The sequence below is a fragment of the Myotis yumanensis genome, unplaced genomic scaffold, assembly GCF_028538775.1.
Source record: "Myotis yumanensis isolate MYYU_CA2020_CCGP unplaced genomic scaffold, mMyoYum1.0.hap1 SCAF_1, whole genome shotgun sequence".
NCBI lineage: Eukaryota > Metazoa > Chordata > Mammalia > Chiroptera > Vespertilionidae > Myotis > Myotis yumanensis.
This window is the reverse complement of record NW_027223752.1, coordinates 135,789,744-135,861,832: the sequence shown is the minus strand read 5'-3', so window position 1 is coordinate 135,861,832 and position 72,089 is coordinate 135,789,744. Positions and strand designations below refer to the sequence as shown.

General features: G+C 39.2%; 1 pseudogene; it reads left to right on the top strand.

Annotated features, from left to right (window-relative positions):
* Nucleotides 1-17,216: 17,216 nt before the first annotated feature.
* On the top strand, nt 17,217-18,499 carry LOC139016032 (nicotinamide phosphoribosyltransferase pseudogene; annotated as a pseudogene).
* Nucleotides 18,500-72,089: the final 53,590 nt, after the last annotated feature.

The window sequence follows — 72,089 nt, the reverse complement described above, 5'->3', positions numbered from 1 at the left end:
AAATTGAGAGATAAAAACCACATAGTCATATCAATTGATGCAGAAAAAGCATTTGACAAAATTGAACACCCATTTTAGATGAAAACTCGCAGTAAGGTTGGAATAGAAGGATCATACCTCAACATAATAAAAGCCATATATGACAAACCCACAGCCAACATCATACTCAATGGGCAAAAATTAAAATGATTTCTCTTAAGAGCAGAAATAAGACAGGAATGCCCACTCTCACCACTCCTGATCGACATAGTACTGGAAGTATTAGCCATTGTGATTAGACAAGAAGAAGAAATAAAAGGCATCCAAATTTGAAAAGAAGAAATAAAACTATCCTTCTTCGCAGATAACATGATATTATACATAAAAAACACTAAAGACTCCATCAAAAAACTATTAGACTTAATAAACGAATTCAGCAATGTAGCAGGATACAAAATTAATGCCAAGAAATCACTGGCATTTCTATACACCAATAGTGAACTTACAGAAAGAGAGGCTAAAAAAGCAATCCCATTTACCATCACACGAAAAAAATTAAGCTACCTAGGAATAAACTTCACTAAAGAGGTAAAAGACCTCTACTCAGAAAACTACAGGACATTGGAAAAAGAGATATAGGAAGACATAAACAAATGGAAGAACATACCATGTTCATGGATTGGTAAAATCAACATTATTACAACGTCCATACTACCCAAAGCAATCTATAAATTCAATGCATTCCCGATTAAAATACCAACAGCATATTTCAAATACCTAGAACAAACTTTCCAAAAATTCCTCTGTAATGAAAAAAGACCCCAAATAGCCACAGAGATCCTGAGAAAGAAAAACAAAGTAGGTGGGATCTCAATACTAGATATCAAGCTGTATTACAAAGCCACTGTTCTCAAAATTGCCTGGTATTGGCACAAGAATAGACATATAGATCAATGGAATAGAATAGAGAACCCAGAAATTGTCCAGACAGTCTCTTCAATAAATGGTGTTGGGAAAATTGGACAGATACATGCAACAAAATGAAACTAGACCACCAACTTACACCATACACAAAAATAAACTCAAAATGGATAAAGGACTTAAATGTAAGATGGGAAACCATAAAAATACTAGAGGAATCCAAAGGCAAAAAAAATCTCAGACATATGCTGAAGCAATTTCTTCACTGATACAGCTCCTAAGGCATTGGAAACTAAAGAGAAAATAAACCAATGGGACTACATCAAAATAAAAAGCTTCTGCACAGAAATAGAAACCATCAACAAAACAACAAGAAATCCCACTGCATGGGAGAACATATTTGATAATGTTATCACATTTATAGGGAACTCATACAACTTAAAAGGAAGATAAATTATCCAATCAAAAAATGGGCAAAGGACATAAATAGACACTTTTCAAAAGAGGACATTCAGAAAGCCAAGAGACATATGAAAACATGCTGAAAGTCACTAATCATCTGAGAGATGCAAATCGAAATAACAATGAGGTACCATCTCACACCTGTCAGAATGGCTATATCAACCAATCAACAAACGACAAGTGCTGGAGAGGACTTGGAAAAAAAGTAACCCTCCATTACCACTGGTGGAAATGCAGACTTGTGCAGCCACTGTGGAGGACAGTATGGAGTTTCCTCAAAAATTTAAAAATGGAACTCCCATTTGACCCTGTGATCCCACTTCTAGGAATACATTCCAAGAAACCAGAAACACCAACCAGAAAGGATATATGTATCCCCATGTTCATAGCAGCACAATCCACCATAGCTAAAATTTGGAAACAGCTTAAGTGCCCATCAGTAGATGAATGGATTAGAAGACTGTGGTACATCTACATAATGGAATACTATTCTGCTGTAAAAAAAGAAGGGATTCTTAACATTTGCAACAGCATGGATGGAACTGGAGAGCATTATGCTAAGTGAAATAAGCTAGTCAATGAAGGAAAAATATCACATGATCTCACTCATTTATGGATAATAAAGAGCATTATAAACTGATGAACAAAAATAGATACTGAGGCAGAGCAGCAATGAACAGATTATCAAACTACAGTGGGATGGCCAGGGAGGGTTGTATGCATGCATATAGGCACAACCAATGGACACAAGACACTGGGGGGTAGGGAAGGCCGGGGGAAGGTCAAGGGGAAAAAAAGGAGACATATGTAATACTCTTTGTGATACTTTAACCAAAAAAAACAAAATTAAAAACAAACAAACAAAGAAATAATAAAAGATCCCATATACCTTAAAATTGTATTATGATATCACAACCAGGAGTTGATTTTGATACTTCATGGATTTAATTCAGGTTTCCCCAGTTTCACTTGTACTTATTTGTGTGGTGTGCGTGTGGTATGAAATTTTTTCTGTGTGTATCCATCACCACAATAGTCAACATGCAAAAGGCTTTCATCACCACAAGGATGCCTCTCTGTGTTGCCCTTTTATAACCACACCCTCTTCCCTCTTGTTCCTAACCTGGGCAACCACTAATCTGTTTTCTATTTTAAAAATTTTATTTCAAAATTAATAATCTTTTGTTCTGCAGTTATTTCATGTGCATTAATTTACTTTCTTCTGCAGGTGTGTGTGTGTGTGTGCTGTAATGCATGCATATGTACTCCTCAGAATACTCAGAACTCATATATACTGGTTAAAGTTTATTAGAGCATACAACATTTTTAAATGCACTTATTTTTTAGTTGTTTTATCCCCTCTTAGTTCTACACACTGGCCTTTGTAAATAGACACTTGCTTTTTACCAATATGTAATTTTTGGACAATATACAGTTAAACTAAATCATTTTTATAAGGGGAATATGATTGGCATATTAAAATTTTGATACTGAAATACGGAAGTATAGAAAACACAGAATACAGAATATTCTGTAAAATACAGAATATACACACTTAAACTACAGATATAGAGTTTTAGTATAATAGTGGCAGGTTTTCTCTTCCCGTAAGAGTACAATGTAGAATATATTATGGAATATAATCAACCCAAAATGTTAGGCTAAGTGATCACCGAAGTATACCAGGTAAGTGACTTAGATATGGCATTGAATTAATTAAATTTAGAAAGAGAGGAAGGGGGGGGCGTTTGGTTGGTTTTTATACTTACTTATGCATTCATAGGTTGATTGTTGTTTGTGCCCTGACCAGAGATGGAACCTACAACCTTGCCTATGGGGACAATGCTCTAACCACCTGAGCTATCCAGCCAGGGCTAATATGACATTTTAAACAGACACCTATTTCCACTTAAGAAAGAATATAATACAAAAGTTATATACCAATGCCTTAGTTATCTGCACTTTAATAATAACTTGATGAAACAGTAAGATTTTTCTTTTCCTTAGAAATTTATTTTAATATATTTCATGTTTTCTAGATTAAATTTAAGCACTTCTTTAATTATTTTTAAATTGAGACAGATAATGAATATTCCAATTGAAGCATTCCATCTGATAGCTATTTAAAAATGAAATGTGATACTATTCCTTTTTGAATAATGATTGTAATAGTAGAGATAATACATTGCTACTTCTACCAATTGTAGAATTTGAGAAAATTAAGGTGTTTGCTTAGTGATCAAATATAAGAATCATGTTTTATGGCTTATTGGAATGCCAGACCACGCTTAGGTTGTTTTGAAATCTTTTGCAATAAGCTAATACAAGTTCCAAGAAAATTATTTTAAACTGCCCAGCTAAGTCAAATAAACTTCTCTGAAGCAGATATTTTTATGAGGGGGAGTAAAGTTTAAAATGCTTTGTAATAGATTACATATAACCTACAGGAAAAAGCATACATGGCTGTTGCATAACACTTTATACATTCATCTGTATGAAGCTAATTTGCAAGTCAAGTCAATTTAATGGATTCAGAATTCAAGGAAATAAGTAATATGTGTTGACATAAAATTATTTTAAATTACATGTATCGGGGGCAAGGTTAAAATCTTAAGATTAATGAACAAGCACCTTCATTTGATATGAGAAGAAAAATCCTGTGTTAAGCATTTATAATGTACTTAAAACATATCCTAATAGATAAATATTCTTTCCAGGTGCATGGTTCTCTTACACAAACTGCTATTCCATAAGATAAAAATAACTAGTGGAGCAACTTCAAAAAACTTAACATACTATGCTATTTTTACTTTGATGCATTTTGTCAGTATAAAATGAGTTTTATATTGTAAATGTATGATAACAAAGCACTGTCTTTTTAAAAAATAGGAATAGAGGGGTTTTTCACAAATGTTTAAGTGGAAAACATTCTTTTTCTTGTCTGATCACTGTGGCTAGGAATTGCATTACTATGCATGAAAGCAATATCCCTGTCTTGTTCTTGATCTTAAGGGAAATCCTTTTAGTTTTTGCCTGCTGAGTCTGATGTTGGCTGTAGGTTTTTTATATATGGTCTTTACAAGGTTGAAAGATGATGTCTCTATTCCCACTTTGCTGAGAATTTTTATCATAAATGGATGCTGGATTTTATCTAATGCTTTTTCAGGATCTATTGACATGATCATGTGATTTTTATTTTTCATTTTGTTTATGTGATGTTTCATATTTATTGCCTTGCAAATATTGTACCAGCTGTGCATCCCCAGAATAACTCCCACTTGATCATGGTGTATGGTCTTTCTAGTGTATTGCTGGGTCTGACCTGATCATATTTTGTTGAGGATTTCAGTATCTACTAGAGGCCCTGTGCACAAAAATTTGTGCACTTGGTGGGGGGGGGGGGGTCTCTCAGCTGGGCCTGTGCCCTCTTGCAGTCTGGGACCCCTCGGGGGATGACCACCTGCTGGCTTAGGCCCGCTCCCTGGGGGATTGGGCCTAAGCTGGCAATCAGACATCCTTCTGGCAGCCTGACAGCCCTCGGGGGATGTCCATCTGCCAGCAGGGAGCAGACCTAAGCAGCAGTCAGACATCCTTAGTGCTGCTGAGGAGGCAGGAGAGGCTCCCACCACCACCACTGTACTGGCAGTCATCACCCTGGCTTGCGGCTAAGCAGAGCTCCCCCATGTGGAAGCTCACTGACCACCAGAGGGCAGCTCCTGCATTGAGCATCTTCCCACTGGTGGTCAGTGTGTGTCATAGTGACCAGTCATCCCCAGTCTTTCTGATGATAGGGTCAATTTGCATATTACCCTTTTACTATATAGGATAGAGGCCTGGTGCATGGATCGGGGCCGGCTGGTTTGCCCTGAAGTGTGTCCCGTATCAGGGTGGGAATCCCGTTTGGGTGCCTGCCAAGCCTGGGTAAGGGGCTAATGGCTGTATGCAGCCGGCCACACCCCCTTCAGAGTGGGGTTCCCCACTGGGGTGCCTGGCCAGTCTGGGTGAGAGGCTAAGGGCTGTGTTCAGGCTGGCCTGCGACTGAAGCTCCCAGCCTCTCCTTTTTTTCTTTTTTTTTTTTTATTCTGGGACTTATTTATCTTCTATAATTGAAACTCTGTAGCCTTCACTGGTGCTTCCAGCTCTGAGGCTGCAGCTGGCTGAAAGAAGGTATCTGGGGTTTGTTTAGCTTCTATAATTGAAACATTGTTGCTTCTGAAGCTCAGAGCCAGGCCGTGGCAGGCAGGGAACCTTGGCTTCTTCCATCACTGGAGAAAGCAAGTCTCCTGCTCGCTTCAGCTGTGTGGCTGCTGGTCGCCATCTTTGTTGGCAGTTAATTTGCATATCTCATAGATTAGCTAATGGGAAGCATAGCGGAGGTACGGTTAATTACCCTTTTGTCTTTTATTAGATAGGATGCTCATCAGAGATACTGGCATATAATTTTCTTCCTTTGTAGTCTTTATCTGGTTTTAGAATTGGAATAATGCTGGCCTCACAGAAAGAGCTTGGAAGTCTTTACTCTTCTTGAATTTTTTGGGATAGTTGAGAAGGACAGGTGTTCATTCTTTTTTGAATGTTCAGTAAAATTTGCCTGTGAAGCCATCCAATCTTTCGTTTGCTGAAAGATTTTTGATTACTGAACCAGAAAATCTGAATAGTCTTATTACAATGAAGGAATAAGTCTTCCCAGTTCAGTTTTGGAAGTTTGTATATTTTTAGAATTTGCCCATTTTGCCCAGGTTGACAATTTGTTGACATATAGTTGTTCATAGGGTCTGCTTATAATCCGTTGTATTTCTGTAATGTCAGTTCTTCTTTCTCTTTCATTTCTGATTTTTTATTTCAGTCCTCTCTCATTGTTCTTTTATGTGTCAGGCTAAAGGTGCATTAATTTTGTTTACCTTTTCAAAGAACCAGCTCTTGGTTTCATTGATCCTCTGTATTTTTTTTTTCAGCCTCTGTCTTTTATTTCCAATCTGATCTATATTAATTTTTTCCTTCTACTTACTCTGTGCTTTGTTTGTTGCTGCTTTTTTTTTCTAGTTCTTTTAAGTGTTGGGTTAGACCAGGGGTGGGCAAACTTTATGACTCGAGGGCCACAATGGATTCTTAAACTGGACCGGAGGGTGGGAACAAAAGCATGGATGGAGTGTTTGTGTGAACTAATATAAATTTAAAGTAAACATCATTACATAAAAGGGTACGGTCTTTTTTTTTTTAGTTTTATTCATTTCAAACGGGTTGGATCCAGCCCACGGGCTGTAGTTTGCCCACGGCTGGGTTAGACTGTCTAATTGAGATTTTTTTTGCTTCTTGAGGAAGGCTTTTAATGCTATGAACTTCCCTCTTAGGACTGCTTTCGCTGTGTCCCATCAATTTGGGGTTGTTGTGTGTTCATTTTCATTTGTTTCCAGGTAATTTTTGCCTCTCCATTGATTTCATTGTTAACTCATTCATTGTTTAATGACATGCTACTTAGCCTCCATGTGTTTGAACATTTTAGAATGTGCAATGGGGTAAAGACAATCTCTTAGTAAATGGTGCTTGGAACATTGGAGAGCTACATGTAAAAAAAAAAGAAACTAGACCACTAACTTACACAAGAATAAACAAAATTAATAAAAGACTTAAATTAATGTCACAAACCATAAGAAGTCTAGGAGGAAACATAGGCAGTAAAATTTCAGACATCTCTCATAGCAATATTTTTGCCTATATGTGTCCTAGGGCAAGGGAAATGAAGAAAAATAAACAAATGGGACTACATCAAATTAAATAGCTTCTACATAGCAAGAGAAACCATAAACAAAATGAAAAGGAAACCCACAGTATGGGAGGAAATATTGGGCAAAAATACATCTGATAATTTCCCAAATATATAGATAAAGTATACAATTCAACATCAGGAAGAAAAACAATCCAAATATAAATAGCGAAAGGGCCCTGGCCAGTGTGGCTCAGTAGGTTGAGCATTGTCCCATGGACCAAAAGGTTTCCTGTGTGATGCTCAGTCAGGGCACATACTCAGGTTGCAGGATCTCCAGTTGGAGTGTGTGCAGGAGATAACTTATTGATGTTTCTCTCTCAACATCGATGTTGCTCTCTACCAATGTTTCTCTCTCTCTTTTCCTCTCCCATTCTCTCTCTAAATCAATAAAAACATATTTTTTTAAAAATAGGCAGAGGACCTGAATAGACACTTCTCTGAAAAGGACATACAGATGGCCAACAGACATGTGAAAAAATGCTCAATGTCACTAATCATTAGAGAGATTCAAATTAAATAATGAGATATCACCTCATACCTGTCAGAATGGCTACTGTCAACAAATCAACAAACAAGTGCCTGTGAGGATGTGGAGAAAATGAAACCTTTACGCATTGTTGATGGGAATGCAGACTGGTGCAGGCACTATGGAAAATCAGTATGGAGTTCCCTCAAAAAAATAAAAATGGAACTGCCTTTTGAGTCAGCGACTCCACTTCTGGGAGTATATCCGAAGAAACTGAAATACCAAATCAAAAGTATATATGCACCCCTATGTTCGTAGCAGCATTATCTACAATAGCCAATATCTGGAAATAGCCTATCCGTAGATGAGTGGATAAAAAAGCTGTGGTACCTTTGCATAATTGAACACTATGTGGCTGTAAAAAAGAAGGAATTCATACCTTTTGAGACAGCATGGCTGGACCTAGAAATTATTATGCTAAGTGAAATAAGCCAGTCAGAGAAAGACAAATACCATGTGAGATCACTTACATGTGGAGTCTAATGCACAGAATAAACTGACCAGCAAATTAGAAACAGAGGCATGGATACATGAAACACTCTGACAGCTGTCAGAGGGGCAGTAGGAAGGGTGGACTAGATGAACGAAGGTGAAGGGAATATCAAAGAACATACATGCATAAGCCAAGGACACAGACAGCAGTATGATGATGGCTAGAGGAAAGGGGGGGGTTGATTGGTGAAGGTGGGCATAGGGGGAAGAATGGGATTATCTGTAATAGTGTCAACAATAAAAAAATGAAGCTCAATTAAAAAATAAAAACAACTTAGTATGAAAGTCTCTGTCATCAAGGAGTAGATAATCTAAATGGCAGGCCAGAAAGTCCAACTCCAAAGTTCTAAAATGGACTATTCATGTTTCCTCTTCTAATGGATTAAATATATATTATTAGATTTCACATTCTCATTACTGCCAAGGTGATAATGTGTGACTCATTTCTCAATTCCATATTCAATTAGTTGCCAAATAAATACTGTTCTTTACTTGCAATATTCTATTTGCATTACCTGAGCCAAGTTCAGGTCATTAAATATTTTCCCCAAAGAGTGGCCTCCATCTTCTTTATTTTATTTTTTAAACATTTTCATTGACTTTTAGAGAGGGAGAGAGAAACATTGATGGGAGAACACATTGAAAGGCTGCCCCTTGCATGCCCCTACCTGGGATTAAGCCTGCAACCCAGGCATGTGCCCTGACCTGGAATCAAACTGGAAACCCCTCAGTGCACTGGACAATGCCAACCAACTGAGCCACATCAGCTTAGTATGTTTAAGAGAAAGGATACAATGTACCCAATAACCTATATTAATATTTTCTTAAAATTATACTCTGAGAGAAAGGCTAGATACATGTAAATGGGCCCTCATATTTTTACAGAAACTTCAGCATACCTATAGTATATCAAAAGGGAAAATACTGCACTGAAAATATAATTCAGGGCCTTGGATTCATTTTGCATTCATACCACCTCCTCCTGCAGCACTGGCTTCTTCCAGATATATGGCCAAAGTTTGAATCAGACATTGCTTTCAAAGTAAGCTCCATGGACACCATTTCTAGATTTAGATACTTCCTTAAAGATTCTGAGCTGCTGGGAACTAATGCTGGATATGCTGAAACTGTAGAGCAGATGAAAGGACCACACTCATTTCAGCTTTAAATAACTTGCATAGAGAGAGAACCAAGATGGCGGCATAGGTAAACACCTGAAATTGCTGCCTCTCACAACAACTTCAAAAATACAACTAAAAGACAAAACAGACATCATCCAGAACTACAGGAAGGCTGGCTGAGTGGAAATTCTACAACTATAAGGAAAGAGAAAAGTACACTGAGACTCAGAGGAGGTGCGGTGCAGAAATAAAGTGCAGAGGTACGGAGGCGCATGCAGCAAAGGCTGGCAACTGAGGACGCAGCTGTCTTTTTGAATCGGAGGCAGTCACAAGCTCCTGACTGCTCTGAACTTAAGTTCCAGGAAAGTCTCTGGGGACCCAGACTCATACGGGGAGAGGCTAGACCAGCCATGTGCAAACTACGGCCCGCGGGCCGGATCCGGCCTGTTTGAAATTAATAAAACTAAAAAAAAAAAAAAAGACCGTACCCTTTTATGTAATGATGTTTACTTTGAATTTATATTAGTTCACACAAACACTCCATCCATGCTTTTGTTCCAGCCCTCCGGTCCAGTTTAAGAACCCACTGTGGCCGTTGAGTCAAAAAGCTCACCCCCCCCCCCTCCCCGGGCTAGACTGTCTGGCAGTGGGCCAAACTTGGAACCCTAGGGCTGCTTTCTCTCAGCAGTGCTTGCAGTGAATACTGGATGCTGAGACGCCTGGCCTCTTACGGCAGGGCTGAGGATCACCCATAGCTGCTTGATCTGCCCTGTTGATTTCCTGAGACCCTGCCCCACCCAAGCTGCAGAGGCTTTTGCATATGAATGCCATGGCCCTTTGCAATCTGAAAATTGCCTAACAAACTGCAGCTGGGCCAGACAGACCCAGAACTTCCAAGAGAAAGCCCAAGGCCCCACAGCAGCTTGCATTGCTTCACAGCTGGGCCTCATCTGGGCACCTCAAAACCCCAAACAATGAAGGGGAATCTGAAGATCTCTTCGTAGCTCCTGCTGGGTAGCCTCACGCAGAGGCTAAATTAGCACCTCCTTAGAGATCCAAGAGCCAGTGTACCCAGTGGTCAAAGTGGGACCATCCATATTACAACTCCTCAGATCCATAAGGGACACACTCAGGGGGCAGACTCAGTGAGCACCAAAGCCCCACTGAAGCAAGTCTTGCCCCAGAAGGGTGTCTTTAGCACAGAAGTTCTCCCACCGTAGACATAGCTGATTCTCACAGCCAATTGGCCTGGAGGTCAATTCCTCCCAGTGATACCTACAACAATCAAGGCTTAACTACAACAAGACTGTGCACAAAGCCCACAAAAGGGTGCACCAAGAGTGTCCACCTAAGGTAATTGGAGAGGCTGAGCCGCGGGGCCCTAAAGGATACCTAGCACACAAAGCCACTCTACCAACACAGGGAAGCATAAAAAAGGCGAAGACAAAGAAACAGGTCACAAATGACAGAAATGGAGGAAAGAAAACTACTGGATATAGAGTTAAAAACCATACTTATAAGGTTTTTCAAGAATTTTCTAGAAACCGCCGATAAATTTAGTGAGACCCCGGAGGATATGAAAAAAGACCAACTAGAAATTAAGCATACACTGACTGAAATAAAGAATAATATACAGAGATCCAACAGCAGACAAGAGGATCGCAAGAATCAAATCAAAGATTTGAAATACAAAGAAGCAAAAAATACCCAACCAGAAAAGCAAAAAGAAAAAAGAATCCAAAGATATGAAGATACTGTAAGGAGCCTCTGGGACAACTTCAAGCGCACCAACATCCGAATTATAGGGGTGCCAGAAGAAGAAAGAGAGCAAGATATTGAAAACCTATTTGAAGAAATGATAGAAAACTTCCCCTACCTGGTGAAAGAAATAGACTTACAAGTCCAGGATGCACAGAGAATCCCAAACAAAAGGAATCCAAAGAGGACCACACCAAGACACATGATAATTACAATGCCAAGGGCGAAAGACAAAGAGAGAATCTTAAAAGCAGCAAGAGAAAAACAGTCAGTTACCTACAAGGGAGTACCCATACGACTGTCAGCTGATTTCTCAACAGAAACTATGCAGGCCAGAAGGGAGTGGCAAGAAATATTCAAAGTGATGAATAGCAAGAACCTACAACCAAGTTTACTTTACCTAGCAAAGCTATCATTCAGAATTGAAGGTCAGATAAAGAGCTCCACAGACAAGAAAAAGCTAAAGGAGTTCATCACCACCAAACCAGTATTATATGAAATGCTGAAAGGTATCCTTTAACAAGAGGAAGAAGAAGAAAAAGGTAAAGATACAAATTATGAACAACAAATACACATCTATCAACAAGTGAATCTAAAAATCAAGTGAATAAATAATCTGATGAACAGAATAAACTGGTGAATATAATAGAATCAGGGGAATAGAAAAGGAGTGGACTGACTATTCTCGGGGAGAAAGGGGTGTGGGGGTGCGGGAAGAGACTGGACAATAATCATACACCTATGGATGTGGACAGTGGAGGGGGTAAGGGCAGAAGGTGGGGTGGGAACCAGGTTGAAGGGAGCTATGGGGGGAAAAAGAGGAACAAATGTAATAATCTGAACAATGAAGATTTAATTAAAAATGAATAAATAAATAAATAAATAAAAAATAATAACTTGCATAGAATGGGTGGGAAAGTCCCAGTTGACAGATGCCAATGGAGTACATTTATTTATTTATTTATTTATTTAAGTAATTATTTATTGTTGAAAGTATTACTTATGTCCCCCTTTCTTCCCCTTTGACACCTCCAGCCCCTTCTCGTCCCTCCCCTTCCTGCCCCAGGCCTTTAGCACCCTTTTGTCTGTGTCCATGGATTATCCATTCAAGGTCTTTGCTTGATTACCTCCCTCCCGACTCACCCTCTCCCACCTTCCCTTTGAGATTCTTCACTCTGTTCCATGCTTCCATGTCTCTGGGTCCATTCTGTTAATCAGTTTATTTTGTTACTTAGATTCAATATATGAGTGTGATCATGTGATATTTGTGTTTCTCTGACTGACTTATTTCACATAGCATACTTTCCAGGTCCCTACATGCTGTCTCAAAGGGTAAGATATTCTTCCTTTATACTGCTGCATCGTATTCCATGGTGTAAATGTACCACAGCTTTTTTATCCACTCATGAACTGATGGGCACTTGGGCTGTTTCCAGATCTTAGCTGTTGTAAATTGTGCTGCTATGAACATAGGGGTGCATACATTCTTTCTGATCGGTGCTTCACATTTCTTAGGATATATTCCTAGAAGTGGGATCATTGGGTCAAATGGCAAATCCATGTTTAATTTTTTGAGGAAACTCCACACTGTTTTCTGTAATGGTTGCACCAGCCTGCATTCCCACCAGCAGTGTGCTAGGGTTCCTTTCTCTCCACAGCTTCACTAACACTTGTCATTTGTTGACTTGTTGATGGTAGCCATTCTGACATGTGTGAGATGGTACCTCATTGTCATTTTAATTTGCATCTCTCAGATAATTCATGACTTTGAGCATTTTTTCATGTCTCTTGGTCAACTGTATGTCCTCTTTCGATAAGTGTCTATTTAGGTCCTTTGGCCATTTTTTAATTGGATTTTTTTTCTTCCCTTTAAGTTGTATGAGTTCCTTATATATTTTGGATATTAACCCCTTGTCAGATGTATGATTGCCGAATATGTTCTCCTATACAGTGGGCTCTCTTTTTGTTTTGTTAATGGTTTCTTTTGCTGTGCAGAAGCTTTTTATTTTGATGTATCCCATTTGTTTGTTTTCTCCTTAGTTCCCCTTTTCATAAGAGATGTATCAGTAAACGTATTGCTATGTGAAATGTCTGAGATTTTGCTGCCTATGGTTTCTTCTAGGGTTTTTATGGTTTCACTACTTACATTTAAGTCTTTTTATCCATATTGAGTTTATTTTTGTGTATGGTGTAAGTTGGTGGTGTAGTTTCATTTTGGGGGGCATGTATCTGTCCAATTTTCCCAACACTGCCAATGGAGTACGTTTGAAAAAGAGGAAATTATGATAACCAATAAACACAGACATGGGGGGGGAGCAGAGAGGGGAAAAGGAGACATATTTACTACTTTGTAATACTTTAAAGAATAAAAATATTAAAATAAAAAATAAAAAAGCCAAAAAAAAGACAGGCATGAAAACAAACTGGGGAACATGTAGAAAGAAGTATGGTATTCCACATTGCTACTATTTAAAAAACAAAACAAAAAAAGCTTCCAGCTTTTAATTACATTACAGAATTCATCACATATTTTATAATTACTGAACAGTTAAACAACAAATTAGGAAAAGTGTTTAGGATAAATTATATGTAGTTTTACCAAACATAGTTGCATTTACATATTTCATTAAAACCAGTCTCTTGAGATTAACTGTAAATACAACGGAACTAAAATCAGATCATAGATTTAGCAGGAGAAGCTGGGAATGAATAATGTGAGTTCGGTATTGTGCTACACGGTGCAGCCTCCTGCTACAGTGGACAGGGAAGAAACGCTTAAGTGCGCTGAGCCCAGGGCTGTTGGCACAGAGCAGCGACCCAGCACCAAGCGGCAGTTAGCGGCTCTGTCCCTCCTCCCTCGCCTTCCTGGGCCTCTGACAAGCCATCCTTCAACCTGCAAGGCCGCCCTGCTCTCCCCCAGAGACAATAATTTCCTGCAGGGGGTGGAGCCGCCTGCACAGACTGGCTCCCACCTCCAGCCCGAAGGAGCGGCCCCCCTGGGAAAGGCGCTGCCGGGAAGTCAGGCGGAGGGGTCTTGCTCCCGGTCCCACCCGCGCTCGCAGCCCCGCAGACGCGGGGAAAGGCGGTGGGCGGCGGGGAGCACGGCGGGGAGCAGAGGCAGGAGCCCTGGTGGCCGGAGCCCTGGTGGCCGGAGCCCCGGGGCCGGTTTCCGCGGGGTCCGCGCCGGCAGGGCAGGAGGAAGGGGATGGGGGCGAGGCGAGGGGGCGGCCCGCGGTGGGAGCACCCGCCCTCGCGGCCCCGCGTGTGCTCTGCGTGCGCCTGCTGCCCCCGGAGGAAGAGCCGCGTCTCCCACCGGAGATGGGAGAAACCCGGCAACTTGGGGAGAAGAGCCTCCGCCCCACCCCCCCACCCCCGCAACAAGCCCCGGGAAAGAGAAAAGCGGGCGCTGCGGGAGGAAGGCGGGCACTCACGTTCCTCCCGAGGGTGCGGAGCCCGGCGGCAGCGGCGGGCGCTGTGTCCTCCGTCCTCCCTCTGCCTCGGTCTCCCGTCTCCGTGCAGCTGGAGGACCCTTGGGCGACGCTGGGGAGGAGCAGGGGCGGCGAAGGCGGGCGGCGGGTGAGCGCAGCCGCCGGGAGGGAGGCTCCAAACCAAGGCCGGTGACCAGGCACAGAGGTGACCTGAGCAGCGCCTGCCCTGACCCGACCTGCTGCTGGGAGGGACTTGATGGTGACCGCCCGCTTGGAGGGAGAAAAGACACCAGAAACCTCAACCTCAGTGACCATGTGGCCACAGATGCTACATAGCAGTGACCACTAATAGGCAAGGGCTCTCATTGCGGTGAATTAACACCCACATACATTCTGAAATGGCAATGGCCTGTACATTCTTTAAATACTGTAAAATTTTCTCCATTTAGGTCATTCTGTATATGTAAGATACCAGGAATATTCCAGATTCTCATACATCTTTTTCAGCATTCTTATATCTTATTTAGCTAGTTCAGGAAACTAGTCATCGTTAATCAAAAACAAAACAAACAACACACACACACTAATGTTCCACACAAAAAAAACAACTCTACAGCTTTGCAAATATTGTTTTATTTTACACTTCCTCTGTTGTATTTTAAAGACATAACATAAAAATGAAGGTTTAGAAATGTTTCAAAATAAGATGACTTAAAATAATACAAAGTCTGATAACCACATAACCTACTTTAACACTACCATTTGAAAAACACTTCAAATCAAAATGCCACTCTAAGCCAAAACTTGTACAGTTTGGATTATAAAACTATTCTCACTTCCTAAATTATATTTGGATTCCTTAGTCTAGAGACCATCATTATCACAATCTCTTTACTCTTTTAAGAATTATTCAGAATCTCTAATAGGCATTTTTTACATCAATCATTCTACTGACATTAGCATACTAAAAGCTAAAATGAAAACATTTTAATTATTTCAGTAATTCATTTAAATCTATTATAAAACTATTATGTTAACATGATAAAGATTTTAATGAAAAAATAATTATATTTGAAAAAGAAAAACATTGAAAAAGATGGTACTTAAAGATTTTTGTTACATTTATTGCGTTGACATTGGTTAATAAATGTATGTTTCAAGTGTACAATTCTATGGTAGGTCATCTTTATCCTGCATTGTGTTCACCACCCAAGTTATCTCCTTCTGTCACCACACATTTGACCCCCTCTACCTGTTTCTACTTCCTCAACTCCCCTTTCCCTCTGGTAACCACCATACTGTTGTCTGTGTCTATGAGTTTTTGTTTGTCTTCTTTGTTTATTGTTTTCAGTTTATATCCAACATGTAAGTGAAATCACATGGTTATTGACGTTTCCCATCTGACTTATTTCACTTAGCATGATGTTGTCAAGATCCATCCATGTTGTTGAAAATGGCAGTATTTCATCTTTTCTTATGGCTCAGTAATATTCAGCTATAATATTGTATATGTACTGTAAGAACAGGAAATAATATTGAATAGGTAGTGTAAGGACAGGAAAAAAGGCCTTTCTTTTATTTTGCTGTAACCTTCCACAATTTATGAGAAGCACCTTGTCATGAATACCCAAGATTGTAGCTCTTCTGATTCAAACAACAAGACAAGTTACTCTCAAGGCTACATTCTTGCATACACCTCCTCCCTGCTGGTTTACAACTCAGGGATAATTACTAAAAACTTCCCTTTCCACTCCCCTTCAAACAAGCCTCTTTTGAACGCTTTATAACTTTTACTCTAAGCATGTTTTACAGGCTTGGGGAAAATACCGATAAGACACCTCCCTAAGACATCTGTGTGGACTGTCTCCTGAAGGACTAATGGACAATGCCCCTAATGAATGCTCAGTTTCAGCCTCCCCGCCCCCCAAAACCCCTCCCTTCCTTGACACCTAGCAACAGTAGCCAAGGCTTTAAAAGGGGGTGGAGGGAGGGAGGGAAGTTTTGTTCTTTGCTTATGTATTGATTAGCAATACAAGGGCCCTTTCCCTTTGGGGAAAGTAAAAACTATCTCTTCTTTTAGTTGTGAATTCCTTCATAGCCTGCTTCACCTGCCAAAAACCCTAACACGTACCACATTGAAAACGGTGAAAGTTTTCCTACAAATCTCTGTCATGTCTGCCTTAATAGAAGATAGTGGATTCTCACATTTGCTTCTGTACTCAATCTTTTGTCATTTGCTGTTGTGGGTGAGTAGATAAAGAAAATTTGGCCACATCCCATATATGCATAGTTGAAAAACAGAAGAGTATTTTAATAGCCTTTTCAGATAATTGTGGATATTGTTCGATACCACACCAAAACATAACAAGTAGTTTTTTAAAGGTTAGTGGCCATGAGAAACCTGAAACAATGTTATGAATGTCTCCAACTCTTACATCAAAATCCACTGGTCTCTTTCACGTTGAATGTTTTAGTCATGCAAGATGTTTGTCATCAATGCATTTGGTCACTAAAAGATTAGGTCATGGAGCCCAGGTGAGGCCATCCTACTCCCAGGTGCACATGTCCTAGCCCCTACCACCCCTGCCACTTTCAGCTACTGGCCGGCCCTCCTCAGGCCTCGCCTCTACACTCTGTTTCCCTCTCAACTCCTCCTCTGACCAGCGGTGACATAAGGGACAGAGCAAGGTGAAGCCCATTTTTTCTTCCTTCTCACAGTAGTGCCAGGCAGCCCCCCTTACGTGTTCCCACTCTGGCCTGAGATGAATGCTGAGGCAGAAGCTGAGTTCAGCATGTTCTGGCCACCAACTCCTACAAGGTTACTCACTATAAACAATACTCACCTAACACAAGCAAAGTTTATTCCTACTTTGAATGCCATGGAAAGAAGACAGAAAACTCCAAAATAAGGAAGATGAACTATGAGGAAACAGTATTTTCTGGGTTGCAGTACATTCTTAATAAGTACTTAAAAGGTAAAGTAGTGACCAAGGAGAAGATCCAGGAAGCCAAAGAGGCGTACATAGAGCATTTCCAAGATGATGTATTTAATGAAAAGGGGCGGAACTACATTCTGGAGAAATACCCTGGGCATCTTCCAGTAGAAGTAAAAGCTGTCCCTGAGGGCTCTGTCATTCACAGAGGAAATATGCTCTTCACAGTGGAAAAAACACAGATCAAGAGTGTAAATGGCTTATACAGTGGGTTGAGACAATTCCTGTTCACTCCTGGTATCCAATCACTGTGGCCACAAATTCTAGAGAGTTGAAGAAAATATTGGCCAAATGTTTGTTAGAAACATCTGGTAACTTAGTTGGTCTGGAATACAAGTTGCATGTATTTTGGCTATAGAGGAGTCTCTTCCCAAGAGACTGCTGGCATGGGAGCGTCTGCTTATTTGGTTAAGTTCAGAAGAATGGATACGGTAGCAGGAATTGCTTTAAAAAAATGCTGTGAATGAAAGATCAAGTTCCAGGCTGTTCTCTTCCAGCAGGAGAACACAGTACCATAACAGCCTGGGGGAAAGACCATGAAAAAGATGCTTTTGAACATATAGTAACACAATTTTCTTCAGTGCCTGCATCTGTGGTCAGCAATAATTATGACATTTATAATGCTTGTGAGAAAATATGGGGTGAAGATCAACACATTTAATAGTATCAAGAAGTTCAGAGGCACCACTAATAATCAGACCTGATTCTGGAAATCCTCTGGACACTGTATTAAAGGTTTTGGATACTTTAGGCAAGAAATCCCCTATTACTAAGAACTCAAAGGGCTACAAGTTGCTGCCACTGTATCTTCAAGTTATTCAAGAGGATGGAGTAGATATTGGTACCTTACAAGAGATTGTAGAAGGCATGAAGCAAAACAAATGGAGTATTGAAAATATTGCCTTTGGTTCTGGGGAGCTTTGCTACAAAAATTAACAAGAGATCTCTTGAATCGTTCCTTTAAGCGTAGTTATGTTGTAACCAATGGCCTTGGGGTTAATGTCTTCAAGGACCCAGTTGCTGATCCCAACAAAAGGTCCAAAAAAGGTTGATTATCCTTATAGCAAAAGGCTAATAAGCACATTGTCTCCTCAACCCAGAGTTCAACCAGGGGGTGGCTGACCGGCCAACCACCTGTGCCACCCGCCCCCCCCCCCCCCCCCCCCCCCCCGCTGGCCAACCCCGCTGATCATGGCAGGCCTGCCAGACCCCACTCATGCACAAATTTGTGCACTAGACTTCTAGTCTTTATAATAATAAAAGTGTAACATGAAAATTGACCAAAGGGCCGAACAGCAGAACATCTGTCCAGACAACTTTCCAGATAACCTGCCAGATGAAGCCAGGACTGTGAGGGCTGAGGCAGCCGCTGTGGCAGCCAGGGCTGCAAAGGTCTACCCTTGCATGGATTTCGTGCATCGGGTCTCTAGTCTTTACATAAAACACCAGAGGGAGATTTTGTTACACTTGAGGAAGGAAAAGGAGACCTTGAGGAATATGGTCATGATCTTCTACATACTGTCTTCAAGAAAGGAACGTGACAAAAAGATATTGATTTGATGAAGTAAGAAAAAATGCAAAGCTGAATAGTGAACTGGAAGAGCACCTCATTAGGCTTTATGACTGGGCGTGTGTCCTTGCCTCTACATGTGCGTGTACATGCACGCTGGTATACACCGGTGTGTGTGTGTGTGTGTGTGTGTGTGTGTATGATACATACTGTTCATTGTACAGATGTGTGAGGTTTCTTTATTTTATGATACATTACAGCCAAATTATTTGATGGTTTTTAGACATATTGCCCCCCCTCCCCCCCGCAGTGTTTAGGTGATCTCAATTAGGCAATGCACTTGATCACATAAAAGTTTAATGCTAAAATAAGCTTTTTAGGGCCCTTTCCCAATAGATAGTAATTTAATCTGGTACTGATATTTTCTCAACAGAACTGAGAAACTTTTATAAATAACTAAAGATCAAATAAAGCAGATTTGCATAAAATTGTCATGATGGCTTTATGTTTAACTTGTATTTTTGTACAAACAAGATTGTGTATGATATATTTAAAGTTTCAGTGATTTAACAGTCTTTCCAACTTTTCAGGATTTCTATGAGCACAGACTTTCAAGAAAATACTTGAAGATAAATTACATTGCCTTTTGTCCATTAATCAGCAAATAAAACATGGCCTTAACAAAGTTGTTTGTGTTATTATACAATTTTAAAGTTATGTCAGGACACACCCTATAGAATTACTCACCTCACTGCCCCTTGTATAATATATATTAATCATTCTACATTAAAAAAAATAATGGCTCTTACTGGAATGTCTAGGCACTCTACAGTGATTATACCTGTTGGTCATTGTATTGTACCAATGAAATGCCAAATTTGAAAGGCCTGTACAACAGTTTTATATGTCAAATATTGCCTGTGGCTATAATCAAGATTTTAAGGAGATAATGTTTTTAGAAAGGATTTCTGCGTCCCCTATAGAATATATATATAAATGTAGAATATTGACAAAAGTGGAGGTAGTGTATTTTAAAGTAATTACACTTCTGAATTTATTTTTCCTATTCTATAGTTGATATGACTTACTGGAATGGGTAGTGAGTATACTTTAAATTTTTTGATTGTTATATTTTTATTAAGTTTTTTAAAAATTAAATTGAATATTAAAAAAAAATAGGTCAGACCTGGCTTAGATAGTCCCTCCAGAAGAGATCATTCCAGCAGACCAACATCCATAACAAAAACAATAGCTCAGTGAATAGGATAGTCTTTCCCTTTCCCTTCCTTCCATATTGCTCATCTTTTCTGTGCCTTCCCTCCAATCTTCACCATAATTTCTTGAGCATATTCCCCAGGTTACAACATACAGTGAGTGGTGTCCTTAAAAGTCACTCACTTTTGAGTGTTTACACGGATCTATCCTGATTTCCCCTCTCAAACCTGGCCTGATATTCTGTAGCCAATTCGTATCTTTGTCCCACCAAGTGACTGGAGGCCCTCCTTGTTTTCACTAGGGGGTCTTTCTGCAGCTTTCAGACACACCCTGTAGGGATCAGTCCAGGCAGCTGGGAACCTGCCTCTCTTCCTCACTCAATTTAATGGGACCCAGGCACTCTTTCTGATCTAGTAACAATGAAAACACAACCCATTTCCTGAAACCCTGTTTAGGAGCAGGCGCATCATCCACATGTGTCTATCCTGACCTTACAGAGCTCAATGCCCCTTCACTTTGTGGAGTCTGACCTTCAAACTCTTTGCCTTTCTCATGAGGGAATCTGTTCTTCCTCCAGCTAAATCAACCTTATTGTTTTTATGGCATTCTTATTATTATTCTATCGCATTTATTTTTGTAGCAAGGCAAACAACATAATATCACTTGGCAAACAACATAATTATTATTGATTCATGTAAGGATCTTCACTGGATGCTAAAAATAGTAGGTGAAATTTTGAGGCGTAACAAACTATTTATAGACAGAGTACCTCCACACAAGATGTTTGTGACATACAAAAGGTAAATAGTACCTTTACTCTGGACAAACATAGCAGACACTTGTTAACCATATGATCATAGTCAATACTGGCAGTAATGGAGCTGAGCACATGCCTGCAGATTTGCTGCATGGGAAGAAGTCAGCATCTGTTGTGAGATTCCTACCCACATGGCATAACGTGAAGCTACATGAGGAAACTTCAAACAAAACCTAAGCAGAAAGTCTGCAAATAACTGGCCTGTACTCTTCAAACTATAAATGTCATGAAAAGCAAAGGAAGCCTACAGAACTGTCCCAGATTAAAAGAGACTAAAGAAACACGACATTGGACATAACACATCATCTTGGATTTACCTGGAATATAAAGGATATTATTGAGACAATAGCAAATATCTGAGTAAGATCCAAGATTAAATATTAATACTGACCCAATTTTAATTCCCTGACTTTGATAATTATACTACAATTATGTAAGATAATTCCCTTTTCTTAGGAAATTCACACTAAAGTATTTAGGAGTAAAGAGGTATCGTGTCTGTAACTTACAAATGGTTCATATATTATATCTAACCAACCTACATTTACATTTATTTAGGTAATAGACAAGAAGTGAGAAAGGATAAAGTAATTGTAGTAAAATGTTAACCTTTGGGGAATGGTTTCCAGGAATTCTTTGTACTATTCTTGTAATTCTTCTATAAGACTGAAACTTCCAATACAGAATATTTCTAAAAGAAAAATTCTAAAATTTATTTTAACAAATTATAACCCATTAAATGAAATAAACATTGAGTTTGTATTGATAAATGAATCAAAAGTTTAATGAAGAAGCGATATTTACACTGGCTCCATAAACCTTCCCTGTAAAGCAATACTTGTGAAGTGAAAAAGGAAATAGTACAGAGAAGCCAAGCAGATACTGCCTTCACTGATCAACATTAACAGCCCCAGGAATGGCAAATCAAAACTGTAGGTCACATCACAGGATGCAATGAGAAGAGTATGGGACTACCTCTGTGATGCTCTTGCTAAAAATGTCTGATCTAAATATTATCATAAGGAAACATCAGAAAAATCCACATTTAAGTACATTCTACATACTTTAGTGGAACTTCCTCTTCAAAAGATTCAAGGTCATGAAAGTGAAGAAAAGACTAAGGACCTGTTCCAGACTGAAGGAGAAGAATAGACACCAGCCCTCACCGTAACCCATGGATCTGAACAGGGTCTTTATGCTCTAACAGATACTACCGACCAGTGGCAAAAATTGAAAAAGATGCGAGGATGAAATTATGGAATATATTAGGGTGAATTTTCTGATTGTGAAGGTGGTATGGTAGGCAAATGGAATGTTCTAAAGGAATAAGGCTTGGTGGCACAGTGTCAACAATTTACTTTCAAATAGTTCAGGGCAACAGAGTTCTTTGTACTTGGACCTTTCTGTAATTTTAAGACTCTTTCTAAAAAAAATCAATCAGTAAGTGGAAAGGTAGAAAAGCCTTGGGCAAACTTTATTTCCCCCATGAGGAAAGATTTTGGAATCAGCATTTAAAATTACTTAAGTCTAGCCCTGGCCAGTTTGGCTCAATGGATAGAGCATCAGCCTGCAGACTGAAGGGTCCCAGGTTTGATTCTGGCCAAGGGCACATGCCCGGGTTGCAGGTTCAATCCCCAGTAGGGGGTGTGCAGGAGGCAGCTGATCAATGATTCTCTCTCATCACTGATGTTTCTATCTCTCTCTCCCTCTCCCTTCCTCTCTGAAATCAATAAAAAAAAATACTTTTAAAAAATTACATAAGTCTAATGGCACTATAATAATTTTAATACATCCAATTAGTGGCCATAGCAGCAGATATCAAAATTATGTTTATCAAAATCGTTAGGGCCAAATATTGTGATAAAATCGGAATATATAAAAAAAAATCTAGGAGAAGCAAGATGGTGGCGATATAGGCAGACACGTCCCAGGTCTTGTTCCGGAGCAAATGTAGTAAGCAGCTGAAACTAATAACACCCACCCTGAATTGTCGAAATTACTCAGCTGGTGAGACAGTTTACAGCCAGGAAGGGCAGAGCTCCCCTGGAAAGGTAAAAAACCAGGGATCTGGGCAGGAAAGTTTGCCAGACCTCTGAGCCCAGAGGGTCGGAGGGAGACCAAGTGGCAGACAGCCATGTCTCTTGGGACAGACACAGCCCCTGAGTGGGGAAAGGAGTTCTGCGAGATTGCTGGCGCTGGGGGATTTGAGATTTGGATTCTGTGATTACAGAGGACTGAGCCTAAAGGGGGCAGCCTAAGGAGCTGACCAGATCATGCAGTGCCGGTAAGAGAGGAGCGTTTCAGCGGCAGGCTGGCATTTGTTTGTTTGTTTGTTTACACTGAACCCTGCTCATAGGACAGTTCAGATACAGACACTCACCTGTCCTGAAGAGAGGGAGAAGGTGCGGACGAGTGGAATCTGGGGAGAGGCTGAGGAGAGAGGGGGAGCCGGGGGAGGTGGCAGCGAATTGGGTGCTGAGACACCCTTAGGCCCAGGACTGGGGCAGCCATTCTCTCCGGAGCGTGGAATTCCTCCCCCCAGCCCCTGAGCAAGGAGAACAGCCACACCCAGATTCCACCCTGTACGAGATAAAGGATCAAATAATCTGATTAGTCCCTGGGAGTTACCAGGGTCTGGCCTATAGAGGGACTTTCGGGCCCACCAACAACACAGAGCAGGGTAACGATTAAAGAACCAGCTCTGGGCAGTTGACCTCCCCAAACCAGTTTTAAGTGCAATAGAGAAAATATACCCTTGCTGCTGGATAGAGAAGCCATACAGCCTCAGAGGCCAACCCCAAAACACTGCCACCCAGAGGCTGAGCCACAAACTGACTCTTAGGTGAACACAAATTAAGGCAGTCTGGATCACAAATATGACCTGCTTTAAAATCAGGACTGTGATTTACAACACGGAGGAAGAGTGTATCACAGGGAAATTCAACACTCTCTTGAATACCTGGCAGGACTAAGGCAAGCCAGGCTGAAGAGTAGAACCGAAAGACCTTCACTACTGCAAATTTTTTCTTTTTTTTCTTTTTTCGCCTTTTAACTAAGAAACCAATTTTTTTTATTTTTCCATCACCTGATTTTATCCTTTTAATTACTACATTATTATTTTTAACCAGTATTATTACTCCTACCATTTTACCATTTTTTAAAGTGCCATTTTATTTTCTCTCTATTTTATTTTGGGAGTAGTGTTCTCCATTCTATTTTCATCGTTCCTTTAGCATCAATTTTCCCTACCTCAATTTTACCTCTATGCTAAAACCCTTCCTCACTTTTCCCCTTTTGTTGTCCTGTTTCTCTTACCCTATTCCTGCTTTAGATTTTCCCTATTCTTTCTTTTTACCCCCTGTCAAAATTTCACCCTACTTATATATCCTATTTTCAATTCACTGCTCTAAATCCTCATACACCTCTCCCTTATCTTTCTTCACTATCCAAATTTTTTCTTCTTTTATCTTTTTATTGTTTTGTTGCTGTTTGCTTGATTGTTGAGTATATTGTTGTTGTTTTTTTTGTTTTGTTTTGTTTTAGGATTGGTTGTGAGGTTGTTTTTATTTTTTTCTGCTGGTCCTCCCCCCCACCCCCCCGGTTATTGTTGTGCTTCTGTTTTCCCTTGCCTCACTTGATATTATAGGTTGTTTGTAGTTTGCATTCATCTCCAGGGATCTGTTGCTGAAATTTGTGGGGATTAGTGGCAGTTCTATAGGAGTTTTCTCCTCATATAAATAGTCTCTTCCCCTCTTCTACTTCATTCTCTCTTTTTGCTTTTTTTTTCTTTTTCCCCCCTCCTTTTTCCCAATTTCATTTTTGCACTCCTTTTATTTATTTTTTTCTTTTCTTTTTTCTTTTATCTTTTTCTTTTCTTTCTTGTTTATCCCCTAATTCTCTTAACTCAGGTGGTCACATTTACCCTCTTCCTCACTTTCCCCTTTTGGTGTCCTGTTTCTCTTACCCTATTCCTGCTTTAGATTTTCCCTATTCCATCTTTTTACCTCCTGTCTAATTTCACCCTACTTATATATCCTATTTTCAATCCACTGCTCTAAATCCTTATACACCTATCCCTTATCTTTCTTCACTATCCAAACATTTTTTTCCCTTATCTTTCTATTGTTTTCTTGCTGTTTGCTTGATTGTTGAGTATATTATTTGGGTGTTTTTTTTTTTTGCTTGTTTTTATGTTTGTTTTTGTTTTTCTTTTTTAGGACTGGTTGTGAGGTTCTTTTGCTTTTTCTTTTTATTTTTTTCTGCTTGTTTTTACCCTATGTCCCTCCCACCCCCCTGGTTATTTTTGTGCTTCTGTTTACCCTTGCCTCTCTTGATATCATTCGTTGTTTGTAGTTTGCATTCATCTCCAGGGATCTGTTGCTGGAATTTGTTGGGATTAGTGGCAGTTCTATTGGAGTTCTCTCCTCATACAAATAGTCTCTTCCCCTCTACTACTTGATTCTCTCTTTTCACTCTTTTTTCTTTTTTCCCCCCTCTTTTTTTCCAATTTCATTTTGCACTTCTATTTTGTTTATTTTTCTTATTTTTTTCTTTTTTCTCTTTTATATTTTTCTCTTCTTTCTTCCTTATTCCCTAATTCTCTTAATTGGAGTGGTCACCTTTATTTGGGGTTATTAATATTGTGAATATATTTGTGTTCAGTGCCTGGTACATTGTGCCTTGTTCTGTTGTACTTTGTGGATTTAAATCAACGCAGCAGATCCAAGCAACAGCAGCCTCCTGATCACCACACCCTCTGTCTGAGGAGCAATAGCTATACGTGAAGCCTCCCCCCACAGCCAGAAGAGACACCACAGCTGTGAACAGCAACCACCAGAGGAGCTGCTGCCAAGTGAGGAGCAGTGGCTACCGCAACCGCTCGAGGAGCAAGCACAGACCAAGGAGCCACTGCCACCCAGGGAGCAGCCACTGAAAGACTCAACATCCTGATATGTCAGTGAGATCAAAAATGGGTAGGCAAAGAAACCCCCAAAGGAAAGAAAAGGAGGACTCGCCAGAAAAGCAGCTAAGTGAGACAGAGGCATGCAACATGATAGAAAAAGAATTCAGAATAAGGGTCCTAGAGTGCATAAACCGGATGGAGGAAAAAATCAATAACTTATGCAAGAAGCAAGAAGAAACAGATGAAAAAATCAATAACTTATGTAAGACCCAAGAAGAAATGAAGAGCGATATAGCTGCAATAAAAAACACCATTGAAAGAATCAACAGTAGACTAGGAGAAGCGGGGGACCGAATTAGTGAATTAGAAGACAAGGAAGTAAAACACACCCAAACTGTACTGAAATTGGAGAAAAAAATTTAAAGACAGGAGGAGAGCCTAAGGGAGCTTTGGGACAACATGAAACGAAACAACATACGAATAATAGGGGTGCCAGAACAACAGAAAGAGGACCAAGGATTAGAAAACTTATTTGAAGAAATAATATCAGAAAACTTCCCTGAGGTGGGGAAGAAAAAAGTCACACAAGCACAGAGAGTCCCAAACAAGGTGAACCCGAAAAGACTCACCCCAAGACACATCATAATTACCATGGCAAATGTTCAGGACAAAGAGAGAATCTTACAGGCTGTAAGAGTGAGACGGAAAGTTACATACAAGGGATCTCCCATTAGATTATCAAATGATTTCTCAACAGAAACACATCAGGCCAGAAAAGAATGGATGGAAATTTACAAAGTGATGCAAATCAAAGGACTGAATCCAAGAATACTCTAACCAGCAAGGCTATCATTCAAAATTGAAGGGGAAATGAGAAGCTTCACAGACAAAAAAGGCTAAGGGAGTTTATCACCACCAAGCCAGCCATGCAAGAAATGCTAAAGGGACTGGTGTAAAAAGAAAAAAGAAAAAGCTCAGAAAGAAAACAGCCACAGAAAAAAAGAAAGGGCTACAAACAAGTAAATTTCAATAATAACTTTAAATGTAAATGGACTAAATGCTCCAACTAAAAGACATTGAGTGGCTGAATGGATAAAAAAACATGACCCAAACATTTACTGGCTACAAGAGACACACCTCATTAGAAGGGACTTACACAGAATGAAAATGAAGGGATGGAAAAATATCTTTCAGGCAAATGGAATGGAAAATAACGCTGGGGTAGCAATACTTATATCGGACACAATAGACATCAAAGTAAAGGCCTTAACCAGAGATAAGGAAGGCCACTTCATAATACTAAAGGGATCAATACAACGAGAAGATATAACCCTGGTAAACATATATGCACCCAACGCAGGAGCACCCAAATACATAAAAAAACTCCTGGAAGATATCAAAGGAGAGATCAACAACAATACAATCATAGTAGAGGACTTTAATACACCACTGACATCACTGGATAAATCCTCTAGACAATCAATCAGCAAAGAAACAGCAACCCTAAATGACTCACTAGATCAGATGGACTTAATTGACATCTTCAGAACACTTCACCCCAAAGCCACGGAATATGCATTCTACTCAAATGCTCATAAGACACATTCAAAAATAGACCACATATGGGGTCACAAAAAAAGTCTCCCCAAAATCAAGAACATTGAAATCATACCCAGCATCTTCTCAGACCACAATGGCATAATATTAGAAATGAACTACAATAAAAAAAAAACCAAAATAAATACTCAAACAATTGGAAGCTAAATAGCATGTTATTAAATATTTATTGGGTTAGCAATGAGATCAAAGAAGAAATTAAAAGCATCCTGGAAACTAATGACAATGAAAACACAACAATCCAAAACCTATGGGATGCAATGAAAGCAGTTCAGAGAGGGAAGTTTATAGCTCTACAGGCCTATCTCAAAAAACAAGAAAAAATGGTAGTAAATCATCTAACGCTACAACTCAAAGAATTAGAAAGAGAGCAACAAGAAAACCCCAGAGTGAGCAGAAGGAAAGAGATAATAAAGATAAGAACAGAAATAAATGACATAGAGAACAAAAAGACAATACAGAAAAATCAATGAAACCAAGAGCTGGTTCTTTGAAAGGATAAACAAGCATTTGCAACAGCATGGATGGAACTGGAGAGCATTATGCTAAGTGAAATAAGCCAGTCAATGAAGGAAAAATACCACATGATCTCACTCATTCATGGATAATAAAGACCATTACAAACTTTTGAACAATAATAGATACAGAGGCAGAGCTGCCTCAAACTGATTGTCAAACTGCAGTGGGAAGGCCAGGGAGGGTTGGGGGGGAGGAGGGAGGGGATTAAGAGATCAACCGAAGGACTTGTATGCATCCATATAACCATAACTAATGGACATAAGACACTGGGGGGTAAGGGAGGGCAGGGGTCTGTCAAGGGCGGGGGGGAAAAAGGACACTTATGTAATACACTTTGTAATACTTTTAGCGAAAAAAAAAAAATAAAAAAAAAAAGAAAGGAAGACATAAGTAAAGATAAAAAAAAAAAAAAAAAAAAAAAAGATTGACAAACCTCTAGCCAGGCTCACCAAGAAGCAAAGAGAGAGGACCCAAATAAACAAAATTAGAAATGATAGAGGTGAAATAAAAACCGACCGCACAGAAATACAAATGATTGTTAAAAAATACTATGGACAGCTCAATTCCAACAATGTAGACAACCTGGAGGAAATGGACAAATTCCTAGAAAAATACAGTATACCAAAACTCAATCAGGAAGAATCTAAAAATCTCAATAGGCCAATAACTATGGAAGAATTTGAAGCACTCATCAAAAAGCTTCCAGCAAACAAAAGCCCAGGACCAGATGGCTTCAGTGGGGAGTTTTACCAAACATTCAATGAAGAACTAAAACCTATCCTCCTCAGATTACTACAAAAAATTCAAGAGGAAGGAACACTTCCAAGCTCATTCTATGAAGCCAGCACCACCCTAATATCAAAAACAGGTAAAGACAACACAATGAAAGAGAATTACAGGCCAATATCCCTCATGAACATAGATGCCAAAATCCTCAACAAAATCTTAGCAAATTGGATCCAGCAGTACATCAGAAAGATGATACACCATGACCAAGTAGGATTTATCCTAGGAATGCAAGGATGGCACAATATATAAACGTGATACATCACATAAACAAATTGAAAGAAAAAAACCATATGGTCATATCAATTGATGCAGAAAAAGCATTCGACAAAATCCAACACCCAGTTTTGATAAAAACTCTCAGCAAGGTGGGAATAGAAGGATCATACCTCAACATAATAAAAGCCATATATTGCCGAAACCGGTTTGGCTCAGGTGATAGAGCGTCGGCCTGCGGATTGAAGGGTCCCAGGTTCGATTCCGGTCAAGGGCATGTACCTGGGTTGCGGGCACATCCCCAGTGGGGGTTGTGCAGGAGGCAGCTGATCGATGTTTCTCTCTCATTGATGTTTCTGACTCTCTATCTCTCTCCCTTCCTCTCTGTAAAAAAATCAATAAAATATATTTTTAAAAAAATAAAAATAAAAATAAAAGCCATATATGACAGGCCCACAGCCAGCATCATACTCAATGGACAAAAACTAACACCATTTCCCCTAAAAACAGGAACAAGACAGGGATGCCCACTCTCACCACTCCTGTTCAACATAGTACTGCAAATATTAGCCATTGTAATTAGACAAGAAGAATAAATAAAAGGCATCCAAATTGGAAAAGAGGAAGTAAAACTGTCCTTATTTGCAGATGACATGATATTATACATACAAAACCTTAGAGACTCCATCCAAAAACTACTAGACTTAATACATGAATTTGGCAATGTAGCAAGATACACAATTAACCCAAAGAAATCTGAGGCATTTCTGTACACCAATAGCGAACTTTCAGAAAGAGTGATTATAAAAACAATCCCATTTACCATCGCACCAAAAAAATTAAGCTACCTAGGAATAAGCTTAACTAGAGAGGTAAAATACCTCTACTCAGAAAACCACAGGACGTTGAAAAAAGAGATAGAGGAAGACATAAACAGATGGAAGAACATACCATGTTCTTGGATTGGTAGAGTCAACATCATTAAAATGTCCATACTACCCAAAGCAACCTATAAATTCAACGCACTTCCCATTAAAATACCAATGGCCTTCTTCAAAGCTCTAGAACGAACTCTCCAAAAATTCATCTGGAATAAAAAAAGACCCCGAATAGCTGCAGTGATCCTGAGAAAGAACAAATTAGGTGGGATCTCAATACCAGATATCAAGCTGTATTACAAAGCCACTGTTCTCTAAACTGCCTGGTACTGGCACAAGAACAGACATATAGATCAGTGGAATAGAATAGAGAGCCCAGAAATCGGCCCGAACCAATATGCCCAATTAATATTTGACAAAGGTGGCAGGAACATACAATGGAGCCAAGATAGTCTTTTCAATAAATAGTGTTGGGAAAATTAGACAGATATATGCAAGAAAATGAAACTAGACCACCACCTTACACCATACACAAAAATAAACTCAAAATGGATAAAGGACTTAAATGTAACATGGGAAACCATAAAAATTCTAGAAGAATCCAAAGGCAACAAAATCACAGACATATGCCAAAGCAATTTCTTCACTGATACAGCTCCTAGGGCACTTGAAACTAAAGAGGAAATGAACAAATGGAACTACATCAAAATAAAAAGCTTCTGCACAGCAAAAGAAACCATCAACAAAACAACAAGAAAACCCACTGCATGGGAAAACATATTTGCAAATGTTATATCTGATAAGGGCCTAATCTCCAAAATTTATATGGAACTCATACAACTTAACAAAAGGAAGATAAACAATCCAATCAAAAAATGGGCAAAGGATCTAAATAGACACCTTTCAAAACAGGACATTCAGAAAGCCAAGAGACATATGAAAACATGCTCAAAGCCACTAATCATCTGAGAGGTGCAAATCAAAACAACAATGAGGTACCATCTCACACTTGTCAGCATGGCTATCATCAACAAATCAACAAACAACAAGTGCTGGAGAGGACTTGGAGAAAAAGGAACACTCCTGCACTGCTGGTGGGAATGCAGACTGGTGCAGCCACTATGGAAGACAGTATAGAGTTTCCTTAAAAAGCTGTAAATGGAACTCCCATTTGACCCTGTGATCCCACTTCTAGGAATATATCCCAAGAAACCAGAAACACTAATCAGAAAGGATATATGCACCCATATGTTCATAACAGCAGAATTCACCATAGCTAAGATCTGGAAACAGCCTAAGTGCCCATCAGTAGATGAATGGATTAGAAAACTGTGGTACATCTACACAATAGAATACTATGCTGCTGTAAAAAAGGAAGGACTCTTACCATTTGCAACGGCATGGATGGAACTGGAGAGCATTATGCTAAGTGAAATAAGCCAGTCAATGAAGGAATAATACCACATGATCTCACTCATTCATGGATAATAGAGACCATTATAAACTTTTGAACAATAATAGATACAGAGACAGAGCTGCCTCAAACAGATTGTCAAACTGCAGCAAAAATGCCGGGGAGGGTTGGGGGGCAGGAGGGAGGGGGGTAAGAGATCAACCGAAGGACTTGTATGCATGCATGTAAGCATAACCAATGGACATAAGACACTGGAGGGTAGGAGAGGCCAGGGGATTGTCAAGGGCGGGGAAAAAAAGGACACATATGTAATACTCTTTGTAATACTTTAAGCAATAAAAAAATTAAAAAACAAAAATAAAAAAGAAAATAAAAAAGAAAAAATCTATCAACTAGCATCACTAAAGTATGAATTAAAAGTTGTTTGTTTCAGTGTTGTTTGAACAGCTGGTATTTGGGCAGTTTGAGTATGTATAACTCAAAAGTGCTGGCTTTCAAGTACAAAGTGTGCTTAAAACTTATTTTGATGCCCCCGAAAAACCCAGTTTAAAATACTATATAAATTTTCATCAGACACATATGATTAAAATTTTTTTTCTTTAGTAAAGATTTTACATCGTGTGTCTAATGTAAACAAGATGTTATGCACAGTCTAGTACATAAACTTTTACTGGTTATGTTTTAGATCATGTAGTTTTTCAGCAAAATCTCTCTATATTCTTGCTGTGTTTTCAAAAGTAGATCTTGGGTTGAACTTGACTGATAGATTGATGCCACTGAACAAGCTCTGTAGGTTTCAGCCTCAAATTCAGCAGCATCTGGAAAGAAAAATAATTCTATTCTTTATCTAAACTACAATTAAGTATAAGTGTTAAGGAGAATAAAAACATCTATATCTGACTATAATACACAATACAAGACTACTATGAAGTATAATTTGCCCATGATTGCACACTGAATTAATTGTTATCATGGCCAAATATCAGACCTTCTGATTTTCCTGTCCTTCATTCATTTATTCAACACCATGCATGAAGGTAATATGAAAAGCACTGGAGTTATAAGTTGAAGATGAAACAGCCCACCCCTGAAGAGTCATCTATAATAATAAAAACATAATATGCTAATTAGACTAGACAGTGGAATGACCTTCTGGATGTCATTTCAGACATCCTTCTGAACATAGCCACCATGATGGGGGCCAAGGCAGAAACAGTTAGGGGCAATCAGGCAGGCAGATGAGCAGTTAGGGGCGATCAGGCAGGCAGGCAGAGTGGCTAGGGATGATCAGGCAGGCAAGCAGGTGAGCGCTTAGGAGCCAGCAGTCCCTTTTTTCGAGAGGGATGTCCAACTGCTGGACATCCCTCGAAGAGTCCCAGATTGCAAGAGGGTACAGGCCGGGCTGAGGAACCTCCCCACCCCGGGCATGAATTTGGTGCACCGAGCCTCTCATCCTATATAATAAGAGGGTAATATGCAAATAGACTGAACAGTAGAGTAACAGAAAAAGCAATCAAAGCGTAATATGCTAATGATATGCTAAGGCTGCTCAACAGCTTGCTATGACGTGCACTGACCACCAGGGGACAGACAGTCAAGTAGTCGACCAGTCGATATGATGTGCACTGACCACCAGGGGGCAGATGCTCTGACTGGTAGGATAGCTTTCTGCTGGAGTCTGGCTGATTGGGACTGAGTGAGATGGGCTGGACAAGCCCTGGAGCCTCCCTGTGGTCCCTCCCTGGCCTGATTGTGCACTGGTGGGGTTCCTCAGGCTGGCCTGCATCCTCTTGCAACCCGGGACCCCTTGGGGGATGTCAGAGAGCCAGTTTCAGTGTGATTCCACAGGCTACTCCCCTTGGGAGGGCTCCAGAGGCAGGGCTCATGAGTGGCAAGCGCTGCTGCTGCAGCATGAGCATCTCCTGATCAGAACTGATTGGGCACGGTCTTGCAGCAGGCACAGTGGGGCAGGGATGAGTGGGAGTGGCAGGTAGGAGCTGCAGGTAGCGTTGGACTATGGGTTTCGGCCGATCGCTGCAGGCCACCCAGAGGGACCCCACCATGCACCAATTTGTGCACCGGGCCCCTAGTGTACTATACACTAAAAAACAACAACAACAAACGAACAGGCAATTTGCACTCAGTCATGGATACCACTAACAAGTATAACACAGGGCACTATTGGAGCACACAGAGGAGATATCCCAGTTTTGTGTTGGTTTTTGGTAGAGGTGATATGTAAGTTGATACCTGATGGACAAATAAAAGAGAGATGAAGCAGATGCCAGGACTAGACGTGAGGAAGACCATTTGTGGAACTAGAAATGTCTAGTTTAGCTACCTGCTAGAGCAAAGGGCCAGAGTAGTGGAAGTATCAAAGATAAGGCAGAATTTTTTGGCAAAAACTAAGTGGATTTCAGTGACTTTACTCTATGCAAAGGAATTTGGAATTTTTCATGAGGGTAAAAGGTTAGTGAATTACAAAGTCAATGACTGGAGTTTTAAAAATTCCCTCTCAGTTGACGGTTATATGAACTTTAACTGCTTGACTCAGTATTACTAGATGAGTCTGGTTATCTGGCCTTATATCACTAGCAAAACCATGAGAAATGGATGAAGCCAATTTTCTGACCATAGTTCCAGTGTGCAAGTCAACAGTACATAGAAAGAGCAGAGGGAAGAAAGGGAATAGTCATAAATGAAGAGAAATGATGGGCTTGTGAGATGTTTAAGGAGCTGTAGAACATGACGATTACATGTGGAATAAATATATTCTCCCATAAGAATGTTTATACTTTCACATTTTTAATTCGCATGGATAAGAAAATATTTAATGCACTATGTATTATCCAAACATGGAAACAGATGCCATTTCCTAATTTCAGTTTATTTACAAAGTCAATGATATCTAAAATTATTAATAAATTTTGGCAACATACCTTCTTTTAGTCCACTAGTTAGTGTTTCTTCAAACTCCTGCCACATCTGAAATAGGGCAAATATTAATTTTAGTATTTAGGTTAAACAATAGACATTATTAGAGGAATGATATATATAGGTTATGTAATGTGTCCTTTAAGTACCACTTTTAGAGACTAGAGCAATCAGGATTGAACAAATAGAAAAAAAATCACATAAGTGAAATTAACTTGTATTCATTTTAATTTTAGAGAACAGGCATATATAATGCTATTTAGATTAATCTGATAAAAATACAATTATTATTGTCTATTGAATAAGCATAACTTCAGAAAAGTGATATTTGATACCATTTGTTCAAAGAAGGTTAAGCAAGTCAAATCATATTTCACACTGAATGCATTACTTTGCAATTCCAATAAAAACTGCTATTTATAAAAGTTTAGTTTTTTAACTTAAATGGATTTTTCTTTAAAATGAGCTTTCTATTCTTATACTTTTAGAAAATTAAAATCTTAAAGTATGTTGTATGCTATTAATTTTTCAACCTAAAATGACAAAAGTGGTACTGTCATAAGGTCACATGAGCATTCTACTGGAAAAAAATAACTGAAACTATGTTGCTGTCTGTATTATGACTATACATTTCTTTACTCATATGAACAACAAAGGTTTCAGAAAATCTTTGATTTGAGGAATAAAAAAATCAATATATAGCTGCTTCCAGTTTGCCTCTGTGGTTAGAGCAAAGGCTCGTCGACCTAAGGGTTTCAGGTTTGATTCGTGGTCTGGGGCACATACCTGGGTTGTGGGTTTGCCCCCCACCCCCAGTTTGTTTGCATGTGGGAGGCAATCAGTCGATATGCCTCTCTCTTATGAATGTTTCTCTCCCCCTCCTCCCTCCCTTCCACTCTCTCTGAAAAACAGTGGGAAAAAATGTCCTCAGGTGAGGATTAATAACAACAACAACAACAACAAATAATAGACAAATATGTAAATTGACCATCCCTCCGAAATGCCCAAAGCCAAGCAGGAGTGAGCATGCAAATTACCCCAACAAAGATGGCGGGTCCGTGGGTAGCATGCACACATGCAGGCACTGAACAGCTGGGGGTGGGGTGGGATGCCTGCCTGCCTCATCGTTGGAGCAACATGGCGGGCATCCCTGGGACCCCGCCTGCTCCAAGCCTGTGGCCAGAACGTGTGCACCGGCACCAAGCAGCCGGGGTCCCAGGGATGCCACTGGAGTGTCAGGTTCTGTCAGCCAAGCCTGGGGGCGGCTGGAGTTCCCAGTCCTTTTGGATTCTGCAGCTCATGGCCCAGAAGCTGAAACCAAGAGCCTGGGGAACACCAGGAATGCTGGGAATTATAGTTCTGGTGGCAGATGTGTTGTGGGATCTCCTAGACACTAGAGCAAAGTGAACCTGGAGCAAGGTACTGTTGCGGGTGGGGAATGGAGAGAAAGCAAAGGTGAGAGACATAAGTAAAGTCAAAGTGTCAAGACAAAATTAAAAGTAAGATATCCTGCAACTTCTAGGAAATCTCCACCAATGGATCAAAGAAAAAAAAGATCTCTATTATTCTGTGAGCACCAAACCAAACTGGCTTGGGGTCTCAGACAATTTGCTCATATGATTACAAAGACAGACAGAAACTCCCTGATTGAAGAGGACTCCCCTGAGGGCTCCCAGATTGGAGGGGGTGCAGGTTGGGCTGCTAGACTCTCTCTGCTCAAACAGACCTCCTGCCCACATAGCAGCAGTCGTCCTACCTGAATTTGAGCCTGGGTGTGCGGACACAGGAAATTTGTTTCCCTGGGCCAGACCCCATGCCCACTCAGGGAGGCTGCGCTAAATTTGTGCCGGGGAGCACAATCTTGAGGAGTTTGTTTCCTGTGACCAGACCCTGGGTCCACGCAGGAAGGCTAGGCTGAATTTGAGCCTGGGTACATGGACACAGAGAGTTTGTTTTCCACAGTACACACCTGTGGGACCAGACCCCACACCCACACAGGATGGCAGAGCCACCTCACCTTGATTCAGGACAAGCACACATGGAAGGCTGTTTTCCGCAGGCAGGAGTGGACCTCTTGCCGACACAGTGCTACTGTGCAACCCAGTTCCTCAAGCAGACTAGGGACCCTGATTCTCCATGCGGGAGGCAACACTGAGCACCAGTGACTTGACTCTGTATCTCATCGTGCGCGCCTAGGATCTCTGATTCTCAGTAAATTCACACTAAGAGCCAGTGACTCCAATTCTTGGCACATGCTCACACAGGGACCCTGACTCTTGGCGTGAGGCTGCACCAAGCAACAAAGACTCTGATATTCAGTTCTCGGTGCAGACACAGGGGGTCTCTGACTTCTGACACATGCTAGGGGACTCTGATTTTCAGCACACGCCAGCGGGGTCTCTGTTTCAGTGCAGCGCAGGCAGAGTCCCTGATTCTCGGTGCAGGCACAAGGCCACACTGAGCACCTGTGACCCTGATCCTGGGCAAACGTGGCTTCCACCAACCCATGGCAGCCACACCTCTTGGTGTCGGAGCTCTTTAGTGACACTCGGGGGTGGGAAGTTCCCACAGCACATGGCCCAGGCCCCCACAACTGGACAGTTGAACCTTCTGGTGGTAGTTAGAATGGGGCGGCAATGAAATAATCCCCAGAAGAAAGAAAATTAGGAATCACCAAGAAAGGAATAAGTGAAAAGTAAGCATGCAACATGACAGAAAAAGAATTCAGAGTATGGTCATACAGTTCATACACCGGATGGACGAGAAAATCAACAACATATGCAACAACCAGGAAGAAATCAAAAGTAATATAGCTATGAAAAAAAAACACCATGGAAGGTTTTAACAGTAGACTAGAAGAAGCAGAAGACCGAATTAGTGAGTTGAAAGATAAGATACAGAAACGAGCTCAAGCTGAACAGCAACTGGAGAGAAAAAATTAAAAAGCAGGAGGAGAGCCTAAGGGAGCTTTGAGACAATGCAAAACAAAGTAATATACATATAATAAGGCTGCCAGAAGGACAAGAAGAGCAGCAAGGATTAGAAAATCTATTTGAAGAAATAATGACAGAAAACCTCCCTGATATGAAGAAAATAATTACCCAAGTACAGAGAGTCCCAAGCAAGAAGAATCCCAAAAGACCCACACCAAGACACATCATACTTACAATGGCATATGTTAATGACAAAGAGAGAATCTTAAAGGCTGCAAGAGAGACACAGAGTGTTACCTACAAAGGATCCCCCATCAGATTATCAAATGAATTCTCAATAGAAACACATCAAGCTAGAAGGGAATGGAAAGAGGTATACAAAGTGATGCAAAGCAAAGGACTGAATCCAAGAATATTCTATCTAGTAAGTCTATCAATAAAAATTGAAGGAGAAATAAGGACCTTTGCCAACAAAATAAGGCTAAGAGAGTTTATCACTACCAAGCCAGCAATGCAAGAAATGCTAAAGGGAATGATGTAAAAAGAAGAAATAGAAAGGGACGAAGGAACACAAGCTAAAAATACAGAAATGGTTACAAACAAGTACCTATCAATAAGAACATTAAACGTAAATGGATTAAATGGTCCAATCAAAAGACATCAAATGAATTAATGGATAAGAAAACATGACCCTTATATATGCTGTCTACAGGAGACCCACCTCAGAACAAAGGACTCACACAGACTGAAAGTGAAGGGATGAAAAAATATCTATCAGGCAAATGGAAATTTAAAAAAATCTGGGGTAACAATACTTATATCTGACAAAATAGACCTCAAAGTGAAGACCATAACAAGAGACAAGGAAGGCCACTTCATAATTCTAAATCAATACAAGAAGAGGATAAATATAACTCTGGTAAACATTTATGTATCTAATGCAAGAGCACCCAAATACATAAAAAAAAAACAACTCCTGGAAGACTTCAGGGGTGAGATTGAAAGCAACACAATCATAGTAGGAGAATTTAATACCCCATTAACATCACTGGATAAATCCTACAGACAAAAAATTAGCAAAGAAACTTCAATCCTAAATGACTCACTAGATCAGATAGACTTAATCAGAGTGTTTGGAAAATTCCACCCCAAAACTACAAAATATACATTATTCTCAAGTGCAAATGGGACATTTTCAAAGATAGACCACATATTGAGACTCAGGCAAAGTCTCTCCAAATCCAAGAGGATTGAAATCATATCAAGCATCTTCTCAGATCACAATGGCATAAAATTAGAAATCAACTACAGTAAAAACAATCACATAAACTCAAACACTTGGAGGCTGAATAGCATACTATTAAACAATGAGTGGGTTGCCAAAGAGATCAAAGAAGAAATAAAACACATCTGGAAACGAACGACAATAAAAACAAAACAATCCAAAAATTTTGGGACACAATGAAAGCAGTACTGAGAGGGAAGTTCATAGCATTACTGGCTTATCTCAAAAAAACAAGAAAAATTGGTAATAAACCATATAACTCTGCAACTTGAAGAATTAGAAAGAGAGCAACAAGAAAAGCCCAAGGTGAGCAGGAGGAAGGAAACAATAAAGATCAGAGCAGAAATGAATGACAGAGAGACACCCCCCCAAAAACCAACCAAACAAACAAAAACATACAAAATATCAATGAAACCAAGAGCTGGCTCTTGGAAAGGACAAACAAGATAGATGAGCCTCTAGCCAGGCTCACCAAGAAGCAAAGAGAGAGGACCCAAATAAACAAAATCAGAAACAAAAGAAGTGAAATAACAACAGACACACAGAAATATGAAAAATCATAAAAATATACTATAAGCAACTCTACTCCAACAAACTGGTCAAGCTAGAAGAAATAGACATATTCCTAGAAAAATACAACCTTCCAAAACTGAGCCAGGAGGAATAAAAAAATCTGAATAGGCTGATAACTATGGAGGAAATTGAAGCAGTAATCAAACATTTTCCAACAAACAAAAGTCCTGGTCCAGACGGCTTCACAGGGGAATTTTACAAAACATTTAAAGAAGAAATGAAACCTATCTTCCTAAGACTATTCCAAAAGATTCAAGAGGAAGGAGCACTTCCAAGGTCTTTCTACAAAGCCAGCAATATCCTAATCCCAAAAGCAGATAAAGACAGTACAAAGGAAGAATTATAGGTCAATATCCCTCATAAACATATACTCTAAAACCCTCAACAAAATCCTAGAAAACCAAATCCAGCAACACATTAGAAATATCATACACCATAACCAAGTGGGATTTGTTCTGGGGATGCAAGGATGGTACAATATACACAAATCAATAAATGTGATACACCATATAAACAAACTGAGAGATAAAAACCATATAATCATATCCATTGACGCAGAAAAAGCATTTGACAAAATCCAACACCTTTTCTTGATAAAATCCCTCAGCAAGGTGGGGATAGAAGGATCATACTTCAACATAATAAAAGCCATGTATGACAAACCCACAGCCAACATCTAATTCAATGGGCAAAAAATAAAACCATTTCTACTAAGAACAGAAACAAGACAGGGATGCCATCTTTCACCACTCCTGTTTGACATTGTCCTGGAAGTACTAGCCATTGTGATTAGACAAAAAGAAGAAATAGAAGGCATCCAATTTGGGAAAGAAAAGTAAAACTGTCCTTATTCGTAGATGACATGATATTGTACCTAGAAAACCTCAAAGACTCCATCAAAAAACTACAAGACTTAATAAATGAATTTGGCAATGTAGCAGGATACAAAATTAACACCCAGAAATCTATACCTTTTCTATACACCAATAATGAACTCACAGAAATAGAAATTAAAAGAGCAATCCCATTTACCATTGTAACAACAAAAAAATTATGATACCTAGGAATAATCAACCAAGGAGATAAAGGACCTGTACTCAGAAAATTTCAGAACATTGAAAAAAGAGATAAAGGAAGACATGAACAAATGGAATAATATACTGTGTTCCTGGATTGGTAAAATCAACATCATTAAAATGTCCATACTACCCAAAGAAATCTATAAATTCAATGCAATCCCCATTAAAATACAAACGGCATACTTCAAAGACTTATAACAAATTCTCCAAAAATTCATTTGGAATAAAAAAAGACCCTGAATAGCTGAAGTACTCTTAAGAAAGAAGAACAATGTTGGAGGGATCACAATACCAAATATCAAGCTATACTACAAAGCCATTGTTCTCAAAACTGCCTGGTACTGGCACAAGAACAGACATACAGACCAGTGGAACAGAACAGAGAACCCAGAAATTGACACAAGCCATCACGCCAATGATGGCGAACTTATGATATGCGTGTCAAAGGTGACACACGAACTCATTTTTTTGGTTGATTTTTCTTTGTTAAATGGCATTTAAATATATAAAATAAATATCAAAAGTATAAATCTTTGTTTCACTATGGTTGCAAATATCAAAAAATTTCTATATGTGACATGGCACCAGAGTTAAGTTAGGATTTTTCAAAATGCTGACACGCCGAGCTCAAAAGGTTTGCCATCACTGCATTATGCGCAAATAATATTATGCAAAGAAGGCAAGAGCATACAATGGAGTCAAAACAATCTCTTCAATAAATGGTGTTGGGGAAACTGGAGAGATACATGCAAATAAAAAATGAAACTAGACCACCAACTTACACCATACACAAAAATAAAGTCTAAATGGATAAAGGACTTAAACATATGATGGGAAACCATAAAAATCTTAGAAGAAGCCATAGGCAGCAAAATATCAGACATTCGTAGCAATATATTTAATGATACAGCTCCTAGGGAAGGAAAACTAAAGAGAAAATAAACAAATGGGACTACATAAAAATAAAAAGCTCCTGCACAGTGAAGGAAACCATAATAAAACAATAAGAAAGCCCACTGCATGGGAGAACATATTTGCCAATGTTATCTCTGATAAGGGTTTAATCTTCAACCTTTACAGGGAACTTATACAACTTAACAAAAGGAAGATAAACAATCTAATCAAAAAATGGGCAAATGTCCTAAATAGACACTTTTTGAAAGAGGACATTCAGAAAGCCAAAAGACATATGAAAACTTGCTCAAAGTTACTAATCATCTGAGAAATAAAAATCAAAACAACAATGAGGTACCACCTCACACCTTTCAGAATGGCTATCTTCAACAAATCAACAAACAACAAGTGCTGGAGAGGATGGGGAGAAAAAGGAACCCTTCATTATCGCTGGTGGGAATGCACACTGGTGCAGCCACTGTGGAAAACAGTATGGCGTTTCCTCAAAAAATTAAAAATGAAACTGCCATTTGACCCAGTAATACCACTTCCAGGATTATATCCCAAGTAACAGAAACACCAATCAGAAAAGTTATATGCACCCCTAGGTTCACAGCAGCACAATTTACAAATAGCTAAGATTTGGAAACAGCCTAAATGCCCATCAGCAGATGAGTGGATTAGAAAACTGTGGTACATCTACACAATGGAATACTATGCTGCTATAAAAAAAGAAGGAATTCTTACCATTTGCAACAGCAAGGATGGAATTGGAGAGCATTATGTTAAGTGAAATAAGCCAGTCAGTGAAAGAAAAATACCACATGATCTCACTAATTTATGGATAATAAAGCACATTATAAACTGATGAACAAAAATAGATACAGAGGCAGAGAAGCATCGAACAAACTGGTAAATGACAGTGGGAAGGCTGGGAGGGTTGGGGGGCAGAGTGAGTTAAGAGATCAACCGAAGGACTTGTATGTATTCATATAAGCATAATCAATGGACGCAAGACACTGGCAGGGGGGTGAGGGCATGTGCTGGGGGGTAGGGGAGGCTAGAGTAAGGTCAGCTGGGGGGGGAAGGAGACATATGTACTACTATTTGTAATATTTAAACAATAAAAATAAATACATAAATAATAAAAATAATAATAAAAGAGAAATGTAGAGAAGCTGACAGCCATGCAAAACACAACAAATGCAAATATGTGTCATTCATTTAACACTAATTTATTGATAAGCTTCCATTCAGTTATATTTGATATTACAGGTTAGAAAATAATGTTGCCTTCTCTTTTTGAAACCAATTTGATAAACACATACAAACCACAAACACATACATATTCCCATATGTAATATATTTTTAGTAACTATTGATATCTTAAGTTAAATTTTGATATTCTAATTTTAAATGTTATAAAATAAATTAATATAAACATAATAAAGACAAGTACATTTGCCCATTTAGACCATAGCAATTCATTATCCAACTGTAAATAGGCTAATGATTGAAGGAAATACATTATCAGTTTGTAATGTTAAAAACATGTATTTTGCTGCAGAGAAAAAAACTAAGGAAAAATTTGCTGATCAGAGAGCTGAAAAGTTAAATACAGAAAAAAAATGAAAAACAAAAGTTGAGCAATTATAGGTATCCTTTAAAAGATAAAATGACTACGGGCAATTGTCTAAGTGGACAAACCAAGTGAAGACATGAGGAATTATATAGATCACATAATTGATGCAGTAAACAAGTTTGTAAACTCTGTTTCTGCATTTTGAGAAACTAGCATAACCACTGTGAGAGAGCGAACACAGGTAAAATTCAGAGTGGAAAGGTACTGCCTTGGTGATGTAAACGTGAGGCCTGTGTTTAGTCAGGAAGAATTGTGACTCAACATTCTGGTGAGACTGAATGTTCTATATGCCATGTACAAAGTTATAGTCTTAGGAATCTTAACTGTTTTAACTTTCATGTATTTGTATATGAAGATTTGCTAACTGAATACACATTTGAGAAATAGAAAACTATAACTTAAATAAATCATTGGAATTCTAATATTTTCTGAAAGTTTTAGAAATGGACCAAAAGTTCAAAATCAATCAATGTCAAATTGAGTCTCTCTATGTAACAGAGATTTATAAAACAACAAGGGACTATCGTAACATGCATTGTGTTAGGAACACAAACACAGAAAAATAGTTGAATATAAAAAATGTTGAAATTAGAGGAATTGTTCTGTTATAAAATTGTCTGGAATAAATTTTTAAGTTTCCAGTTCTAAGAAAATAATTCCATGTGCAAGAAAATCTAGTGGCCGAAACCGGTTTGGCTCAGTGGATAGAGCGTTGGCCTGCGGACTCAAGGGTCCCGAGTTCGATTCCAGTCAAGGGCATGTACCTAGGTTGTGGGCACATCCCCAGTGGGAGATGTGCAGGAGGCAGCTGATCGATGTTTCTCTCTCATCGCTGTTTCTGACTCTCTATCTCTCTCCTTTCCTCTCTGTAAAAAATCAATAAAATATATATTAAAAAAAAAAAAGAAAATCTAGTGATATGTCTGCTCAAGCATTTTCCCTCAAGAGATGTCCGACTGCCAGCTTAGGCCTGATCCCACAGGGCCTAAACCGGCAGTCAGACATTCCTCTCACAATCCGTGGCTGCTGTCTCCCAACCGCTTGCCTGCCTGCCTGCCTGATTGCCCCAAACCACTTCTGATTGCCAGCCTGATCACCTCCTAACCACTCCCCTGCCAGCCTAATCAATATCTAAATGCTCCCCTGCCAGCACGGTTGCCCCCAACAACCCTGCCCTGCCAGCCTGATTGCCCCCAACTGCCCCCTCTGCCTGCCCAATCGCCCCCAACTGCTCTCCCCAGCCAAACATCTTGTGGCTGTGGGCACCACCATCTTTGAGGGTGTGGCAGTCAATTAGCGTATTCACCTTTTATTGGCTGTGGGCGCTGCCATCTTTGCAACAGCATGAGGGTGAGTTAGCATATTCCCTCTTTATTAGAAGGACTAGAGGCCTGATGCTTGAAATTCGTGCAAAGGACACGGTCCTTGCAGCCTCTTGCAGCCTCGGTGGGCCCTTGCAGCCTCTCACAGCATCCACCGGCTCTCACAGCCCCTTGCAGCCCCTCGCAGCCTCGGCAGGCCCTCACAGCCCAGGCTTAGTCCAGAAGGTCATCCAGACAGTCGTTCTGCTGTTGGGTCTAATTAGCATATTAGCTCTTAATTATATAAGATGCTTATTTGCAAATCAATTGAATGGTGGAACAACTGGTCACTATGACTCGCACTGACCACCAGGGGGCAGACGCTCAATTCAGGTGCTGCCCCCTGGTGGTCAGTGAACTTTCACAGGGGGAGGTCTGCTCAGCCAAAAGCCTGGCTCATGGCTGGCAAGCCCAGTGGCGGTGGTGGGAGCTTCTCCCGCCTTCGAGGCAGTGCTAAGCAGCAGTGAGCCAATAGGTAAAGAGTAGAGAACAGGCAGGCAGTAAGAAGCGAGGGGTTCCTAACTGCAAGAGGCATGTCTAACTGCCGGCTTAGGCCTGCTCCTCTCCGTCAATCAAACATCCCCCAAGGGTTCCTGGACCGCAAGAGGGCACATGCTTGGCCGAAGGACCCCCCACAAGTGCATGAATTTTGTGCCCTGGGCCTCTAGTAATATATAATTTCTAAAATCAAACTGAAATGCAGCTTTTTAAGAAGTTTAAAAATATGTCACTTTAGTCATATTTATTGAATAAAGTTAATTATAGGTATCTCTTGAAAATGAGAGATCCAGGGACTTAAAAGTGATTATAAAATTTCTGTCTCCTTTCTATATTAGCACAATAATTAAGATTTTTATTTGAGCAACTTTTTATTTAAGCAATTTTATTTAAGTCAATTAACCAACTCAGAATTTCATCCAATTAAACAGATGAATTTCATCAGAAATCTGAAACCTAAGGTTAAAACAGATAATATAACTAACCTTCTGAAAAGTTAAAGTGTATGACCTTGAGGTTGGACTGTCCAAGTTTTCTCTTGGAGTAGAATTTCTCCTGGGTAGAAAACTGTTATTAAGATTTCCAACACAAGGTGCTGTCAGGACTGGCCTCCTGTTATCCTGTGTCTCCAGGAGAAGTTCGGTCCTGACTTCTGCTAGCCTCTCCTGAGTCCTGTGAAAACTGTAAACAACAAATGCTTAGTATTTTATTTTTTCCTAAGTGACTTGCATTATTTTAAAGTAGCCAGGATAGTAAATGGAATTTCCCATGAAATAGCATTTTAGCAATGAAAATGTGTCAGAGCAGACCTACTCTATTCAAGTATAGATTCTTAATTGTTCTAAAAAAGTATTTATGTTTCCAGACAGGGGGGAGAGGGGGTCCCAGCTAAGTAATCCAAAGTGGGGAGGCTATCAGTGATGTAGACAGCTTATCAGGTAATACTTGCTGCCTATGGAAGGGCTGTACTTACAAGATCCTTGAAGATGCCCTTGGACATATTTAGCAGCCACTTTAGAGATTAAAAAAAAAATCCCTCAAAGGCATTGCCAAGCATTTGCCTTTACCACCCTGTACAATACACTCATTACTTTGGAGATATTAATAACTTGACACCAAGTCATAATTTAGGATAACAACCTCTAAGGGAGAACAAGATAGCCTGGCTGGTGATCAAATGACCGAAAACAGCTCCAGAGGCCATTGCTTATGACATTGTTACCAAGGCGTTGGAGGTGGGATCTTCCCTTTCTGTCTTCCCCATACCCTCCTCCTGCAGAACACATTATTTTTATCCACTTTGTCAATTATACTGCCCCTCACCCTTATGTTAATATTTCCCTATCCTGTATAGTAAAAGCCAAAAATGCAAATTGTCCCCTCAATCAGGGGGTGGGGCCGGCCAGCCAACCTTCCAAGTTCCCACCTCCCTTCCTCCGTCAGCCAGACCCCACCCATGCAAGAATTCGTGCATTGGACCTCTAGTTTAACATGTATGTCTCTATGGAGAGTAGAAAAACTATAAAGAATAGTTTGTCTAAAGGCGTCCTCTAGGGATAATAACCAAGATCACAATTAAGTACGTAAAATTACCAAGTACCAGAATGTGTTGAAGTAACTTAGCCCTTTGTGCTTAAGTTGTTATCATAAGTATTTCTATTTAGGGGCATCTGATGAGCAGTTTTATAATAATACTGGAGGCCCAATGCACGAAATTCATGCACTGGACGGTGGAGGTCCCTCAGCCCAGCCTGCTCCCTCTCACAGTCTAGGAGAACCTCAGTGGATGTCCTACTGATGGCTTAGGCCCGCTCCCCAGGGAGCAGTCCTAAGTCACAGTCCAACAGCAAAGGCTCGGAGCAGGCACCGTGTGTGTGTGTGTGTGTGTGTGTGTGTGTGTGTGTGTTCACTGGTGGCTGCCCCAGCAACGCCACAGAGGTTCAGAGCAGGCACCGTGTGTGTGTGTGTGTGTGTGTGTGTGTGTCCACTGGGGGCCTGCCCCCAGCCGCACCATGGAGGCTCAGAGCAGGTGCCCCTCTCTGTTGATCTCTCCGACTCCTGGCCCCACCTGCGTGTTGTTTTCTCCCTCGAGCGGTGGCCAGGGCAGGTGGGAAGCTTGGCTTCCTCCTATGCAGGGGGCAGCTCAAGCCTCCAGCTCTGTGACCACTTGGCTTCTCCGCTGAGGCATCAGTGGAGAAGCCAAGCCTCTTCAGTCTTCACTCTTCAGTCTTCACTCTGGCTGGAGCCTTCAGTCTTCGCTCCAAGCCTGCATATGCAAATTAACCGCCATCTTTGTTGGGTTAATTTGCATACTCATCTGACTGACTGGTAGGCGTAGCGGAGTGACACCAATTTTCATGTTCATCTTTTATTAGTGTAGATAGCTGTCTACATTTTACAACTTCAAGACACTCAGCTTAAAGACTAGTCATAGACCCAGTTAACCACATGGAAATATTAACAGGAAAATAAAGGAAGGTAAAAGCAAAAAAGGGGACAGATGAAACTGTCTTGGAGGGACATTTGAAAGGTAAGTTTATTTACTAACATCCCTTTCCAAAGTTATACTATTTAGTTGGCTTTCACGTCCTGCTAATCTCATGAACCTGGCACAACAGTAATTATATTTTAAGCATAGAGGCTCATTGAGTTAAATTCATTTTCTCTGACTCTGTGTTTGACTTACTCAGTTAGTTCATTTTCCAGTAACTTTCTGCCTTTCACTTGCTCTTGGTAGAGTTGCACATATTTTTCTAATTCTTTTTTTCTGTCATCTCGAGAATCTTGTACTCTGGAGAGCTCTGATTTTAGCTCTTTATTTCTGAGTTCCAAATAACTTCTTTTTGCATCCTGATTATTTATCATCTGCTCTGACATTTCTTGAGATTCTCTTAGTCTCTAAAGCAAATAAAAAGGATACATTTTTAAAGTAATTTATATATGTTTTCTTTAGTTTTTGAGTCAATGACTCAGAGATCAGCTTTAAGTGTGAAAAAAACTGAAATTTTGAAAAGTTATCAACAATGTCCACTGAATTAAATCTGAGTTATAAAGTTAATATTCTTCTATTAGTACTCATGTAATCTGATCATTCAGAGAATAATAGAATCAGTTTAAAGTTTTAAAAGTAGAACATAAAAATTAATCACATTTTTTACCTTTTCTTCCTGATACTCTTGTTTTACATCAATTGGTCTTAAAAATAAAATGATACTCTACCAGGAATCATTTGGAAAGATCAATTTATCGATAATAAGGATAGAAACTGAAATACTGAAAAGTAAAACAAATGCCACCTTCCTTCCAGAAGTCTACATAATAAATTGCTATTAAAGAAAGTAGAGGAAACACAAATACACTGTATTTATCTAAAAGGTAATTTGCAGTGAAATGAATTACAGCACATTAAAGATCAATAAATTAACCTGTAAAAATGAATTGATTTGTTTATATTTGTCTACTTCATCCCGTCCTGTTCTTTCTTCAATATTCTTTTTGTACTCTTCTGCTACACAGGATTCTACCATATTCATTTCCATATGTGTTCTGAGGTTTACATTTTCTTGTTCCCACTTCTTTGCTGTATTCTCTAGTTCTTCACACTCCTTTAGAAGTGCTTCCATTGCTAACTGCTGTAGAGGTGTCTTTTTTTCATCCAGGGGTATACATTTTGAAGATGACGGTTGCACTTTTGCTGTAAGCTCATCATTCTGCATGAATAAAAGAATATAGTTTGATTATGAAGGTGCGGTCGCCAGTATGGAATTTTGAAATGAATTCAATTGCAATAAAATGTTACTTGTACAGTGGTAGAGTCTTGGAATTGGAACCTTGAATTACTCAGAATCAAGACCAAAGTTAAAATGACCAGGAGTTAAAAAAATATATTTACTGTTGTCATCTTTGACAAAATGTCTGCACTTAATTTTATACTCCTTTTTTGAAGACTTTTTCATGTCTGTCCTCCATAAAATATCTATATGCTGCCCTTTAGGAGAAAGTCTGTTTCCTCTTCCCCATCTGAACACTTCATAATATTTACAAATGTTTTAGGGATATCATGTTGAGATATTCAGGACTGAGTCAGCAAATGCCTCCCAAAGTAAGACTTTCAAAATGAGACTAATTAATGAATCTTATAAATATGGACTCTAATGTCATAAATTTTTCACTGAACTACAAAAGTTTGATGCTAACTTGAATTGCATTCCAAAAAGAAATGATTCCCTGCGTTACTGAGAAATTACATTTCTCACTGTAAAAGTTTAGTGAGATGAGCCCTACATTTTTTAGAATTAAAAAAAAAAAATGGGGATGGGGACTTAATCCAATAGTGCTATCTTGAAATTCTCTGTTACTTCCCACAAACTAAGGAAACATAGTAAACAAAACAACATCATCAACAACAACAACAAACTTGCTGGAATGTCAGTGATCATGACTTGGGAAGAACTACTTTCCTTCAGATACAATGATTACTTGGTAAGACAAGGTGAGGGATGTTGAGTTTTTGAAGCACGTCTCCAGATTCTCTGGCACTTGTCCAGGAAATAGGTGCTGGCCTCAGTGTTACCTGGGTCCTGGTGAATAGGATATGGTGACTGCTGTGTGACTGTTATGTCTGGGTGCCATCGGACTCTCTCCCCAGGGAAGCTCACCCTGGGAACCCAGCCACCATGTTGTGAAGAACGAAGCAGCCCAAGCCACATGGTCATCCTCAAACAAGTGTCCAGATGAGACTGTCCCAGCGAACGTCCCAGCCAAAAGCCTGCTGCACCTGAGAAACCCATGAATGACCAAGCCTTTAGAGATGATTCAACTTCCCAGCTTCAAGTCATCCTAGCTGATGGCAAGTGGAAATGAAAAGAGCTGGCCTCACTGCAGATTTGTGAACAAGTAAATGCTGCTTTAAGACACGAAGTTTGGAGGTGGTTACTGAGCAGCAATAAGTAACTGGCACAAGATACTGACATTACAAATAGAGTGCTGACACTAAAAAAGCAACACACACACGTATGGGAGCACCTCTGAACAGGCGGCAGGTAGAACCCGACATAATGTAGAGAAGCGTGAGAATGAAAACCAAAAGGGCCTCCAAGAAAGGGTGAGTGGAGGCCTGATGGCCCCTGAGGAGGCTGACAGCAAGGTCTTCTGGGCAAGTGAACACAATGACACTGAAAGGAAGATGACAGGGATTCTCGCTAGGAAGCAGCTGAAAGTGAAATCGATGAGAATCATAAGCTAAAAATAGACAAATAAATAAAAAAGGACCCAATTTACGGGTTTCAAATATCGATTTCCCATTTGTACCTTCTCCCACATGTCCAATTGTCAAATAATCCTAACATAAAGAAATGGCTTCTGGGCTAACATCAAATCCAAGGTGTTCCAGGAAAACATGGTCAGAGGATGAAGCCAACATTTATAAAACTCCTTAAAACAGTGGTTCTCAACCTTCCTAATGCCGCGACCCTTTAGTACAGTTCCTCATGTTGTGGTGACCTCCAACCATAAAATGATTTTCGTTGCTACTTCATAACTGGAATTTTGCTACTGTTATGAAACAGAATGTTAATATCTGATATGCTGGATGTATTTTCATTGTTACAAATTGAACATAATTAAAGCATAGTGATTAATCACAAAACAACATGTAATTATATATGTGTTTTCCGATGTTCTTAGGTAACCCCTGTGAAAGGATCATTCCACCCCCAAAGGGGTCGTGACCCACAGGTTGAGAACTGCTGCCTTAAAACCTCAGAAGCATTTATGTGGTGCCTCAAATTCCTTTAAGGATTTTCAGAATGTAAGAATGTTAAAGACAGTGTCCTACAACACCTCCAGGAAGCCCAAGGTGAAGATCTGATCTGAAAACTATTTGTGAGGTGGCTTTTTTAATGCCATGAACCGCAGTAAAATTAACTGGACAGATACCCAAACCTAAGAGAATGGTAGAAGGAGAAACCCTGCCTGCTAGCTCTGCCTCTTTAAGGGAGACCAAGACAGTACACAATCAAAAGGGCCTGTGGGCTTTAGATGTTCCACAGGGAGGACGCAGGCTGCAAAAAGAGCTGCAAGCACATGTCATCTCTTATGAAAAGTACAGAGCAAAGTCTCAGAGGGAACAGCCAAGGGCCACAGAGAAGCACTCCAAGGTTAGGACTAAGCTTTCCTTTCCTCAGTGAGGAAACAGAGAGGATTATGAAATCATTTTAAATTTCAGGGGCAAAACAACTGCAATGCCTTTTGGCACCATTTAAGTACAATACCTTCTCTAGCTTACTTCAAGCTTGCTTGTATGTTATACCTCAGTGTTTCTCCATAGGAAACAAATTGGCTTTAACATTTTGAGATTTTACCCCTAGCCGATTTGGGAGAGTGGACAGAGCTTCAGCCTGCAGACTGAAGGATCCCAGGTTCAATTCAGGTCCAAGCCACATGCTTGGGTTGCAGGCTCAATCCCCAGTAGGAGGCATGCAGGAGACAGCCCAACAATGATTCTCTCGAATCACTGATATTTCTCTCGCTTCTCTCTCTCTCTCTCTCTCTCCCTCCCTCCCTCTCTGAAATACATTAAGAAATAAAATAAAATTTGAGATTTCAAAGTCAGGCATTTCTGATGAGGAAAGGTGACAGTCCAGATTTTAATCATTTCCTCCCCAGGCAGTGACACCTACCAGCAAGTCTATGAATTATGAGTTAAACACAATGAAGGAAATGGCTAAGTCAGCGGATCCTGTTACTAGAATTTCATGGAAATGGAAGTGAAGTGGGAGGCACTGGGTTTGAATGCAGAAAAAAAAGGAATGGGTGTTATCGTTGTAAGCCTACTTTCCCATCATGCCACAGAGGCAGCAAAACATAAGCTGGCCATAAGCTTTATCAAGAAACAAGAAACCTCCATAAAAGTAGAGGTAAAAACATTCCACTACACTGACTTTTATAATTACATAAAGCAACTAGTAATATGCAAGATGACTGGGAAAGATACTCATAACATTTGATTTGGTACTGGCATAAGGACAGACTTATTCATCAGTGAAGTAGAAGGGAGAATCCAAAACTTAACCCAATTTGTGGCCAACTGCTTTTTGACAAGGGTGCCAAACAATAAATCAGATATGAGTAGTCTTTTAAACAAATTGTCCAGGGACAGCTGGATATCCACATGCAAATGAATAAAATTTGACCTCTACCTCAGACCATACATAAAAGTTAACTTAAAATGTAAAAGCTAAAACTATAAAAGACTTAGAAGAAAACATAGGTGTATATCTTCAGGACTGGATTTGGCACCATTTAAATACAAAGTCTCCTCTGTCTTACTTCAAGTTTAGATGTGAAACCAAAAGACAAAATAGATTAATAGATTAACTGGACTTCATCAAAATCAAAACCTTCTGTGCTTTGAAAGTCACCATCAGGAAAATGAAAAGGTGAGCTACTGAATGGAAGACATGTTTGAAAATCCATTATCTAGTCAGGGATTTGTATGTAGAATATTTAAAGATCTCTTACACTTAAATAATAAAAAGATAATCTAATTAAAAACAGGCAAAGAAATTGAATAGTTTTTCAAAGAATATATGGAAATGGATAATAAGCATGTGAAAAAATGGTCAACACTACTAGTCATTAGACAATTTCAAATCAAAACCAGTAAGATGCCACTTCATACCTACTAGGATGGCTACAATAAAAAAACAGGTAATGATAAGTGTTGCCAAGAATGTGGAGAAACTGGAACCCTCATACACTGCCAATGAAAATGCAAAATGCTGCAGCCACTGTGGAAAACAATCTGGCAGTTTCTCAAAAGGCTAAAGATCTTATCCAACAATTCCATTTATAATTATACTAGAGGCCCGGTGCACGAAGTATGTGCACATTAAAAGGGAATTAATTAGAGGAAATATTTAATATTGCCATTTGCCCTTTCTCTATAATGGAAGTGTCAGAGGTGAAAGAAAATTAGTAAAATGTATATGCAAGTCTTCCTCCTGTCAGAGTCTGGGGTGTGCCATAGGAACCAGAGTCAAGTCTCTGCCCACACACATGCACCTCAAAATCACATAAGACTCAGACCCGGCCGGCCCTACCCACATTGGGCTAGATCCAGACCCAGCCAGACCTACCTCCATCAAGCCCCGCTGGGAGGGGGGCATGGCCTCAGGTCACTTGGCACAGTGCTAGGGTGGGGGGTGAGGACTGAGATTCCCTGGCCTAGGTCAGGGGGTGCATCTTGAGGTCTTCTGGCCTGGGCCAGGGGGTGCGGCTTGAGGTCCCACAGGCTGGCGCTAGGGTGGGGAGCACAGCTGAGGTCCCCTGTGATGCCCTGCTGGGTGGGGGCCACGGACTGTGGTCCCCGTCAAGCTCCACTGGGTGGGGGGGGGCACAGCCTGAGGTCCCCCGGCCTGGCATAGGGGCAGGGAGGGTGCGGCCTCAGGTCCCCTGCCCTGGCCTACCACCACGCAGCCTCAGGTCCCTGCTGATTTCTCCTTAAGGCTCGTTAAGGGAACTCAGGAACTTGGCCTCCCCTGTGGGTGCAGCTATCTTGACCGTTATAGCCTGATGGTCAATTTGCACATTCTCTCTTTATTAGATAAGATTCCCAAGAGAATGAAAACATATGTTCACATAAAATGTTGTACATGATTCAGAGCAGTATTAGTAACAACACCAAAAAGTGAAAGTAACCTAAAGGTTCATCAAACGATGAATAGATTTTTAAAAATGTAGTCACTTCATGCAATGAAATGTTACTCAGCAATAAACAGGAATGAAGTACTGGTGATACGTGCTACAAAAGAGATGTACCTTGAAAACATTATGCTAAATAAAAAAGGCAGTCACAAAGGAGCACCTACTGTGTGATTCCACTGATATGTAATGTGCAGAACAGACAAATCTTGAGAGACTGAGAGGACAGTAGTGGTTCCTGAGGGCCAGGAAGAGTGGGGAGGTGGAAGCTGGCACAGGGTGGTTGCTAAAGGGCACAGGGCTACTTTTTAGGGGGATGAAAATGTCCTCAAACTGACTGTGATGATGACTGTGTAACTCTGTGAATACAGAAAAAGGCACTGAACCGTACACTTTAAATGAGTGAACTGCATGGTATGTTCATTATGTCTCAGGAAAGCTGCCACCAAAATGTTTTGGACTTGGTGCTGGTGCCAGGGTTCAAGACATAGAGAGTTAACAGTAGGCCCTTTTTATAGAAAAGTGATAAAGAAAAAGCTGTCTTTTTCACTGATACCAAGTCTATAAAATTAACAGAAAAATCTATATTTCACTACTTAAAGCATTGAATGATATCTATTTCCCCAAATTAGGTGAATTTTGGGTCCCAAAACTGATTTAAAATTACCTTCTGTTTTGGCTTTTTAGACTGAATTTCCATGTCAGCTGGACTTGGTTTTGAATCTCCAGGGAAACTAAGCTCTTCATTATCACACTCATGTAATTTCTGTTTTGCAACTTTTAGGAGTTTTTTAAGTCTGAAGAAATGTACAAGACAAATATGTCAAATTCTTTAAGATTAAATATTTAGTTATTTTTAAAATATATTTCTTTATTGATTTCAGAGAGGAAGGGAGAGGGAGAGAGAGATAGAAACATCAATGATGAGAGAGAATCATTGATTGGCTGTTTCCTGCACACCCCCTACTGGGGATTGAGCCCACAACCCAGGCATGTGCCCTTGGCCTGAATCGAACCTAGGACGCTTCAGTCCACAGGCCGATGCTCTATCCACTGAGCAAGACCGGCTAGGGCCTTTAGTTATTTTTTAAACAGATATTATGTTTATAAAATAATATAAAACAAATCTATAAATTATGATGCTCTCATTTGTTCTAATCTAATACTGCTTGAAATCCTACAAACTAAATTATAATCTTATGTAAATAAAATGAAACAAGTCATGACATACGTGATATGGCTATATAGTTAATATTGTAACTATATAGAGTTCTTATAAATAAGTTATTATTAATATTCATTTTACTATGTTACTATAAATCATTAATCTATTATTAAAGATCAACTAGAAACCAGAGACCAGTATCCAAGGTGAAGAAGAAAAGCATAGTTATATGTGAATGTTTTGAAAAAACACAAAAATACCTTTTGGTACCTACTGACAATAGTCTACAAGAAGTAAAGAAAATTACCAACATCTAGGAGATCATTCAAAACAGAAGGAGAAGCAGGAAAGAAGAATCTTTGAAGTCTGAGTGGAAGGGGAAATCAGAAAGAGGCAGGCTTTAGAAGAAGGGAAATCAGGGAGATAAGGTGTAACAGTCTCTTCAAGACTGTTTTAACAAGAGATCTTTGCTAGCACAGTGTTAACACAGTGAAAGGGATACGAAACAATGTAGAGAAAGACAGTTAAATGAGAGGGAAAACACTGATGAGAATCAGAGAACAAACTGAAGAACTCAGGCAATAAACAGAAAGGAAGCCAGGTGGGGGCTCCCCAGACATGGGAAAGATGCCATTGTGTTTCTATGAGTGGCAAAAACAGGATTATCCAATTTCTTCTTTAAACCATACGGACATTTTGTATGTGTGATATCTTTTATAAATAAAAAAAATAAAAAGAAACATAAGCCAAATCAAGATAATTTTTAGTGTTGTTAAACAATGACACAGATAAGTTTTAGTTATTAAACTATTGGAAGGCGGAAGGGACACACACTATCAAAAGAAGGGAAGGTCACCAGAGAGACCAGATATGTGGCAGAAATAAAAATTCAAGGTGGACATGAAGAGTGCAGGTGACAGGATATGCAAAAGGCAGCCTCATTACGGTTTTAGGAATCATAAAAGAGTAAGTACAATATCGTGGACCTCAAAACAGTTTCAGATTGTGCTGTGTGTTTCTGTGGTAATTTTTAAAATAGGATAATTTAATTATGAAAATTACAGAGATGAAATAAATTTGTATTTCAGTTTTAATAAAGTAAAATGACAGTTAAATCTTAATTCACAGCAGAAATGATCTGAAATATTAAAATCTTGCCTGGTCTTCTCTTTTTCTAAGTCATTCTTTGTATTCACTGCTTGCTGCCACCTCTGTTGCAGAAAGATGTTTGACTCAATATATTTTTTTAAGTCTTCCTTTTCGTGCTGAGACTTTGAAAAAAAAATTAAAGAAAATCATTAAAAATCGACAGACTCACTTTTCTTTCTTAAAAATACAATTTCTCATGAGTTCATGAATAACGTGTGTAGACAAGTTTATAAAATCTAGTTTATAAACTTGATGCCAATATGAACAGATTTAAAAAATAATTACTTCTTACAGCAGCTTAAGTTTATTTTACCTTTTTACCACTTTCTTTCTGAAACTTAAATTGCCAAAGTTTGTTAAAACAGAGGTATTTATATATAAAATATTAAATACTAAGTGCTAAAAAATATTTAAGAGAGTGGCTATATTGACCTTTTAGTTTCTAAGATGCCCTGGAAACATTTTCACCAATAGTTCCAGATATCCCAGGTTCTATTAAACCACATCCTACTAAGGTCATCTTTGAAAACTTCCCATGCAGTCCCCATTACCTTATGATGGTAACCTGACTTTAGGATGAGATAAAGACTCTCATTCTCTGTAAGCTTTCTTCCATAGGTTTCATTTTCTCCTTTTCTATTATACACTTTTATCTTTAAATAAAGTGTCTTCTCTATATTATATAAAACGTAACTTTCACTTGACTTTTGTAGCTTTTTGTGTCATCCCGTTGTCCCCACCCATTAAAATCTAACATTTTTTAATGCAAGGTCTCATCCACATATTCATATTTTCAACACTCATTCTTTTCTTTTACATAAGAATCTGACTTTCCATTCTATAATTGCACTAACTTTTTTTGAGGGTCATCTTCGTTTAGTCCCTTAATGCTTTACTTCTCAGCAGCAACTGATAACAATGACCACATACACACTCTCCCTCCGGCCCTCCAACAGCACTTCATTTCTAAACAGTAACCATGATGTACAGTCTTCCACTCTGTCTATTCCTTCTTTATTTATTTATTTTTGCTTGGGGAAGGAAGTGGTAGCATGTTTATTTTTCTTCACTGCATTGAATGCCATGGACTAGAACCATATTGAGGTTCAAGGGAAATGTAACAAGTTTAAGAAACTCAATACCTGGTTTTAAAACTTGATGACCTTTGTTTTGAATACTTAAGCTAAAAATAAGGGCTAGAGATTATGTACTTAGCATAAGAAAGTAAGTATATAATCAATACAACAAAAATTATGAGGAATTTCAAAAAGACAGAAAGTTAACAACCTCAAACTAAGAATCCCTAAAAGACAGAAAGCTGATAGGACGAAATCCCGGACATACACAGAAGAGGAATACTCTGAAGAATCAATTAGGGGAGCCCCAGTCCAGCAGCAGATAGAGACAGTGTTCACCTAAGACAATAGGGTGTTTTCTTCACCTGTTAGTATAGAAAATTTCTAACAAGCAAAAGATAGAATATTATATTGGCCCTCTATAGGTTCATCGCCCAAGTTCACAATTTTTTTTATTTTTAATTTCTTTTCTACCTCACTTCTTTTTTATTTTCTTTCCATCATGATGTATCCCCTCTATGACCTCTTCCATCTCCACCCAACCCCCCAACACACCTGGAAATCACCACACTGTTGTTCGTGTCCATGAGTCCTCTCTAATTTTTCTCTTTTTTGCTCAATCCCTATACCACCTCCCAACACCACCACCATGAGCAGCAGACAAGTACTATATGACTTCACTCATATGTGGAATTTAATAAACAAACTGAACTACCAAGCAAAATAGAAATAGACTTCTAGAAATCAATCTGTTCCCTTCTTAAAATTCTCTCAGAGATCCTTCAATCTCAACACTTTAAACCAGGTTCCCTAATCAACATTTCTAGCTTTGACCCCTTTACTGAGGTCATCTGTACTTTTCCTTTTCCCATCTTGCTCCTCATAAACAATATCCTCAACCACACACTCATAAACCATGAGTGACCTGGATCGCCCTTGTAGATTGCTAAGCTTGTACATTTTATGTTGATTCTTACTGGCGTCACTTTGAGTGTACTACTGTTGTGTTCTGAGTTTGGGGGCACCTTCACCCTTAGGATGTTGACCAGCATTCTCTGTCTTGTTTTTCTCTTATAATGCAAATGTTATTTTTGCAAGTGGCAGATTATCAATTATTTGCCTTTAAAAATAATAATACATTCTTATTTCATAGAGACCTGACCAATAAAAGTCTTCTGAAGTTCTTTTCACATGTTATCTCAACTATATTGTTTGAAGGCTTGGGAAAGCTAGAGCTATCTTCTTCTTGCCAATGCAGAAGACTCTTTACCTCAACATTTGTGTGGATCAAATATCTTGGTTTGAATTCCAAGACTGCCAGTGATATAAAGTATTTAGTTGTATCTTAACAATACTAAGCTCAAATGTGTTCAATTTATACACAGATAGGTACACTTATATCAAATAATATCCCCCACAGAAAAATTAACACATAGAAAGACAAGATTATCTCTTGGGAAGAAAATTAAGACAATGGGAAATTCAGGGCTAAAGCATTCCACACAAATGAGATGATAAGTGCAGAAATGAATGAGGTCAGTGAGAGTTGAAACAGAGAATGCTTCATAGAGGAGAGATTGGGAGCCAGGTCCGAATAGATATAGGATGAGGCAGGAGGGAAAGAAACTGAAAAGACAGAATGGACAGCATGAGTAAAGGCTGAGAGATGCTGAAATCAGGCCAGTTATCTCAGAGGATAAAAATCCCATGACAACGCCCTGACTGGTTTGGCTCAGTGGATAGAGCATCAGCCTGCGGACAGAAGGGTCCCAGGTTCGATTCCGGTCAAGGTCATGTACCTGGGTTGTAGGCACATCCCCAATAGGGGGCGTGCAAGAGGCAGCTGAATCGATGTTTCTAACTCTGTATCCCTCTCCCTCTCCCTTCCTCTCTGTAAAAAATCAATAAAGTATATTTAAAAAAATAAATCCCATGACAAGAAGAGAAAAACCTATGTTCACACAATGACTTGTACAATAGTACTCATAGTTGAATTACTAACAGCCAAAAAGTGAAAACAATACAAATTTCCATCAATTGATAAATGGATAAGTGGAAGAGCCACATGGTGAAGTATTGTTCGGCAATAAAAAGAAAGAAATAAAATACTGTTATGTGCCATAATGTGCACACACTTTAAAATATGAGATTAAGGGAAAGAAGCCAGTCCAAAGGACTATAACTTCTGTGATTGCATACATATGAAATATCCAGAATAAGCTAATCAATAGAGACAGAAATGAGACTGGTTTTTGCGAGAAACTGGTAGTTACTGCTAAGTGGAGTTTGTTTCTGGAGTGATAAAAATATTATATAATTGACTGAGGGGATAGATGCACAACTCTCTGAATATGTTTAAAATATTGACTCATGTAATTTAAATAGGCAAATTATACAATGTGTGAATTATATCAATATTTTAAAAATATCCATTAGTGGATCTAGATTTAATTTTTTTAGTTGTCATTTGTGGATGTACATATTACAATGATCTGAACATTTTCATGCTTTCATAATATTTCCAAGTGAGAGAACATGAAAGATATGCCTACTTCAACTGGTTTGTAGAATGACCTTCCCGCACAAAACCCTTCATCTCTTGCTGTCTGGGAAGCAAGTTGTAGGTCTCCTTTTGATGTCTGGCAATGCTCATGATCCTGTGCAGCGGTAGCCAGTCTAGACCGGTATGATTCAACTTCTGCTTCCAGTCTTCCTCTGTTTTGTTGTTCATCCTCCAGTTTACTGTTTAGCACAGTGTTCTCAACTCTCAGAACTTCAAGCTGCTCATTGTGTTGAAATACTGTTTCTCTTATTGTCTTTTGAAGATGATCAAGCTTTTCTTTGACAAGTGCGATGTCCTCAAAATCTTCTTTTTCCATTTCTTGCTTCTGATTTTTTGCTGTGTTTATTTCCAGTCTTAGCTTAGCATTTTCATCCCACAAAATGCAATTTTCAATCAATAGACTTTCTTCTTTTTCAGAACTTTCAGGAACCTAAAAAACACAAAGGAGACTTTTAGCTACAACATTGAAAAACATGCCATGATAGCTTTTGAAATTAAAGAATAACTATGTTTATAATTTTAAAAATTGCAATAAGTAGGTATCCTTCTGGAAAAAATAGAGTTGGATCCAATTCTTTAATTTTTTCCAAGCACAACATCTCTAAATTTCAAAAATTTAATATACAATTATGAATTTTTAAAATGAAAAATATCACAAGAGAATTATAAGAGTCTCAAAATTGGAAAGGGTTTTCCTGAATCACCACAAATCCAGAATGCATTAAGTAATTGATTACTAACTCCTACACTTAAAAATTGAGATTACAGTCTGAACACACAGCTGCTCCACAGTAAGAGTATTAACCCTACATATATTAGGATAAACTAAATTTCCTAAAATTTTTCCCCAATATTATCCCATAGATATTCTATTTTTCTAATACATTCCTAGGTAGTTATAAAGACTGCCTCCACGAACAACGGATAACCAAGCATTTTCCTAAGCACTTCTACATCCATCAATGACCTCATTCAGTTATCACAATCTGGAATGGAGGGGTTAAAAGATAAACAAGTTCAGGATTTTCCCCAGGTTTTCAGACTCCACAATTCGTGCTCTTGCACCAGTCCATAGTTCCTCTCCAGTGTGGATATAAAAACACAAAAGAAGCCTATGTTTCAAAAATCAAATGATGAATAAGGTGAAATTTACAGAGTCTTCTTAGCAAATCATGAGTTTTTTGTTGCTGCAATAACTTTTATTTCTTGTTCATGATGTTTAAAGTAATACTAAGTGAGCAATGTGTGTGTGTGTGGGGGGGGGAAGGAATACACTGAACTACTTTAGTAGGAATAAGATACTTATCAATAAGTTGTCACTAAGTATATATTGCAGCATGCCATTCTCTTCAGAAGTCCTATGTATTAAAATGGGATACTACTTAGAACAAATTGTTACTTTTCTCAAAAGTAGAAGAATGACATCTAAAATATCATCTTTGAACTGGTTATACCCTCCTTCAGTGGAAGTGAAACTAACCTCTTTATTGATATATCAAGGAAATAAAATCACTGCCCAAATTTGGAATATCTGTTGTTAGTAACAATATCTTTGAGATCATGGACAACACATTGATTCCTACGGAAAGTATTAAAAGCCTCCCCTTAGGATGAGGCCATTGTGAAGTCACTACTTGACTGTTGGAGACAAATGGATTTGAATTAACAATATCATTTTCTCTAATGGACCCAAAGTGTCACCCCTATCACACACACACACACACACACACACACACACACACACACACACACATTCTAAATCCTCTATAGTTTCCATATGTACAGTATTGTTTTTTTTTAAATATATACACACCCATGGATACTCACACACATTTGAAAATGACTAAATAAGCTATCTCAGAATTCATTTTCTTATGAGCTATTTCTATCTCCTTTGGTTTGCAAAGGTGTTTGGTCAGAATTCCATCTTGTAATATTCTGGCATTCTGTTCTGGAGAAAGTTGGCTCTGAGTGTAATCTCACTCTTCTACAACCCAGGGACACATTTCATTGAGTTTTTGCTCTCATACCATTAAAAAATATAACCGAAGCTTAAGAGCAGTACCTTAAACAAACTGTGAAAAGGAAGTAGCCTGTTTTGGCACAGTGATTTTTCCTCTCCATGAAAAAGTCAAATTTTAAGTGATTGCCACATTTGTCATAGAGCAAAAATACAGTATTCTGAAATAAAATTTCTTTATGAACATTGGAATAGTTCTATCACAGTCTCAAGGCAATTTAGCCTGTATGTTAACATTTTTTAAAAGCCAAAATTAACATTTATGTTAATGAATAAGCTCAATTTATTTTCCATTTCTTCATTTAGAAAACATACACAGAGCATCTGTTACATGCCATGACTAGTAACAAATTAATAATTTTAGTCATAAATGTCAAAGTTCAGATTTTTAAAAATATATCTATTTTATTGTTCTTTTTTTTTACAGAGTGGAAGGGAGAGAGATAGAGAGTTAGAAACATCGATGAGAGAGAAACATCGATCAGCTGCCTCCTGCACATCTCCTACTGGGGATGTGCCTGCAACCCAGGTACATGCCCTTGACCGGAATCGAACCTGGGACCTTTCATTCCGCAGGCCGACACTCTATCCACTGAACCAAACCGGTTTCAGCCAAAGTTCAGATTTTGAATGAGATGACATTTTTTGATTTGCTTTTAAACATAATAATATACATTAAAATTAAAGGGATAAAATATTCTGTCATGAGGATTAACAAACAAAAAAGAAAAAGAAAGAAAGAGGACCCAAACTGAACCAGAATAAATCCAGGGAGTGAGAGCTCCCAGCAGTTTTCAGTACCAGCTCAGTGCCCTCTGGGGCCTGGAGGTACCGATTGGGCTCTGTTTTTCCAGAGCCATAGCTAGAACCAAGGAACATCCTGGGAATAATGCCACACAGGGTGCTAAAGCATATCAGACAAATTAACTTCCCAGGGCCTAAGAGTTTTTGTGGAAGAAATACCTCAAGGAGAATTTATCAGAGACAGTTTTTTCATTTGAGCTTATACTAAAAATTAGAAACCCACCCCCTTTTCAAAGATAACGTGTTATATGGAAGATGGTGGTATTTTCTGTAGCTTTCAAAATTTCCTTCTGTAGGAAAATCTTTTTACAGGACAGTCTAGATTGCTTCTGGAATAGCAGATTCTTAGGAGTGAAATCACTACAGGGTTATACTTTGTTCCCACACATATGTACTGAGCACCTTTTGAGTAGTAAACACTGGGAATATGGTAGCAGTGAACCGTGAGGGCCAGAGCCTGCTCAGTCAGACCTGGTGGTTACATTTTCAGAAATTTTGCAGCAATTATTAAAAATGAATTCTATAAACTTATAATTTTAAAAATTATATTAGAAATAAATACTCAGAAAAAAGAAAAGAAAAACACCTCTTAGGTCCAATGCTCATTTGCTGGATACAATGTCTGCTTTTAAGCTGATAGAGCAAACACATATATAATCTATATATTTTTAATATTCAACTAGATTCAACATTTAGCCATCATCAAATGTTACTTTGAATTTTCTCTTAGGAAACTTGAAAAATACTTATCTGTCTGGATACTTACATTTTTTTCTACATGATCATTTTCATACTGATGTATTCTTTCTTTAAAGAGCTGCCATTCATTGATTAACTCATTAATTCTTTCATTCAGCATATGAATTTGCTTTACACATTCAGCATTAAATATGCTTATTTTATCCTGAATCTGATGTTGGATGTTAATTGCTGTCTTTTCTTCCCTGTCAGCTTTGTTGTGAGCCTGATCCAGTTGCTGTCGAAGCAACATATTTTCACTCTGTAGGTGAGATAACTTCTCCTGTAAGGATTCCTGCTTTCCAATGTCTTTATCCACTTTACCTTGTTCCTTTTGACACGTGTGTTCAATTTCCTCCTTTTGACACTGCTTTTGAATGAGGTCTCTTTCTAAATCCAATGTCCTTTCTTTGAGAGCATCTCTTGTGTGATGAAGCTCAATTTCTAAATTATTGCTTTTACTTTCCAGTTTTGAAAGTTGTTGAGAAAGAATCTCATTGTTATATTTTAGGTTAGACATATCAGAATTCATTTTGTCCCATAAACAAAACCCTTCATCTCTTGCTCTCTGGAAATTAAGTTGTAGGTCTCCCTTTGATGTCTGACAATGCTCATGATCCTGTACAGCGGTAGCCAGTCTAGACCGGTATGATTCAACTTCTGCTTCCAGTCTTCCTCTGTTTTGTTTTTCATCCTCCAGTTTACTGTTCAGCATTATAAGCTCAGCTCTCAGAACTTCAAGCTCCGCATTGTGTTGAAATACTGTTTTTCTTTTTGTCTTTTCAAGACAGTCACTCTTTTCTTTGACAATTGCTATTGCCTCAAAAAATTTTTTTCCCATTTCCTGGACCTGATTTTTTATTGTGCCTATTTCCAGTCTTAGCTTGGCAATTTCATTCCACAACATGTGATTTCCATGCAATCGACTTTCTTCTTTTCCAGAACTCTCAGAAACCTATGCAACACAAAGAAGACTTTTAGCTAAAACATTGAAATGACATTTCACGATAGCTTCTGAAACTAAAGAATAATCTATTATTATAATAAAAAATTGCAATAAGTGGATATCCCATTGGAAAAAAATAGAGTTGGATCCAAACCTCTAACTTTATACAAGCATAAATTCTCCAAAGTTCAAAAATGTAATATAATATAAATTTTTTTAAGTGAAAAAAATCACAAGAGAATTTTAAAAGTCTCAGAATTAGGAAGGTTTTTTCTAAATAATCACAAGCCCAGAATGCATTTAAGTAAAAGGTTGATAACGCTAACTACACTTACAAATTGAGATTATAGTCTGAACCTATAGTTACCCCACAGTAAGAGTATTAACCATGCTTATAATAGGATAAACTAAATTTCCTAAAATTATTTTCTCCCAATATTAACCCATAGATATTCTACTTTTCTAATACTTTCAGAGTTAGTTACAAAAACTACCTCTACTATTAACTGATAAGCGAACATTTTCCTAAGCACTTCTACATCCATCAATGACCTCATTCTGTTATCACAATCTGGAATGGAGGGGTTAAAAACATAAGCAAGTTCAGGATTTTCCCCAGGTTTTCAGACTCCACAATTCGTGCTCTTGCACCAGTTCATAGTTCTTCTCCAGTGTGGATATAGAAAAACAAAAGAAGTCTATGTTTCAAAAAACTAATGGTGAATAAGATAAAAGTTACAGAGCTCTTCTTAGAATATCATGAGATTTGTTGTTGCTTCAGTAATGCAATAACTTTTATTTCTTGTTCATGATGTTTAAAGTAGTAATAATTGTAAAATGAGGGAAAATACACTGAACTACTTTACTGGGAATGAAATACCTACCAATAAATTATCAAGGAGTATATATTATGGCCTGTCATTCTCTTCAGAAGTCCTTTGTATTAAAATGGGATACTACTAGGAACAAATTGTTTCTTTTCTCACAAGTACATGAATGACATCTAAAATATCATCTCTGAATCGGTTATACCCTCTTCCATTCCATCAATGGAAGTGAAAACTAACCTCTCTATTGATATATCAAGGAAATAAGATCACTGCCCAAATTTGGAACATCTGTTGTTAGTAACAATACCTTGGAGATCATGCACAATGGAAAATATTAAAAGCCTCCCCTTTGAATGAGGCCATTGTGAATGTCACTACTTGGCTGTGAGAGACAAATGGATTTGAATGAACAATATCATCCTATATAATAAAGAGATAATATGCAAAGTGACCCTCATGTCATAACACTGTCACAAGATGGCTTCCCTGCCCAGTCCCTGCCCTGGCCCCACACCAGATCAGCCTCTCCCACTGCAATTGAGGATGGGATGGCTAGCCAAACCCCCCTACCCCTCACACAGGCCAGACACGCTCCCATGCTTTCTTGGGGCTTGGGTTACCCCAGGCAGGCTGCAGGAAGGGTGTTGGTCAGAGGCAAAGGTCCTGGCTGTCCCTCGCCTAGAGAGTCCAGAAAACCTCAGCAGTGACCAAAGACCAAAACCCAGTGGAAAGGTCCCTGCTGGCACTTATGGCTCAAAGTGCCAGGAGGAGGCAGAGTGTCTTGAACCTGCAACCCTGACATCTCCACACAAAGCCTTGGGGCACACGAAGCCGGTGGCACCTGTGGGTGAAAGGGGGAGAGCAGGGAGCTGGGGTGCAGAGCTGGGAGGGGCCTCAAATCTTCGGGAGTAGCCCGCCTGTTGAGGTGGCTGTGACCTACGTGCTCAGGCTTGGTCAAAGCCCCTGGTCAGCTCTGCCACTTGCCTTCCAGGAGTGGCTAGCCCTGAGTGGCTGGCATTGTCCTCAGAGAAGCAGCTGTAAATGGGCTCAGTTAAATAAGAGAAATCAAAGAGCTGAGAATAAATATCCTCCCAGCCCCTTCCTATGGCCCCAGGTGAGGAGGGGTGGGGAGTGGGTAATGGAAAATGGCTGCTGTTTGCATTTTATGATGAAAAGACTCCTTCTATGTAGAGAGGAGAGCTGATTCATTTCCAGCAACACCTGGCGTGTTCCCTGCCCCAGCCCTGAAGCCTGACAGCACCTAGCAAAGGTGTGTCTGCACAGCCATGTTGGCCTGGCTCCTGGAATGTTGGGAGCAAGTTTGAGCTGCATTGACTAAAAACAAAAAGTAAAGATTGAAAAACACCTCTTTGTACTCAAATGACACTATAAAATGCAGATTACAGCATCTGATTTTGTCTTCTCTGTTTTTTATTTTTTGTGTTTTTTTTTTGAGGCAGAGTGCAAATAGGTTCATGGGAAAAGCAGAAAAACACAAAAGGATAGGGAGACGATTCTGCTGTCCACAGCACTGAACATTTTATTTATTTTTTGTTATTTTTCTTTCTGTTCTTTAAGTCAGAAACCACTTTATAGCACTTTATAGTGATGAGTAATGAGCTAATGCTTCCTCTATTAAGAGCAAACAGCAGTGCCTTTCATATGAGTCACATACATTTAATCCACTCAAATGGAGCCTTCTGAGTGGAGAGAATGGTATGTGTCGTTATATAAAGAACTTGGCATTATGATGTTGTCTGGCTGAAGATCTTATTTATTTTGCAATTTAGAGAATGTGGACAAATCAGGCATTGAAAATGAATGTGCATGCTTAAATGCATGACTTTATTTTCATCTGCAACAACCAAACAACTGGTCACCAGGAGGTGCATTGATGGGTCCCATGGCACGGTGGATCTGGGTGAGGCAGCGTGGCACAGGCCATGGCCGGGGGGACCTGAGCCTGCACCCCCCGCCCCAGCGCTAGGGCTGGGGGACCTGAGGCCATGCTCCCCACCCTGGTGCTGGGATGTGAGGCTGCATCACCCACCTGGCGGGGCTTGACAGGGGTGGGGCCAGCTGGGTCTTGGTGTTGCCCAATGGGGGTGGGGCCAGCCAGATACGTCTATTATAGAGAAAGGGAAAATAGCAATATTAAAATAGTTCCTTTAATTAATTCCCTTTAAATGTGTCTGAATTTTGTGCACAGGGCCACTAGTTTTATCCAAAATGTCACCGCTATCACACACACACACACACACACACACACACACACACACACCACACCACACACTTTTTAAATCCTCGATAGTTTCCATATGTAAAGTATTGGTTTCTTAAATATGTACACACCCACACATACTCACACACACTTGAAAATGTCTAAACTACCTCAGAATTCATTTTCTCATAAGTTATTTCTATCTCCTTTGGTTTGCAAAGGTGTTTGTTCAGATTTCCATCTTGTAATATTCTGGCGTTCTGTTCTTGAGAAAGTTGGCTCTGAGTGTAATTTTGCTCTTCTACAACCTAGGGCAGTGATGGCGAACCTTTTGAGCTCGGCGTGTCAGCATTTTGAAAACTCTAACTTAACTCTGGTGCCATGTCACATATACAAATTTTTTGATATTTGCAACCATAGTAAAACAAAGATTTATATTTTTGGTATTTATTTTATATATATTAAATGCCATTTAACAAAGAAAAATCAACCAAAAAAATGAGTTCGCATGTCACCTCTGACACGCCTGTCATAGGTTCACCATCACTGACCTAGGAACACATTTCATTGAATTTTTGGTCTCATACCATTAAAAAGTCCAAAGCTTAAGAGCAGTACCTTAAAAAACTGTGAAAAGGAAGTAGCCTGTTTAAGCACAAGGATCTTTCCTCTCCATGAAAAAGTCAAATTTTAAGTGATAGCTGTATTTGCCATAGAGCAAAAATACAATATTCTGAAATAAAATTTCTTTATGGAAATTTGACTAGTTCCATCACAGTCTCAAGGCAACTTAAACTCTATGTCAAAATTTTCTAAAAGCCAAAATTAACATTTATATTAATGGTTAAGATCAATTTACGTTCCATTTCTTCATTTAGAAAACATATACACAGTATCTGTTAGATGCCAAGGATAGTAATAAATTAATAATTTTAGTCATAAATGTCATAATTCACATTTTGAATGAGATAAAAAATTTTGTTTTAATCATAATAATATACATTAAAGTCAAAGAGATATAAATATTGATAAAATACTGTAAGAAATAAGAAATTTTTACCAAAGATAAATTTACCTTATTCTCTCTTACAATCTTTGATACAATGTCTCGTGTTCTAATGGTGGTTTGAAGACATGGGTTCATTTCAACTTCTTTAATAGAGTGCTCTTCTTTTTTTCTTAACTGCACCCTATTTTTTTCATATAACAGATCAACTTTTTGTCTCTTCTTTTTTTCTTCTTCTAAGGAAAATCTGCAGTTAAATATAACCAAAGCTGTGATGGACATAAGATAGCTTGTCATATTTATATGATGTCTTATGTAAACTATATGGTAACCACAAAGCCAAACCTCCAGCAGATTCACAAAAGATAAAGCGCAGGAATAAAAAAAAACTATGGAATATCCTCAATTCACAAAGGAAGGCAGCAAGAGAGGAAGAATGGAATAATGGAACCACAAAACAGCCTGAAAACAAGATATCATTACTGAGTTGTTACTGTTAATAATCTATACTGATAAAAGGGTAATATGGTACTTAGATGGAAAACACTTTCAGACATCCTTCCAGACAAAGCCATGGTGGTGGGGGGCTGAGGCAGAGGCAGTTAGAGGAATCCAAGCTGGCAGGGGAGGGCAGTTAAGGGCTATTAAGCAGGCAGGGGAGCAGTTAGGGGTGATCTGGCTGGCAGGGGAGCAGTTAGGGTCTATCAGGAAGGCAGGCAGAGGTGGTTAGGGAAGGTCAGGCAGGCAGACAGAGGTGGTTAGTGGTGATCAGGCAGGCAAGGGAGCAGTTAGTGGCATCAGGCAGGAAGGCAGAGTGGTTAGGGTTGATCAGGAAGAAAGGCTGGTGAGTGGTTAGGAGCCAATGGTCCCAGATTGCGAGAGGGTGCAGGCCGGGCTGAGGGACCACCTCCCACCCATGCACAAATTTTGTGCACTGGGCCTCTAGTTACTTTATAAATTGGCTGAGTTCTCCAATCAAAAGGCATAGAATGACTTGGGTAGTGAACACACAATGCAGTGTACAGAGGCTGTGCTGTAGAATTGTGCACCTGAAACCTGTGAAATTTTGTTAACCAGAGTAACCTCAATAGATCAAATAAGAAAGAAAAAAGTCATAGAATGTCTGTATGGATTATAATAAGAAACAGCTATACACTGCCTACAAGAGACTCCATTCATTCATTTTCTTAAACATTTTTCATGCTTACCCGAGTATATGCTCCTTGGTTTTAGAAAGAGAGGAATAGAAAGAGAGAAAGACAGACAGACAGACAGACGGACAGATATCAATGTGAGAGAGAACACAGATTGGTTGCCTCCCATACATACCCTGACAGGAGATTAAACCCACAACCTAGGTATATGCCTTGACTGGGAATCAAACCTATAAACTTCTGATATAAGGGATGGTACTCCAACCAACTGAACCACACAGGCCAGGACTCAATTCATTCTTTTTTTAAAAAAATTTTATTGTTGAAAGATTATTTATGTCTCCTTTTTCCCCATTGACCTCTGCCCAGCTGCCGGCTCTGCCCCCCCTGCCAGCACATGCCCCCACCCCCTATTTTCTGTGTCCATTGGTCATGCTCATACGCATGGATATAAGTCCTTTGGTTGATCTCTTACCCGTGCCCCCCTCCCCCGCCCCCCACCTTCGCTCTGAGGTTTGAAGGTCTTTTTGAGGTGCTCCAACTAACTGAGCCATACAGGTCAGGGCACAATTCATTCTTAAAGATACTTAAAGGCTCAATGTGAAGAGTTGGAAAAGGTATTCCTTGCAAGTGGAAGCCAAAAGAGAATAGCTGTAACTATACTATATCAGACAAAACAGAATTTAAGCCAAAAACTGTAACAAGAGACAAGGAAGGTCTTTATAAGGGGATCACTTCATAAAGAAGATATAACAACTGTAAATATGTGTGCACCCAACATTGGTTCCCCTAAAAATAGTAAACAAATACTAACAGAACTAAAGGTAAAATAGACAACAATACAATAATAGCAGGGGCCACCAACACTTCACTTTCAGCAATGAATAGATCTTCTAGACACAAAATCAGTAAGGAAATGCTAAACTTGAACCAAACATTGGACCGAATGGACAGACAAACATTTATAGAACAGTCATTCATTTTTTATTACCACCTCAAAGAGATAGCTACACTCCCATGTTCACTGCAACCTTATTCACAATAGCAAAATATATAAAGTAAGTGCTCACTAATAAACAAACAGATAAAGAGGATGTGGTATGTATGTGTATATGTTTCTATGTATTTTGTATATATGTGTGTATTATGTATGTGAATGTGCATGTATATGTGTGTGTGTATATATATACATGTATATAGTACATATGTGTACACACACACATATATATGTTCACACACACACACAGTGGCATTTTCTCAGGTATGAGAAAGAAGGAAATCCTACTGCTAAGAGCAGAAATAGAATAGTAGAGATGACCTATAGTTATAAGAAATATTAATAATGCTGTGTTAACCATGATTGTTTTGTTCTGATTAAAGAAAACATATTCTCATCTGGCTGGGAGTTTCCCCCAACCAACCCCCTTGGACTTGGGAGTTAACCTGGAAATGTGGTCCATCCTCTTTAACTGCCTATTATCATGGAAAGATTCACAACCTTTTTGGTGAAACTATGGAGTCCCAGCTTGCATTGCCTGTAATCTATAACCATTATACCCATTTTTATTCCTTTTGCCTACTTCCCCATGCCTGTAATACCCATTTTTATTGCATTTGCATACCCATTCTTATTTCTTTTGCTTACGACATGTAATCTTTGTCTTTCTACAGCATATAAGCAGCTGGCTTATGGTGTGGGGGGTGCAGAGCAGATTTTCTTGGATGAACTGCTGCTCTCTCATATTGCCAGCATCATTGGAATAAATGTCATATATGACTCAACCCTGTCTGATGTACAGCATGGTGATTGTAGTTAACAATACTTTATTATGTACTTGGAAGTTGCTAATGGAGTAGATCTAAATGTTCTCACCACAAAGAAAGAATTGGTAATCATGTGATGTAATGGAAATGTGAACAAAGAATCCTGTGTTAATCATTTAACAACATAAAAGTGTATCAAATGAACACGCTATATCCCTTCAAAATATACAATGTTACATGTCAATTATAGCTCAATAAACTGGGGAAAAATTAGAAGTTGAATAAAATACCTGCATGTCATTATATATATAGTTAGAAAATGGCAATAATCCAATTAGTTGTGATTTTCTTTGAAAATGAACTTAATTGGTAACTTTTGTAGACTTTTAGGCTAATATTTAATCCTATATAATAAAAGGCTAATATGCAAATTGTCTCCTCGGGAGTTCAACCAACCAGGAGTTAGACCGTTTGGTATGACATGTGCTGACCACCAGGAGCCGGTGCAGAAGGTAGGAACAGGGGGAGAAGTGGAAAAGAGCAAGGCCTGGGTTGGCAGCCAGCAACCAGGGGAAGGAAGGCCCTGATTGGCCCTGATTGCTGGCCAGGCCTAGGGATCCTACTCGTGCACGAATGTTGTGCACCAGGCCTCTAGTCTTAATATAAAAAGCGAAACTTACCAACAGAAAAGTATAATTACTTTTTTATGGAATAAATGCATGCATAAGAATATCATTATCATATACCTTAACAAATGTACAAAAATGCCCTGATCAGGTTGCTCAGATGATTGGAGCATCTTTCTGTGCACAAAAAAGTTGCCAGTTTGATTCCCCATCAAGGCATACCTGGATTTTAGGTTCAATTCCGGGACAGGAAGCATACCAGGAGGCAACTGATGGATGTTTCTCTCTCACATCACTGTGTGTGTGTCTCTCTCTCACCCTGTCTCTAAAATCAGTAAGACATATCCCCAGGTGAGGATTAAAATAAAATTATAACATATATAGTTAAACAAGTAACTCTCCTGGTTATCACTAAACATCTAAAAAAAAATAATAAAAACAAGAAGAGTTCCTGGCCTGTGAATGTCAGTGGTTGAGCATCAACCCATGAACCAAGAGGTCACCAGATCAATTCCCAGTCAGGGCACATGCCCGGGCTGTTGGCTCGATCCTTAGTAGGGAGCGTGTATGAGGTGGCTGATTGATGATTCTCTCTCATCACTGATGTTTCTATCTCTCTCTCCCTCTCCCTTCATCTCTTTCTAAAACTAATAAAAAGATATTAGAAAGGAGGGGAGGATCTTGCCGAGAGCAATTATTAAACAATTCTTCTTGACCCAAACTTCAAAAATAAGCCTATAATTATTGAATATGAAATAGTTTTTATTTTGAACATAGCAGATGGAAGGCAACTTTTAAACAGA